This window comes from Thermobia domestica, unplaced genomic scaffold (assembly GCF_964235325.1).
Source record: "Thermobia domestica unplaced genomic scaffold, izTheDome1.hap1.1 HAP1_SCAFFOLD_245, whole genome shotgun sequence".
Classification (NCBI taxonomy): domain Eukaryota; kingdom Metazoa; phylum Arthropoda; class Insecta; order Zygentoma; family Lepismatidae; genus Thermobia; species Thermobia domestica.
Window position 1 is genome coordinate 128,670 of NW_027655964.1, and position 60,948 is coordinate 189,617.

The 60,948-nt window shown below is 36.1% G+C and overlaps 2 protein-coding genes across 2 annotated transcripts; one reads left to right on the forward strand and one right to left on the reverse strand.

The window, feature by feature from the left end:
* Positions 1-39,578: 39,578 nt before the first annotated feature.
* LOC145676619 (uncharacterized) lies at positions 39,579-46,712 on the forward strand. The gene is made up of 2 exons (XM_081747452.1): positions 39,579-40,043; positions 46,632-46,712. Exons 1-2 carry the CDS (start codon positions 39,579-39,581, stop codon positions 46,710-46,712), a joined length of 546 nt encoding a protein of 181 aa, XP_081603578.1.
* Positions 46,713-47,900: 1,188 nt separating this feature from the next.
* LOC145676617 (uncharacterized) lies at positions 47,901-57,282 on the reverse strand. Its single transcript, XM_081747450.1, has 2 exons — positions 54,579-57,282; positions 47,901-48,329 (listed from the first exon to the last, which is right to left on the reverse strand). Exons 1-2 carry the CDS (start codon positions 54,809-54,811, stop codon positions 48,014-48,016), a joined length of 549 nt encoding a protein of 182 aa, XP_081603576.1. The 5' UTR covers positions 54,812-57,282; the 3' UTR covers positions 47,901-48,013.
* Between the last annotated feature and the right edge of the window lie 3,666 nt (positions 57,283-60,948).

A 60,948-nucleotide genomic window follows, 5' to 3' on the forward strand; every position in this document is an offset into this window, starting at 1 on the left:
CAGACCTGTGATTCACTAAGTCAAAGTCTCTATCAGCTGAGCATAGAAACGCCTACAACGGAGCATTTTACACGTCTAACGTAAGGCAAACCGATGTTGAAATAGAAAAAGAGAAGAAAAAGAAGAGAGAAAGAAAATATGTACTCCCTGTCGAAGTTTTGACTGTACCAGCCCCAAAGTACATAGCTCTAAGAGCCTTGACAGAAGAGAAGTGCAATGATCTTAAAGTGCTAATGAAATTCTGTGAGGAGGAAGGTTCAAAGGAATTTTATGAGAGTCTCCTTGCTGCCAATGAAACTGCTGCGGTCTTTCCAGATGTTGATGTCCCAGATGCAGAACCCGATTTTTAAAACGTTGGATAATAATCATTTTACCTAGTGATTAGTTCTTGCACTGCTCTTACTTTAAAATAAAATTATACCCGAGTTGTGGCCGAATAGTTTTGCATTAATTTTCAATGAATATTAACAACAAACCATAATAAAATCATAACCTGTCGCAATTCACAAAAGTAATGAAACGTAACAATTATACTGACAACAATCAAAGTTCATATAACAACAATAGTTTTAGCAAAAACAGCTATTATAAAATTGGTTCATTTACAGAGGATAACTACTGTATATTGTGTGTGTGTGTGTGTGTGTGTGTGTTTTGCAGCATGCTACAAACAAAGCGCTAAATTCAAGAACTGTTCTAAATTCAAGAATTTTTGTAACTATGGGAGCAGCTTTATTTTTTGTTTCATCAAGTAGAAACTTTTACTTGTAATGCTGTATCTTATTCTTTTTTGTATGTTCAATCCTTAAAAAGGCTTTAAAAACATAATCTCATTTACAATTTATAAATATACAGGGGAAAAAACAACTCAGTCCCTGATCACTAATATAAAAGCAATCATACCTATGTTGTTAATATATTTTACGCAGTAATTATTTAAAAACATAATAACAATGAACAACATGCAAGAATGAACCGTAATCATTTTCGTAAAAATTCTGTGTTTTATGTGAAAACGTTTCAAACGTTGTTTTTGCTCTCCTGTAAAATTTCAGTTTTGTGACTCAGATGGTTTTCCCCTGTGCCCTTTATATATTTCATTTCTTCTTTCTCTCACTTTAGATATATCACTTAGAAAAGCAACTACAGCATTGTTAATTGATTTGCACTTCCTAAACCCGAATTAGCTCTTCGTGAAGATATTGTTCTTTTTCAAAAAGGACACCAGTCTGATATATATTTTTCTAAAATTTTGGAGAAAACAGATAGAATAGAGATAGGACGATAATTTCGTGGGTCAGTAGTTGATCCTTTTTTGTGTATAGGTCTTATTTTTGCAAGTTTAAGATCTTCTGGAAATGTTCCCGTTTCAAGGGAGGAATTGCATATATCTGTCAACTGTATAAGAAAATATTCGGCACACATTTTAAACAATTAATAAGGAATATCGTTGGGCCCAGAAGACCTTTTCGTCTTCATTTTTTTTTATTAATCGATCTTATTTCTAACTCTGTGGTAGGTATTAAGTATATAGATACAGAATTACTACATAATTTTATGTTGTTAGTCTTTTCAGACTCAGAATTTGAGAATGTTTTTGCAACGTTGGCAAAATAATTCATTAAGTAGGTTTGCAATATGGTGTTTATTGGTTATTTCTTGGCCATGTTGTATTATTTTTTTAGTTTCTATTTTTTGCTGTTTTGATGCGGTTGATTTTTCGTTTACTACTTGCCATAGTGTTTTGTTCTTGTTATCAGATTTGGATATCCTATTTGATGTGTGCATTTTCCTTGCTTCTTTTATTACTCCTGTAAGAATACTTCTATATTTATTAAAATATTCTTTTAATTTCCTACTATTCGTCCTTTTCACAATTGTATGTAGTTGTTTCTTTCTCATGCAGAAATTAATTATGCCTCGTGTTATCCAGTTGCATCTAGATTTGTGAGAATATTCCTTTATCTTCATAAGTGGAAAGGCTATTTCGAAATAGTGCCTAACGGTATTAATGAATTGTCTGTATTTATTGTTTACGTCGTTTTCTAGTAATGTGTCCGTCCAGTCTTTCTTGCTAAGAAGATATTGAAAGTACTTAACGTTCGTTTCATGAAAGTTTCTTGCCCATTTACATTCTTTTCTATCAATTTTCCGATCTTAAGGTTGAAGTGTTATGTTTATTTGAACTGCATTATGGTCGAAGAGTGATGTGTTAAGATTATTTGCTTTAAAGGAACTAGTTTCATTATCTATTACAATTTGATCTATACAAGATCCTGAGTTTTCTGTAATGCGGGTTGGGGTGTTTGAAATGAAATGAAATCTTTGAGTTTTACGTTCCACGGTTATGCCGGTTAGGCTAAAGGAGACGGTGATGATGAGTAATGAATGAGATGGTGGAATGAAGAATGTGGGAGGAAACGGGAGCACCCTGAGAAAACCCACGCACACGGTGTTTGTCCACCACAAAGTTCACTTGGCGGGGACTGGGATCGAACCCAAGCACCAGAGGTGAACGCTCTACCACTGAGCCACCGCGGCCCCAGGGTTGGGGTGTTTATAGTGTGTTGTAGGCCGAAGGATTGCAAAGTGTTTGATAATAATGTTAGGTGATTTGATGGTGTCAGGAAATCAATGTTTAGGTCGCCACATAAAACGATTGGTTTACTATGTTTCTTAACTAGAGTTAACAGTTGTTCCAGTTTTTCAATGAACCGGGGAATGAAGCTGTAAGGTGTTCTATACAAGACCATTATAATAAACCTGTGTCCTGATTTTTCGATTTGTATTACTGCATCCTCAAATGTCTGTTCCCCATTTAGATACATGCTGTTGTTTTTTTTATTTGATACTTTAATATTTTTCTCATAAACATTAAAGCACCACCGCACCTATTGAAGGTCCGGAAAAATCCACCAACACATACATAATTTGGTAGGACTGTATACTCTATTCCACTTTCCCTCAACCAGTGTTCGGTAATACAAATTACATCTGAGTTCATCAGCTCACTGTCGTTTCTAATTAGTATGTCTAGTTCATCTATTTTATTTCTAATGAATTGTATATTCTGATGTAGTACCTTTAGTTCAACTGTATTACATTGGTTTGATTGATAACATACTGACCTTGAAGAGGTATCTGTGTCGATGAGTGGATCATTTGTTATCTCTTTGATAATTAGATTTTCATCTAACTTAGATACATGTCCCCCATTAACTACTTTAGATGCGATATTATAGTCTCGTCGCATAAAATATCATTATTAATTAGTTTTTCGGATAATCTCCTTTGTCGATTGATCACACGCATACTACTACTCGGGGCGCCTACCGTTGAATGTGTATGTTTCTTTTGTGGTGTCATGCATTGAGAAATTGGGAGGATAACTTCTGCGTTTGTTTTGTTGTGTTCGGAAACGTTATCATTGCCTTCTGCGTTACCATTAAAGAAAGCAGCCATGGATTGCGAACTCACAGTAGATCTATCTGTACTCCTTTTTTTAAAGTTACATGTTTGGTTGGGTACTGTCTTTCCACTATTAAGATTTACTAGTGTTACTGATGTACGCCCCAAGTTGTGTAGAATCCTTTTTGCTACTAATAACATTTGGCTATCCTCACTGTGCATTTCAAGCAATCCTTTCCCCATAGCTAAACTAAAACGTACGTTGGAGAATAGAAATGTGTTCAAAGCTCTAGAGGCATCTGTGCATTTGGACGTTACATTTGTATTATTAGTAACCTGTTTGCAGGCTAAAGATTTTGTTTGCCCATTTCCGTGTCTACAATGAAAAGCTTACCTCTGCGGCTTAAATGTAGACCGTGCTGAGTATGGTGCGTTCGGTCGAGAGACCCAAGATAGACAATATGTACATTAGTATACTTGTTACATAATTTCCTGATTGGTTTTCGTCACTTCTAAATTGACTCAAGATTTATCAATTAAGTCGTACCGGTGAGGGACTGTACAAACCAGAACATTGGTATTACCTAATTTATCTAACACACTTTCATAAGCTGCTATTACACTATTTGCTTCATTTTTAGATACATCATTAGTTCCAGTGATTATTAACACATAATCCTGTTTTGTGAGTTTTTCTGTTTCTTGTACGCAGTCTTTCAACACTTGCTCAGATCGAGCTCCTGACTTAACAAAGTTAACTGTTCTTATTTTATTTAGTTTGTTGTTCATAAGTGTACTTAACCCACGACCTTGGCTATCTGATAATATAACTACTTTTCTCAGGTCACTTTCCTGTCTATTACTTCATTCAGCATTCCTATTTCTTCTGTTGTTCTGTCGAGTCACGTCTAATTTTGTTCTCAGCTTGTGATGGGTTTCACCATCTTGAAAAAATTTCGGAATACTTTCCCTGTCCTGCGACGTACTGCTTTTAAAATGTTTTTTGACCATTTCATCTTCAAGCACTACAAATCTATTCTGAGTTCTAATGCCTTCTGGTGAACCTACCTGTTGATATTGTGTGCTATTTACATTACGCACTACATTTGTGAGTTCAGATTATATCGCGGTTTACTTTTATTTGTTTCGACCTTTTCTTTGTCCTCCAATAACTGCGTTTCGTATTTACTGTAGGATTTTACATTTACATTGTTTTTCTTCTGCCGAACATTTCCAACAAATTTTTCTGAGTTTTTAGTTATTGGTTGGGTGACACTATTATGCATTGAATTAGGGATATTGTTTCTTTTCACCTGTTGAAGTGTATTGCTTTCTTGCGAATTAGGGTGTACATTAATATTGCGTTCTACAATTTCACTCCAGGATGCACTTGTATTTTCGTTTTGAGAGATTTTTCCATTATTTTTCAGAATGTCTTTAGATAATATGTCTATTATTAACTTTTTCGATAGAATTTCTTCTAGTTTTGCATTCAGTTCACTTTGCAGTTTTTCACAATTAATACAAAATGAACCCTCCATTGTATAACATAAACAAAATTCTAACACAAAGAAACTATAATTTTCAATATCAATACGATTTTTTTAAAATATAATTTGAGCGTAAACCATAAAGTTAAAATAGGGTGAGCTGGCAACGCTGACTTTCATAGAGTTTGCAGCTATGAAATTACAAATGGCCGGCAATTTATTGTAATACATTCTTCAAAATTCTGAGAATCCACTACGAACTAATAAAATGAAATCTACACAGCTTTTCACTTTTATCCATTGGAGACTGGATTCAACATTTCTTTTCCTCCAGAGGGCTACCTCGCATTTAAAATACTAAAATAATACTCCTAGTGGAAGCACAAATACAAGTTTTGTTTAGTTTCACAAATTATTCATATCTCAGTTTCTATCACTACGAAAGCACATTTTCGATGTTCTTTTAACCACTGCACAACTCTCAGATAAAATAGTGTAGAGCAAGTTCTTCTTAGAATAATATTGCCTCTAAAATTCTTGCAATAAAACGGGAGAATTTCATCTCGCGTGCAGCGTCGAATGGTGACGTTCCTTTGTTAACGCCCTATAGATAGTATGTTAAGGGGGAGCTATTTTACAGTAAGAAAATGCTGCGTCTTTGGATGTACCAGCAATTTTCTAGAAACTAGGGTCTTTCAGTTCCGAAGAAGTTGCAAGGTAAGCAGTTGTAGTTTAATACTTGTAATTAAATACATGGATTTATATTTGTTGTTGTGAGGTTATAGTCAGTAACCAGTATTCACAAAATTAGTCCTATTAAGTTTTATGAAAATTTTGTTGATTTCAGTTCTGTGTGCTTTAAGCGGTTTGGGTACACTATAATACACGCTCCAGCTGCGCATCGATAAGTAGTCACGTTTTAAAAGGATATAATAGAAGGGTAGGGTAGAGTAAGTTAGGAAATAAGTACAGTGGGAGTAGAAATGGGTTAGCTTAAGATTAGGCACGTTTTGACCTATTTTTATAAAATTAATAGAGTGTAATTTCTCGTTTCTAAGAGAGTGTACCAGCTGGAGCGAGCTTTGTAAAGATAACGCTATGTTTGTGAAAGGCAGAATGGAATAAAGATTAGTGTAAATGTAAGCTTAAAGGTGCAGAAATATAAAACAGGTCCTTTCATCTTCAAAATGCAAGTTAAGAATAGGTGTACCAATAGAGAATCTTAATTTGGTTCACTTTAGGAGCACAAAATCATTATAGCTATAAACAGTATTTTTGAGCAACATTACTCAAATTCCCTAAAAGACTAACTATATGAGATTTGCTCCGTGATACAAGCCATTCGCTAATACCCGCTTACGGTGATGAGAAATTACACTCAATTAATTTTTTAAAAAATGAGTCCTAACTTTCGTAACGCTAAGCTAATATTTACCCTACTGTATTCTACTCTAAATTTTTAAAGCAGCTCTACTTATCGATCTGCAGTTGAAGCGTGTATTTTAAGGTGCATCCAATTAGGCCGCCGACGGATCTGTGGCAGCGGTTATAAATTCATATACTTTATATGTATGACAAATAAAATGTCTTGCTTATAATTTAGATTTGATAAACTGATGTATTTGAGTCAGAACTGAATGGAAATTACTCACATCCCAGTACCTTTAGAGTTATAAATCTCCGTTATATTTTCCAACCATCATTTCTTCAGGTTGCTATGATCCCGTGCTGCGTCAAGGAATAATTCTCCTAGTTCCAATCTTCTAATCACTATGAACCTAACTTTGCCGAGAAAATGCAGTATTTGAAAATATTATATTAGTTTAATACCTCACGAATATTCTCTTAAAGGGACAGATGATTAATGAAAGTGAATAGAGGAGATACATTTTATGATACAGGTAGGAATCAAACACGGGAACTCGGTAGCCACTACACAAGCATTGATGACTAAATTGTAGCGTTTATCAGGGTTTAATAAACCTCGATAAGAAAAATAACTCACCTGAACCTATGTCGATTTTTTCGAATTCACTTTAAATCTCTGCGAGCTTGAAAAGTTAAAATATCTGAGTTTACCATTCGTATTTAGTGATGCACCCTTTTACATATTATAAATTAGAATTTAGAGAAAGGCATTCTCATTCTGCAATGTCTAGTATTAACAAAGTATAACAAACAAATAAGAACTATGCGAACAGGAAATTACCTAATTTACCCTCCCCTTTGATCTAGTGGTTACGTGGTCCCTGATTCGATTCTCTGTGAGAGAACATTACAAAATTTGAAGACCTCACTGTGGTTGTGGATCCCACCTGTAAGTCCACGTCTCACAGTGCCTTGCTGCTGATTGGGCGCTAAACTTCAACAAGCTAAATCTTAAGTTACGTTTGCGTTTGTTGTGTATCTTATTGCTATATATTAAGCAAAATTAGAAATGATTGATATTTGAAGCTGAAAAGTGGTTTTGTGTTCCCATATCGTACGTAACCTGCTAAGACTATCTGCTGCAAGTACATATTAAATATATGGAGCTTTGGTGGCAATGGTAGAGCGCTCATTACTGGCATGTGGGGTTCCTGGCTCAAATCTACCTCCCGCCAAGTGATGTTTGTAGTGGACAAGCGCTGTGTGCATGGATTTTCTTGAGGTGATCCAGTTTGTTCCCACTTTCACATTCTTCGCTTCAATATTTCTGTGACTATCATCACTGTCTCTTAGCTTCAGAGTATATTCGTAGGACATTAAATTGTATGCTATCTTCACTACGATTGATTTCTGAAGAAGACGAGTTACAAGATGGTTAAATTGGGATTTTGTGCTCCTTTTGTAAGGGAATTCTCCACTTCTTATTGCCACCATGACGCTTCTGATTGACTTCTATCTTGTTGACCTCAATTGTTACGCGACTTCGATTACATTGTGAGTAAAATGTTTCACGTGCAAATTCGTTTTCGACTTTTTTTGCGGGATTAATAAGAATTTTCGTACTAAATATTTGAAGCCAGTAGTGGTCATTGTAATTAATTTCTTTTTCATAATATAAGTATAAACAAATCATACCCATAATTTTTTGTCATTATAGTACTGGTAATGCTAATCGTTACTTTGAAATTAAATATTATGTAGTTGTCTAATATTATATGTGCCAACATTCGTTTACTATCGGGCTTCTATATTCCGGGAGCCCTGTTTTTGTTCACTAGTCCGTGATACTTTTGACAACCTTGTTATAACTTTAGATCTATTAACTTTTCCGAAGAAAAGTGATGATATATGCGGAGGCCTCTGTACCAGTTATTCCTAGTAGTGGAAAAAATGTTTTGTCGAGTATGATTCTCTTGAATGGGGCAGAAAATGTGAAACTTACTTGAAAGTAAGTTAGGTCTAAATTTTGGCTGGTGTATTTGGTGAGCTTGTCATCTGTCCGTATCTTGATAACATGAAGAGAGAATAGCTGAAATTTGAAACTTCCACCAACAAGCGCACGTCCCTTTGACATAGTTACATGTTTGTAACTGACGTGTTTGGATTATCTGAATATTTATGAGACGGATCTCGTATATATCAATTTGAATGGAGATTGATGTATTTAATTATTTGCTTTGGGTACTCAGATCAACAAAGGGAGTCAAAAGTAGATTAATAATCTTATAATTTGGAACAGTTACGCAGGGTACATTTTGTGTGATAAGTTAAAGTAATAATAACAAGTTTTGGCTTGTTTCATATTCCGATATTCTAATGATATTACAAGTAACAAAAGTATCTGTAATAAGCCAGTTAACGTGACGCTTTAACCACTTACCATATTTTTGTTGCTTCTTTATTTTGACAGGTGTCAAAAATGGATAAAAGCTAAGAAGAATCCTCGATGGATAGGAAAGGTTGTAAAAAACGCATACATGTGTGCAAATCACTTCGATGACACAAAGTTTAAATCTCCAAGTAGAAACTGTCTCATTAGTGGTGCTCTACCGATGGTAGATACTGTATGCCGAAGTGATAATGTTGCAGAACCAACCAGCTCTGCATGCTCCAATGAGTACAGCCTTCCATCAAGTGAGAAGTAGAAAAGCAGTCTAGTTGTTCTTCAGAAGCAGACTTTTCTGTTGTTTTTCTTGATCACAACTACTGTGTTCATTCCTTACTCCAGTCTAGTCCTCATGTTACCTCGAAGTCCAAGAGTTCTTTGTTTCACCAACGACCTACATGCTCCATTGAACTTCATCCTTCTGATCCTTCCACTTCTTCAGATGTCAATTTTCAACCTTTGTCTTCGATTTCGGATCACCGTTATAAGGAATGTCAAGTGTTAACTCCTTCGCATGAAGGAGATAATGCTTTATCCATGCCTGCTAGTAAAAGAAAATCAATTTTGGCTACTAGTGGTGGGACAAGGAAGTCTCAGTTAACTCTCAAACAAAACAAACTCTACGAAAATATTAGGAAAAATAAGAAATCTTTATATCATATGAAAAGGAAGTACAGGAAAAGCACATCAATTTTGAAAGAGTTGCAGGATGCAGATAATGAATCAATGGAGGTGGTACAAACTCTTGCAAAGTGGATGTCCCTGGCTTCTGCAACTTTTCAAGCAGGACACATTCGTTGTTCTAAGTTGCGCGCAAAGAGTCGAAGACAGACTTTTGACGAAAAGTTGTTAACCCTTTCCTTGTATAAAATATCACCCAAAAGGTATACCATTCTAGGTTCCATATTTGCCCTCCGAAGAAGAAAAATTTTTACTAAACTACTGAACTCCTTCTCCTTTCATCCCGGTATTAACAAGTCTGTTTTCAATACACTTTTTCATCCTCTTAAAGAAAAGTGCGAATTGGTTCGTATGTGTGTTCTAATGGTTGACGAAATGTCTATTACACAACATATTCAATATGATTCATCTTCAAATAGAATCATTGGATATGAGGACTTGGGTACTTAGGCCGTACAAACCATATAGCCAATCATGCTCTTCTATTCATGATTAAGAGGCTGAGAATTGGATGGAGACAGCCTATTGCCTTCCACTTCACACAGGGTGTAGTAGAGTCCGAAGTTCTGTCTCAGATCACAAAGGATGTACTGACTTCATGAATGAGTGCTGACTAGGGTGGCGGCACTTGACACCCGGTAGCTGAAAAATCGCTTTTTTTCCAGGGTCTCCTGAGATCAAGGACTCAATTTTCCACTGTCTCACGATACGCTATGACCCACGCCTCGTCCACCCATGATCTTTTACGACCTCCATGTTAGGGGTGAATTTGTTAACTTTTATGAGCACTTTTTAGAGGGTGTACTCATTCTCTTTTATGAGCACTTTTTAGGGGGTGTATTCATTCTCTTTTATGATCACTTTTCCAACCCCTACGAACACATAGAAGAGCAGATAACACATAAGAGTACGTAACACACAGCAGATCAGATAACAGATAAAAATACGTAACATAATAAGGGTGTACTCGTTCCCTTTTATGAGCATATTTTTCAACACCTATTTTAACATAGGAGATAACACATAAGATTACGAACACATAGAAGAGCAGATAACACATAACACTACGTAACACACAGCAGAACAGATAACACATAAGAGTACGTAACATAACAAGGGTGTACTCGTTCTCTTTTATGAGCATATTTTTCAACCCTTATTTTAACATAGCAGAAATGACATAAGACTACGAACACATAGAAGAGCTAATACAAGAGTATGGCTTATTTTCCAACCCCTAGTTTAACATAGCAGAAATTACACTGAGACTATGAACACACAGCAGAGCATAAGACTACGTAACACACAACAATCTCCATTTTAGGGGGGACTCGTTCTCTTTTATGAACATATTTTCCAACCCCTACGAACACATAGCAGGGTGTATTCGTTTTCAAGTTACGAACACAGAGCAGAGCAGATAATAAACACAACAACCTCCATTTTAGGGGTGTATTCATTCCCTTTTATGAGCATATTTTCCAACCCCCTATTATAACATAGCACAGATTACATAGCAGATCTAATACGGCTTATTTTCCAACCCTCATTTTACCATAACAGAGACTACGAAACATAGCGGACATAGCACAGAGGGTGTATTCATTTTCTCCACCCCTAATTGAACAAAGCAGAAATTACACTGAGACTACGAACACACAGCAGACCAATGAGTACATTTTAAGGGGTGTATTCGTTCTCTTTTATGATTACTTTTTCAACCCCTATTTTACCATAGCAGAAATTACATAAGATTTTTTTCAACCCCTACTTTAAGACAATGAATACCTATGTAACATAGCGATTCGATACGCTCTTTGAACCGATTTGGATGAAACTCGGCATATGGGGGTTTTCGACCATGCTGAGTACGAATATTATACTTATTTTTACCTGAGTCCTATAGTTTATGTGGCATACGCCCTTTCTATGACAATTTTGACCGATTTGGATGAAACTCGGTATATGAGGGTTTTCGGCCATGCTGAGTACGAATATCATACTTATTTTTACCTGAGTCCTATACTTTATGTGGCATACGCCCTTCCTATGACAATTTTAACCGATTTGGATGAAACTCGGTATATGGGGGTTTTCGGACATGCTGATTACAAATATCATACTTATTTTTACCTGGGTCTTATAGTTTATGTGGGATACGCCCTTTCTATGACAATTTTAATCGATTTGGATGAAACTCGGCATATGGGGGTTTTCGGACATGCTGATTACGAATATCATATTTATTTTTACTTGAGTCTTATAGTTTATGTGGGATACGCCCTTTGTATGACACTTAAAACCCAATTACTCGTAAACGAAACAACATATCGAGGTTCTGTTTCCACATTTAGCAAGACGTCATCAACTACTACAAGTTCCAAAATAGTGGCCATCGAGGTCAAAGGTCAAAGTACTTAAAACCTGATAACTCGAAAACGGAGCCACATATTAAGGTGCTGTTTCCACATTTAGTAATTGATCATCAACTACTACAAGTTCCAAAAATAATGATCATCGAGGTCAAAGGTCAAAATACTTAAAACCTAATAACTCGAAAACGGATCCACATATTGAGGTGGTGTTTCCACATTTGGTAATTATTCATCAGGTACTACAAGTTCCAAAATAACGACCATCGAGGTCAAAGGTCAACATACTTAAAACCTAATAACTCGAAAATGGATCTACATATTGAGATGGTGTTTCCAAATCTAGTAATTGGTCATCAGGTACTACAAGTTCCAAAATAATGGCCAACGAAGGTCAAAGGCCAACTTACTTAAAACCTAAGAACTCGAAAACTGAGCAAAATATTGAGGTGCTGTTTCCACATTTAGTAATCGGCCATCAACTACTGCAAGTTCCATAATAATGACCATCGAGGTCAAAGGTCAACATACTTAAAACCTAAAAACTCGAAAACGGATCTACATATTGAGATGGTGTTTCCAAATCTAGTAATTGGTCATCACGTACCACAAGTTCCAAAATAATGACCATCGAAGGTCAAAGGCCAACTTACTTAAAACCTAAGAACTCGAAAATGGATCCACATATTGAGGTGCTGTTTCCACATTTAGTAATTGGTCATCAAATACTACAAGTTCCAAAATAATGATCATCAAGGTCAAAGGTCATCATACTTAAGAGCTAATAACTCGAAAACGGAGCCACATATTGAGGTGGAGTTTTCACATTTAGTAATTAGTCATCAGGTACCACATGTCCCAAAATAATGACCACCGAGTTCAAAGGTCAACATACTTAAAACCTAATAACTCGAAAATGGATCTACATACTCAGGTGCTGTTTGCACATTTAGTAATTGGTCATCAGGTACCACAAGTTCCAAAATAATGACCATCGAAGACAAAGGTCAAAATACTTAAAAGCTAATAACTCGAAAACGAAGCCACATATTGAGGTGCTGTTTCAGCATTTAGTAATTGGTCATCAACTACTACAAGTTCCAAAATAATGACCATCGTGGTCAAAGGTCAAAATACTTAAAACCTAATGACTCGAAAATGGATTCACATATTGAGATGGTGTTTCCAAATCTAGTAATAGGTCATCAACTAGTACATGTTAAAAACGTACTGACTTTCGAGTTCAAAGGTCAAATATTTAAGCCTTAATAACTCGTAAACCGAGCCAGCAAGAGATTTCTGTGACCTATTCAATTTTTTGTTCCAAGCAGAAAAAGTGAAGAATGAATAAATCTTAGTGACTTATTTGCTATTGTACTAACGAGAAAAAAATCAAAACAACGCCATTTTTAACTAGCTCATAATTTCTGTACATTTTTGGGTTATTCAAAATAAACGAAAAAAATAATTTGGATGGACTAACGAAAAAGAAAGCAAAGATATGCCATTTTAGCTAGCTGAGAATTTAAAGAAACAAAGGGAACCTACTCAATTTTCTATCAACGAGAAATGCCATTTCATCTACCTCAGAATTTATGTGCCTTTTTGTTCTAAGGTCTGTTTAAACTCTTCTTGACTAATTAAATAAACGAAGGAATATTGTACCAATGAGAAATGCCTATATCATGTTCTAATATTTAAAGAAACGAAGGGGTGAATTTGAGTGACCTATTCAATTTTGCACCAATGAGAAATTACGTCGTATTTTAAATCACTTTTTACTATTTAAATAAACAAACAATCGGATAAATTTAACCGGCTCAGAAGTGTACTATTTAAACAAACGAAGGTCTCTTGAGTGAGATTTCCAATTTTGTAGCAAGAAGAACTATTTTCTAACTAACTCAGAATTTTATTTCATTTTGCAATACTCAAATTTGGATTGAGTGGTTAGTTTTGTTCGAACCAGAAAAATTTGATTGGATTATTTCCTTATGTACCAACTGGAAAAATTGAAGGGCCATTAATCAAATAAATGAAGAAATAAATTTGGGGTAGAATATTTAGTTTTGTACCTAGCAAAATAAGAAAAAGAAGTGAAGAAGGAATAAAATTTGGATGGACTATTTTCTTATGTACCAACAAAAAAAATGGAGCACCAGCGACAAAAAAGAAACCGAAGGAGGAATAAATTTGGGTGACCTATTCAGTTTGTACTAAGCAGAAAAAAATGATGAAGGATCAGCATTCTATACTTTTTTCTGCCATTTATTGGGGGTGTCCTATTTCTTTTTGTGCCAACGAGACCATTTTTAACCGACTTAGAATTTGTACCAAACAGAAAAGAGCTACACAAATAAACAAAGCAATCAATTTTTAACTAGCTTAGAATTTCTAGACCATGTTGTACTATTTAAACAAACGAAGAGATAAATGTGTGTGACCTATTCACTTTTGTACCAAGCAAAATAAGGAAAAGAATTGAAGAACGAATAAAATTTGAATGGATTATTTTTTCATGTACCAACAAAAAAATGGAGCACCAACGACAAAAAAGAAACCGTGACCTAATCAGTTTTGTACTAAGCAGAAAAAAGCGAAGAAGGTTAAATTTGAATAGCTCAGTATTTATGTACATTTTTGTACTACTAAAATAAACGAAGGAATAAATTTGGGTGTTCTACAGAAGAAAACGGGGAAGGGCCATTTTATATAATTTTGTAGTACTCAAAATATACAAAGATATAAATTTGTGTGACCCATTCAGTTTTGTACTAAGCAGAAAATTTGTTGGTTTTTTAGAAAGACCATTTTATCTTTTTGTGCTCTACAAATAAACAGAGGAAAAGCAAAGAGAGACAATTTTTAACTAGCTTAGAATTTATGTGCCTTTTGTAACTAAGAAACAAATTTGAAGGAGGTTCATTTTAACTAATCCTGCTGCGAGTAGATCAATTAGTACATAGTAAAAAAAATAAAACAATATGGTATTATTGCGACTTCCATTTTCGAATACATACGGATTAAGCCACTATGGCAAAAAATATACTACTCTCTCCTTATGATTATTTGGAGCAGACTTAAGAGGACCAAACATTAGAAACCCGCTAGTAGGGCGTCGATTCAGTAAACTCGTTATGCTTTAGAAAACAAAATCCATATTGGAGTATACCTTTTATACAACAAACAAGCTTCTTAGCCCCACTCCAGCAATTAGAAAACAAATTCTTTCTTCTACGGTCTTCGGCATGCATTTTAGACCAAGGGCAGCAAGATTAATATTAAATAACACTTCTGCTGGATAGAAATTCGATTCTTTCGTTCTTCTGCTTTATCCGGCAAATTTACTTGGAAATTATCCACATCTTAGAATTTATGAGGTTACATCAAGTAAAAGAAAACGAATAGATAATTTTGAGACAGTTCCATATGGGTAAATACAGTATTAGTAGAAACGATAGTTTTTAATTAAGTAGAGATAAGGAGAGAGTGATAAAAATGGAAAATTAAATTTTAAATCATTATTATTATTATTTTAGAGGTCAAAAGGAAGAATAAATGAATTTGAGTGGCATATGTACGGAATTTAGTTTTGTACCGGGCAAAAAAAATTGAATGGAATATTTTATTTTGTACCAGCTGGGAATTTAGTGTTGTACCATTGTATCAATTTAAGTATTTTTGTACTATTTAGTACTACCGAGAAGGTGTAGAATATTTGGTTTTGTACCAAGCAGAAATTTGTTGGCTTCTTTATTTTGTATTAACGACTAAAACCATAACACATACTTGGTTGTGTGCATTACAATGGCCGAAGTTTTTCATTTCCCTGTGGTACAACGTAATGGTTGCTCTGCTTATTCTAGGTCTACAGTTAGATATTTTCGATTGGATAATGGTATAAAGCCATGTTTTGTTGAGCACAATGCCCACTATAACGATGTGGTAGACAATTATTTGATGGATAGATATTTGTTTAATAGTCGCTATAACAAATGGTATATGATAGAATTTGTTAAGCATTTATCGCAGGTAGATATTAAGATAGACTTTTTGTCGTTGGTTACTCGTTTAACCGCACACAGTTCTCTTTTCCAATCAGCTACCTTTTTTGCCATGAAAACTAAGGGTAATAGTTATACTGTGACAGCTTTCTTTCGCTATGGGGGAACGCAGGACACTTTGGATGAGTTATTAAAGTTTTGGAATCATGTGTGCGAGTTCAGGCCAAGTATCCAGATTGCAGATTTACTTGGTTGCTTTACATGATGTGGTAAAACTGGCCTTTTTGCGGTATCTCCTGATACCTATCTGTTGGACCTTGCGGTATTTGGAAACTTGGTGAAAATGAATAACAAATGTTTTTTCTCACAATAAAGCTATACATACAGAATAATCCATTATGGCAAAAATACTACTTTCTCCTTATGCTTAGTTGGAGTAGACTTCAATAACAAGAACGATACATTGTGTAAGAATTTCCAATTAATAGCGGTATTGCACTGTACTTATAATAGTCTGTAATAGTGCAGTTTATTTTTCGAAAGAGAGTAGGTTTTAAAGGTGTATTGTAATCTACCAGCAATAATGATCTCTAAGAGAGTTAGTGGCGAACACATTTATACGATCCAATTTCTCAGATTTAAGGCTAAATTAAATGGGCAAGAGATGTACAGTATTTGGGATATATAACTAAGAAGTACTAGGATGTGTCAATAGAAAAATTTCAGAACTTCTATTTTAATTTTGGGGTGGGAAAACATGCCTATTAACACTATTTGTAATAACGATGATTCCGTGGGTGTAGATTGTCTTAGATAGAATACAGGTAATTCTTCCATTAAAATTTACAACTATCTAATTGATTTTCTTCATTGTCCACACAAGCGTTTACAGGGTATTACGAGATGGGAAGCAATTATCTTTAACTACTATATGATGAGTGGATCCAATACAAGACTGTTTAGAACTAATTTTACACATTAAAGAATATTTACAGATGTTTATTGGAGTTGCCGGATAAAGCAGAAGAACGAGAGAATCGAATTTCTATCCAGCAGAAGTGTTATTTAATATTAATCTTGCTGCCCTTGGTCTAAAATGCATGCCGAAGACCGTAGAAGAAAGAATTTGTTTTCTAATTTCTGTAGTGGGGCTAAGAAGTTTGTTTGTTGTATAAAAGGTATACTCCAATATGGATTTTGTTTTCTAAAGCATAACGAGTTTACTGAATCGACGCCCTACTAGCGGGTTTCTAATGTTTGGTCCTCTTAAGTCTGCTCCAAATAATCATAAGGAGAGAGTAGTATATTTTTTTGCCATAGTGGCTTAATCCGTATGTATTCGAAAATGAAAGTCGCAATAATGCCATATTGTTTTATTTTTTTTTACTATGTACTAATTGATCTACTCGCAGCAGGATTAGTTAAAATGAACCTCCTTCAAATTTGTTTCTTAGTTACAAAAGGCACATAAATTCTAAGCTAGTTAAAAATTGTCTCTCTTTGCTTTTCCTCTGTTTATTTGTAGAGCACAAAAATATAAAATGGTCTTTCTAAAAAGCCAACAAATTTTCCGCTTAGTACAAAACTGAATGGGTCACACAAATTTATATCTTTGTATATTTTGAGTACTACAAAATTATATAAAATGGCCCTTCCCCGTTTTCTTCTGTAGAACACCCAAATTTATTCCTTCGTTTATTTTAGTAGTACAAAAATGTACATAAATACTGAGCTATTCAAATTTTACCTTCTTCGCTTTTTTCTGCTTAGTACAAAACTGATTAGGTCACCCAAATTTATTCCTCCTTCGGTTTCTTTTTTGTCGTTGGTGCTCCATTTTTTTGTTGGTACATGAAAAAATAGTCCATCCAAATTTTATTCGTTCTTCACTTCTTTTTCTTATTTTGCTTGGTACAAAAGTGAATAGGTCACACACATTTATCTCTTCGTTTGTTTAAATAGTACAACATGGTCTAGAAATTCTAAGCTAGTTAAAAATTGATTGCTTTGTTTATTTGTGTAGCTCTTTTCTGTTTGGTACAAATTCTAAGTCGGTTAAAAATGGTCTCGTTGGCACAAAAAGAAATAGGACACCCCCAATAAATGGCAGAAAAAAGTATAGAATGCTGATCCTTCTTCGCTTTTTTCTGCTTAGTACAAAACTGATTAGGTCACCCAAATTTATTCCTCCTTCGGTTTCTTTTTTGTCGTTGGTGCTCCATTTTTTTGTTGGTACATGAAAAAATAGTCCATCCAAATTTTATTCGTTCTTCACTTCTTTTTCTTATTTTGCTTGGTACAAAAGTGAATAGGTCACACACATTTATCTCTTCGTTTGTTTAAATAGTACAACATGGTCTAGAAATTCTAAGCTAGTTAAAAATTGATTGCTTTGTTTATTTGCGTAGCTCTTTTCTGTTTGGTAGAAATTCTAAGTCGGTTAAAAATGGTCTCGTTGGCACAAAAAGAAATAGGACACCCCCAATAAGTGGCAGAAAAAAAGTATAGAATGCTGATTCTGCTTAGTACAAACTGAATAGGTCACCCAAATTTATTCCTCCTTCGGTTTCTTTTTTGTCGTTGGTGCTCCATTTTTTGTTGGTACATGAAAAAATAGTCCATCCAAATTTTATTCGTTCTTCACTTGTTTAAATAGTACAACATGGTCTAGAAATTCTGAGCTAGTTAAAAATTGATTGCTTTGTTTATTTGTGTAGCTCTTTTCTGTTTGGTACAAATTCTAAGTCGGTTAAAAATGGTCTCGTTGGCACAAAAAGAAATAGAACACCCCCAATAAATGGCAGAAAAAAGTATAGAATGCTGATCCTTCTTCATTTTTTCTACTTAGTACAAACTGAATAGGTCACCCAAATTTATTCCTCCTTCGGTTTCTTTTTTGTCGCTGGTGCTTCATTTTTTTGTTGGTACATAAGAAAAAAGTCCATCCAAATTTTATTTGTTCTTCACTTCTTTTTCTTATTTTGCTAGGTACAAAACTAAATATTCTACCCCAAATTTATTCCTTCATTTATTTGATTAATGGCCCTTCAATTTTTCCAGTTGGTACATAAGGAAATAATCCAATCAATTTTTTCTGGTTCGAACAAAACTAAACACTCCATCCAAATTTGAGTATTACAAAATGAAATGAAATTCTGAGTTAGTTAGAAAATAGTCCTTCTTGCTACAAAATTGGAAATCTCACTCAAGAGGACTTCCTTTGTTTAAATAATACACTTCTGAGCCGGTTAAATTTATCCGATTGTTTGTTTAAATAGTACAAAGTGATTTAAAATACGCCGTTATTTTTCATTGGTGCAAAATTGAATAGGTCACTCAAATTCACCTGTTCGTTTGTTTAAATATTATAACATGGTCTAGAAAAAATGGCATTTCTCATTGGTACAATATTCCTTCGTTTATTTAATTAGTCAAGAAGAGTTAAAACAGACCTTAGCACAAAAAGGCACATAAATTCTGAAGTAGTTGAAATGGCATTTCTCGTTGATAGAAAATTGAGTAGGTTCCCTTTGTTTCTTTAAATTCTCAGCTAGCTAAAATGGCATATCTTTGCTTTCTTTTTCGTTAGTCCATCCAAATTATTTTTTCGTTTATTTTGAATAACCCAAAAATGTACAGAAATTATGAGCTAGTTAAAAATGGCGTTGTTTTGATTTTTTTCTCGTTAGTACAATAGCAAATAAGTCACTAAAATTTATTCATTCTTCACTTTTTCTGCTTAGAACAAAAAATTGAATAGGTCACAGAAATATCTTGCTGGCTCCGTTTACGAGTTATTAAGGCTTAAATATTTGACCTTTGAACTCGAAAGTCAGTACGTTTTTAACATGTACTAGTTGATGACCTATTACTAGATTTGGAAACACCATCTCAATATGTGAATCCATTTTCGAGTCATTAGGTTTTAAGTATTTTGACCTTTGACCACGATGGTCATTATTTTGGAACTTGTAGTAGTTGATGACGAATTACTAAATGTGGAAACACCACCTCAATATGTGGATCCGTTTCCGAGTTAATAGGTTTTAAGTATTTTGACCTTTGACCTCGATGGTCATTATTTTTGGAACTTGTAGTAGTTAATGACCAATTGCTAAATGTGGAAACACTACCTCAATATGTGGCTCCGTTTTCGAATTATTAGCTTTTAAGTATGTTGACCTTTGACCTCGATGATCATTATTTTGGAACTTGTAGTAGCTGGTGGCCGATTACTAAATGTGGAAACAGCATCTCAATATGTGGCTCCGTTTTTGAGTTATTAGGCTTTGAGTATTTTGACCTTTGACCTCGATGGTCATTATTTTGGAACTTGTGGTACCTGATGACCAATTAATAAATGTGCAAACAGCACCTCAATATGTTGCTCCGTTTACGAGTGTTTGGGTTTTAAGTATCATACAAAGGGCGTATCCCACAAACTATAAGACCCAGGTAAAAATAAATATGTTATTCGTAATCAGCATGTTCGAAAACCCCCATATGTCGAGTTTCATCCAAAACGGTTAAAATTATCATAGAAAGGGCGTATCCCACACGAACCATAAGACCCAGGTAAAGATAAGTATGATATTCGTAATCAACATGTTCGAAAACCCTCATATACCGAGTTTCATCCAAATCGATTAAAATTGTCATAGAAATTGCGTATGCCACATAAACTATAGGACCCAGGTAAAAATAAGTATGATATTCGTACTCAGCATGGTCGAAAACCCCCATATTTCGAGTTTCATCCAAATCGGTTCAAAAAGCGTATCGAATCGCTATGTTACATAGGTATTCATTGTCTTAAAATAGGGGTTGAAAAAAATCTTATGTAATTTCTGCTATGGTAAAATAGGGGTTGGAAAAGTAACCATAAAAGAGAACGAGTACACCCCTTAAAAAGTGCTCATAAAAGGGAACGAATCTTATGTATTCTCTGGTCTGCTGTGTGTCCGTCGTCTCACTGTAATTTCTGCTATGTTCAATTAGGGGTGAAGAAAATGAATACACCCCCTGTGCTTGGTCTGCTATGTTTCGTAGTCTCTGTTATTGTAAAATAAAGGTTGGAAAATAAACCATACTCTTGTATTAGATCTGCTATGTTATAATAGGGGTTGGAAAATATGCTCATAAAAGGGAATGAATACACCCCTAAAATAAAGGTTTTTGTGTTTATTATCTGCTCTGCTATGTGTTCGTAACTGCTATGTTACATAGTCTTATGCTAAGGGGTTGAAAACGAATACACCCTGCTATGTGTTCGTAGTCTTATGCTATTTTATAATAGGGGTTGAAAAATATGCTCATAAAAGGGAACGAGTACACCCCTAAAATGCTGTGTGTTCATAGTCTCAGTGTAATTTCTGCTATGTTAAAATAGGGGTTGGAAAATAAGCCATGCTCTTTTATTAGCTGTGCTATGTATTATCTGTTCTGCTGTGTGTTCATAGTCTCAGTGTAATTTCTGCTATGTTAAAATAAGGGTTGAAAAATATGCTCAGAAAAGGGAATGAATACACCCTTGTTATATTAGATAGTCTTATGTTCTGCTATGTTAAAATAGTGCTATGTGTTATCTGCTCTGCTATGTGTTCGTAATCTTATGTGTTATCTTCTATGTTAAAATAGGGGTTGAAAAATATGCTCATAAAAGAAAACGAGTACACCCTATTTATGTTACGTATTCTTATCTGTTATCTGATCTGCTTTGTGTTACGTGCTCTATGTGTTATCTGCTCTTCTATGTGTTCGTAGGGGGTGGAAAATATGCTCATAACAGGGAACGGGTACACCCTTAAAATGTGGTCATAAAAGGGAACGAGTACACCCCTAAAAAGTGCTCATAAAAAGGAATGAATACACCCCTAACATGGAGGTCGTAAAAGATCGTGAGCTGACGGGGCGTGGGTCATAGCGTATCGTGAGACAGTGGAAAATTGAGTCCTTGATCTCAGGAGACCCTGGAAAAAAAGGCGATTTTTCAGCTACCGGGTGTCAAGTGCCGCCCACCTACTGTGCTGGTATTCACGTTGCAGGCACTGTGTGCGATATGGCGGCTAATAATATGAAGGCGTTGAAACTTCTAGGCTCAAAAGAAGAAGACCCGTGGTTTTTGTTTTCTTCCGGTGATCATGAACAGCAGCAGAAGATATTCACCTTGTATGACCCAACTCGTCTCCTCAAATGCACCAGAAACATGATGTATCGTCATGATATTTATGTGCCTGGAAAATTGGGGAAAATCTGGTAGTGAAAACTGGGAGTTGGGCACACATACGCAAGAGCCATGAGATTGATTCGACCCAGTTGATGTTTAGATTCAGTTGGGTTTAAGGCTATGAAAGTCAGCATAGCAGCCCAAGTTTTAAGCCATGCGGTTGCATCAACCCTAAATCATCAGGTAACTTACGGTAAGTTTCATTCTTTAAAATTCTTTTTCTTATGCTCATATATTTGCTTGTGTAATTTATCAAATATTTGGTAAGGTTTGTTAACAATAGTGTAAATGTTGAATTATGAAAGTAACCTTATATCTTTCCACAACGCAAGTTAAAATTAAGAATTGACTACCTGAAGTGTTCGTTTTCAGCACGGGAGGAGGGGAGTAGGTTTAAAGGAAATATATATAGACCTCAATCTTCAAATTAAACATACTATCTTGTCTAAATAAATTAAATTCTTGAAATGTTTTCATCGGCTATCTTCATTCCGCTGGATTTTGCCTGCACAAATTCTCCGTTATTATTGTCTTAATAATCTTGTAGTTGTGTATTTAAAGGTTAACAAAAACTCCTCCGTTACAATGATAGAAATAAGGTTTAGTTTTATTTCATTTCGACTTATTGCAAAGCATTATGTTTAAAAAGAATACTGGTTGCTGTAGATTTTAATTGAACAAAGTTAACTCCTTTTCATCAACTTTTACCCCATATGTGAGTATTGGATTGTCATTGCTACTTAGGTTTTTTCTCTTCAGGAAAAATGAATGTGATGATAACTCAAGCAGGGTTACCACAAACCTGAAAAATCTGAAAAAGGCAGTGAATTCAGCTTACTCGCAAAATGTCTTTATTATTACATGCTCGCTATATACGTGCACTTGCATAATAGATGGGGCTTCTTGGTCGGGAAAAACGTGGTTATTTTTTTTTACATTATATACAGACTTGGAAATTTGTAAATAGTGACTCGGTAAATTCGGAAAATCAACAAATTTTTGCTCGCCAAATAAGTGGGAACTCTGGATCGTTGGAGTGGTCTAAGGTTTGAGCCGTGATAGTTGTCCTGCCTTACTTCCGAAAATCATGATGAGTTGTTTGAGGTTGGAATAGCTTTCAAAGAGTACTCCGACAATTCTTACGGCCTTAATTACCCTTCTGTGGAGCTAGTTAAGACTGTGGGACTTGGAACCGATACAGTAGAAACTGTCCTTCCAGAAATAAGCAGAGGCGAAGAAACATTACTAACATTATGTAGTAATTCTGTATCTATATACTTAATACCTACCACAGAGTTAGAAATAAGATCGATTAATAAAAAAATGACGACGAAAAGGTCTTCTGGGCCCAACGATATTCCTTATTAATTGTTTAAAATGTGTGCCGAATATTTTCTTATACAGTTGACAGATATATGCAATTCCTCTCTTGAAACGGGAACATTTCCAGAAGATCTTAAACTTGCAAAAATAAGACCTATACAGAAAAAAAGGATCAACTACTGACCCAGGAAATTATCGTCCTATCTCTATTCTATCTGTTTTCTCCAAAGTTTAGAAAAATGTATAACAGACTGGTGTCCTTTTTGGAAAAGAACGATATCTTCACGAAGAGCCAATTCGGGTTTAGAAAGTGCAAATCAATTAACAATGCTGTAGTTGCTTTTCTGAGTGATATATATAAAGCGGGAGTGAGAAGAAATAAAATATATGGAATTTTTCTGGATATCACAAAAGATTTTGACCTTGTTAATCACAAAATTTCATTGAATAAATTGCGTAGTTTTGGCATTAGAGGTCATGCTAATTTATGGTTCCAATCCTATTTGACTAACCGCATGCAATATGTAGAAATAGGTCCAACCAAGTCAGAGGTAAGACACATTAGGCACGGAGTTCCACAAGGATCAATATTAGGTCCTATACTTTTTCTTATATACATTAACGATCTTCCCGATTATATAGTTCCAAACAAAACCGCACTTTTTGCGGATGATACAAACATTTTTGTTGACATTCCAAATAACATTTGCTGCGAGGAATTCATATTTAAGAACACGACAGATAAAATTGCAGAATGGCTAAAAGCAAACCAACTTAACTTAAATACAGCGAAAACAACTATAATGAGTTTCAATGAAGGAAAACTGAACTCTCTAAATATACATCAAATACGTATAGACGAAGAACTCATGCAGATATCTGACACTTTTAAATTTTTAGGGTTAATATTAGACTCTAAGTTAACATCGGATGATCACGTGAATGATTTGTTGAGGAAACTAAGCGCGAAAATATATCTTATGCGTGAAGTTAGTAAGATTCTAACTACAGAAACATTGAAAAGTATTTATTTCGAATTGATCCAGTCAATTCTATCGTAAGGAATCATTTCCTGGGGTAATACCTGATATGCGAGGAAAATATTTACAATGGAAAAGACAATGTTACAAATATTGTTATCAGTTCCGTTTCATACACCAAGTAGACCACTGTTTCAGAAACTTAAAATATTACCATTGCCGTGTATATACATTCTCGAAACAACACCATTCATACATATGAATAAAAGAAACTTTCAACTCAATTCGGGCCTACACCAATACAACACAAGAACAACGAATCATATTCATATACAAAATTTCCGTCTAACAAAAACTCAAAATTCGTTACACCACATAGGAATAAAACTTTATAACAAAATTACCAGATCGTATCAAACGAATGCCAAATTTGCAGTTTAAAAGACACCTCAAGTTGCTGTAACATAAACATCTTTTCTATGGTTTAGATCAATATCTTCAGTGTGATATTTCTTTGTAATATAAATATTACGATTTCCTTGAATTTTGGAATATATAAAATAAAGTACAATTTATATTTTCTCTAAAAATGCACTTTTAGTTTTATTGTTACGTATATATTTTGTATTATTATTATATATATTGTATTATTATATAATATTTTTTTAAATAACTGTATTATTAATTGTAGCGTTTCTCTTGTAATTATTATTATTATTAATTGTAACCGTAACTGTATCTCTTGACGAAGCCATGAACGCTAAGTTCTTACGGCGGAAAATGAAATAAATAAATAAATAAATAAATAAGTCCAGAAGAAAATAGAAACTTCTTCTATTTCCTCCAAGTGAGGATCCAAATAAAAACAGCAGAAAATTTCAACATGACCTAAGGGCAAGTTACCTCTCACACGATCGTTAAGTAAGGTCGTGAGTTTTTGATCGTGAAATGCAGATTTACTTCAGTCCCGTCTGAGACAGGCATTAGGTTTTCTTTTCTCGACGTCATTACAGTCATAATCAATGCACTTTATATTTAGTGTTGGCTCATCGTTGTACTTTTTAAACTTTTGATGCGCTAAGCATTGTAATTGAGTGCATTACGTATGTAACATAGTTCACTATATGTAACTAGTATGTAACACTGTTGTTCGTCTAAGTCTTTGATTTAGACACTGCGTGGTTACATGCTATTATCACGCCAGAAACAATCGTCAGACTGACTTGTTTTTTCCCCTCCTCTCCGTGCTTCTACCCAACGGAGAGGCTCAGAATGAAACTTGATGGTTAAAGCGACGTTCACCTGAACGATTCGTTTATAAGTGGCGTGTCCTTAACGGTGACGGAACTGTTGAAAACAAATGTCGGTCTAACAGCAAAATGTCTTTCTTTTTGATCCCAAACACTTAATTTACTTTTGCCGATATTAGCGCCATATTATGCATTGACGGAAAAGTGTTGATGAAACCTTACATAACTTGGGCCGCAGAATCCAAATCTGCAATCAAAAATTGGGGTTTCTATTTGAATTTCAAAGTTGACCCCACCCCAGCTCCCAGGGGATGGGTCTAGAGGGGCGAGTTTGGTTTCTTCAGATTTTTTCTAAATATTACTAAACGAGTGTTTTTTTTTGTTTTGCGATTCGAGGTTAAGTTCTCGAGTTATTCCAACGTTTCTAGACTTTTGATTCACTCTGTATATATATATATACACTAACAGCGTTTTAAGTTGAAGTACTCTGAAAATAACAAATAAAACACAGTTCTGACTAAAGCAGAATGAAATTATTAAAAACTATACTTACAATGTGTTACAGTTTCAAGGACCTAACGTCCTCTTCATCAGGCATCTTCTTCTGTATCTGATGAAGAGGACGTTAGGTCCTTGAAACTGTAGCACATTGTAAGTATAGTTTTTAATATATTTCAGTCTGCTTTGGTCAGAACTGTGTTTTATTTGTTACTCTACTTATCCAGAGCCATGCAGTTTTTTATTACTCTGAAAATATTGAATTATTTTAGGCACTACCCCAATTGTCTCGTTCCTGTAGACTCTAGAGAGGAATGGGACAGACTGAAATGATATTCAGAAATAAAGCAAAGTGGCGAGAAATACAGTATATTATATTGTTATACTGAAAGTGATTAAACAACATTGTGCACTACGCTATCATCCTTCTAAATATTTCAGTTTGAGAATAAGAATAATAGTTCTGCCAATAGAGGTAAGCAGGCATCTTACCACTTTCCTGTGTGACAATAATTTTGCTTTTTTTTATTAAATCCAAAAATAGGGTTAAAGCCGATAATTAGAATTAAAAAGAAAAGAAAATACGCCAACAAAGCAGTGCACACGTTATTGTAGTCGAGTTCGACTTTTCTGGGACAGTATACAGCGAATATGAAAATAAATTGAATTACAACAAGACACGAATCTCTATTCTAGAGATTACTGTTTAATGGATGTTATATGCAGAGAGGTTAAGCCAAAACGAATACGAAGACTGCACACGTACTGTTACCTTACCCATGACAGGATAGGTTAATTTCAGAACTATATTTTGAAGCTCAACCGAACTAGTATCTTGCTGTTTACGAGAAACAAATTTAGAACATCCGACTTTCTTACGCATTTTTTTCACTTCGCATCCACTGCTCTAAACATTTTAGACAATTCCTACATAATACACTACACACTTTTTGATGTAAAATTCAAGAAATATAATATTACAGTTTTCAACATTCACATTAATGTTTTCCCATCCTATTTCGTTCATTGATAGATCTACATCACTAACAAAATTACTAAAGGATATATCAACACAGTGTTCTCGAGAGAAAATACTGTCTTCGATTGAGGACTCTGAATTTGTATCAACCTTCCTATTACTTGTTGTAAATGAATTCTAATACCGACATCTCTTTCGCTTTAGCTTTGCAAAGCCTTCTTGTTTGGTTTCATCTTTTCTGCAGTTGCAGTTAGTATTCTTGTTCGACCACTACTATTTATCCCACGGTTGGTTTTATTAAGGGGGGTAGGCAGCCTTCGGATAAGGACGGATATTCTGAGTGGTTACTAACGTAGTGGAAGATATTGCTCCAAAATATAACAAATGTAGTTTCTTGGATAGCTAATGTAAGCGAGCTTTGAGGCAGAAGCTCTGATGAACCATGGTCCATATCCTTAGATGTGCCAGCAACATTCCGTGCGGTAAGGTTGTCTATAACTTTCGTTTGTGAGACGGTGCGTTTCTGTGCAACGACGGATTTGAACGGTCATTTACTGAAGATATCAGGTATTAGTCTTGTGTAAAAGGAACACTATTGAAAGGGTATTTTGCAGCCTTTTTAAATTCAGATACGATATTCTATTGTGTCGTAGCACAGGGGTATACCCGTCCTATAAACTCATCAATAGAACGGGGAGAAATAGTTTTTTCCTGGATTATTAATCAGCCAGTCATTGCACACCCAATTGTAATGGGTCTTCAGAGGTCCACAAACCGAAACTGCCAACAGTTGCAGTTTGTGACTGCAATTCGGAGAAAATGTTCATAACACGCCATTTTGTTAAGCATTCTCTTCTTCAACGATCTTCACGTGGTTTTGTGATGTTCGAGGAGCAGTATGATTGGATTTTCTTTCGAATATTTTGAAATTTGGTTAAAGTGTTCTAAACAAACACCAAATATCTCAGCAACCATCCATCCAGTAATCCTTGCTATGAGGTGGTATTTTCTTCAGGAAGAAATCCTTGTACCCTACTCTCGAATATAGAAAAACTGGAGGAATGCTATTCCTAACGGCATTGAAGGTACATAGGGCTGTCACTTGTACAGCACGTTTCGCTCAAGCTATCACACGTGGCGTTATGTGTACGGTACTAAATCCAGTTTGATCACAGTTAAAAGTACACTTCAGAGTGAAGTTACATTTCTTATATGCTAACTTCAAATTGTTCAAAAAGTCGTCCACGTTCTGCTTATTGAAACTGGTACTTTTTGATAAACTTTTGATTCCAGAGATCGCAGTGATAACTGAGGGGGGTGCTCCATAAAACCATTAAACCAGCCATATTCGCACTTTTGTGCACAGTTTAAGATTCCGGCATATTCTTCTTCAAGGCATTTTCGTATGCGTAAGTGAAAGTTCGTCCGCCCCTCGTTATAAGCACATAGTTCATCTTACTTGCACTAAGGAGAGTTTCCCACAAAATAGATTTTCTTGAAATATTACAGAATCTCTATTTGTGTCTTCCTTGTACTTTTTAATATGTCTAGCAAAGGCTGATTTCGATATGTTGTGTTCTCTTGCTACCACTTGTATACTTTTCTTTTTCTCTATTACTATCTTTACATCTTGCAGAATATCACTGTTTGGTGATTGTATTTAGTCTAGGTTTATCTTCTTCCACTTGCGTGGCGTTTTTCTGAAACAGATGTGAAAAATACTAAATAAATATAACGTTAGCCAAGCGGAAACACAGGAATTAAATTAAAGCTACCTAATGTTTTCACACTTGTGAGTAGAAAGGAGTGGAACAGTATCCCAATCCTCCTCAATTCATCATGCCATAATCCTCCCTGTATACCCACTTTTACTACCGTCACTATAAAGCCACGAACTCGGCTATTAGAATGATACAAAAATGTTCTAAATATACTTTCAATACCTACCTCTCTACTCTTATATTAAATTCTCTACTACCTCTTCATATTGTCAAATATTTTTATAATATACATCTCACATAATAGTTATCAGCGGTGAATGAAAATTTGTCTTTGCTTCTAAAACCTTGTGCACGTTCAGAACCTGGTAGCAATGCTCTTTAAATTTTGCCACCAGATCTGCTAGCAACCACTATGACTTAACACAAATCACCAGAGAGATATATCACTGTCCCACATCTCCAACTTTCCCAAACCTCACACTTTTCCATTATATTTTTGTTGGCTCCCTGATACGGAATTTCATAGAAATTTGATTATTTGAAAGTGCCAACAGGGTACATATTTGAGCAAAATTTTACTTCCGGCGTTGATTGAATCGGAAAGGAGTGGATGATGAGGACTGAGCATTCCAGACGTATTTGAGGCGAAGTTTTTCTACATGGAACCAAATGTATGGAAAAGTCACGCGAGCATAGAGCTCTGGAGCAGAGCTCGGGAGTTTGATGTGGTATAGAATTCTGAGTGTGTGATGTTCGAGAACCTTAAGTTTTTGATAAAAGCGGGTAGCTGCCGAAACCTAACGGTATGGCCGTAACTAAGCACAGGTCGAAGAATGACTATATAAGTGCTTAAGAGTAGCTTTGCAGAAATACTCAAGGTTCTGCGAGTAAGTCGTTTTAATAGATCTAGTCGATTATATGCCTTTTTGTTGATGTCCTGGACATAGTCTTCCATCTGAGGTATCTATCTATGGTGAGTCCAACGAAATGTATTAACTGTTTTGGAGATTCTAAGACGGTTGTCGTTAAAAGTGATGGAAGTAAGTGTGAATTATTGTGAAATCTGGAGAGTTTCTTAGGAGGCAGAAATACTGTAGTTTTGGTTTTAGCAGCATTGGATTTCAGTCGCCGTTCATTACACCACAGAACAAAAGTGTGTATTATTGGTTGTAAAGCGTTGTTTATTTAGTGAATAATACGGCAAATTGCAAGAAAAGTTGTATCATCAGCGTATGGAAATTACTGAATATTTTGTGGAGGAAGAGGCATATCAACAACATAAAGTAGATATAAAAAGGGTGAAAGTAAAGAGCCTTAGATATGCCTGAGTGCATAAATATGATTTGATATGACTGTTGATTAATGTATTCGTAAGTACGGTGGCCAAATAAGATATTGTAAATATAACGGATATATGCGATAAGAAGGCGAAAATGTAGCAGTTTTGAAAGCAAACCCTAAGGCTAGTTTTAGACGGAAGCATTTATCGTAGCATTTCTCGTAGCAAAAATCCTATCATCGACATCCTACCGTGTAAAGTAGCAATTGCTATAGCATTTCCCATGCCATGGCATATCCTATGGCATTTCCTGTCGATAGAACGTGCTCTATTTTGTAGCATTTTCGCCAGCATTTCTGCTCCGATTGCAGCGCCGTGGTGTGTTAAAAGGAAGCGATATATTTTTGATTTTATGTCAAATATCCATGCTTTTTGTTTTGTGTGGGAAATTGAATTGTACCGGTTGTAACGAAAAATGAGTTGGAGTAGGGATACTATTATTATGTTGATTAAAAAATATGAGGAACATCCTATTTTGTTCAAAGTTAAAAGCGTGCAGTTGCACTTTACGGATCCACACAGAAATTCATTAAAAAAACTTTATCGTTTCATTTATTGTACCTTCAGCAATCATTTCTGAGGTGTGCTCTTGCATTCTCCGGTGCAGGTTCACTTTAACAGGTGGCAACGTGTAGTTTTACTATACGGATCCATAGTATAAGTAGTAGTAGTGGTAGTAGTAGTAGGAGGAGGAGGAGTAAGTAGTAGTAGGTGTATTAGTAGTTGCTGGAGTAAGTAATAGTAGTAGTAGTAGTAGTGGTGGTGGGACGGGTTAGAAGCCCCGAAGGGGTTTGTTGGGTTCTGTTCTCGATACAAAATGGGGAAATTACAGACTTTCCAAAATTTTATATCAGCTTATTGAAGATTACGTGCATTTCAGGTTCGAATTTAATTTCTATATTTCCATATAAATACGCATCTCAGATGTAAATGCACACCATATTTCCATTACTTATACACTACTCTATTAAAATATTAGAAATTTCTTCTGTAAAGTTTAAAATCTATGGATCTGTATAGTATAACTGCACCGTTAAAAGTCCTTTGTATCACAATAAGCATATGCGAAAAAGGGCTTTAGAAGACATAGTGACTGAAATATCTGTTTTTAGTTTTGGAGCCATAATTGCGCTGTTCTCCAGTGATTTGTTTGCTACGTCACAACAAAATGCTTTTCAAAATGCTACCGTGTAAAACCACAATATACTTTTGATGCCATAGAACATTATACGAGATTTTTGGCAGCACATCTGCTACGAGAAATGCTACGATAAATGCTTTCGTCTAAAACTGGCCTAACGCTACACGTCAATAAATGCCTTCTCTAAATTAAAGATTACCAGACAAAATGGTTTGGTGGTATTATACTGCCTATGGATGCACTTGAGGAGACGCAGAAGCTGATCGTTGATGCTAATTTGTGGGCGGGAGCCTGCTTGATGGTGTGGTAAAGATGGTAATGAGAAAGATAAATATGAAGTCATTTGAGGATATTTTTTTCCTAGGATTTTGGTTAAGATTCAGTTGAGCTGTATCGGACGGTATTCTTGATTTTAAAAAACAAGAGAAATTTGGATGATTTCTAAGATTGAGCAGTATTGGTATACTTTGTCTTACGTATCGATAGATGTTATTGATTTCAGGGTCATTATAACATTTATGATAGATGACATTAGTGATTTGCGTGGTAGAAATGAAGGTAGTGAGTGCTTTGTGAGTAGATATGTTGGGTTGAAGATGAATATGTGGTGAATTGAAGTTGAAATGGTCTACAGCATGATAATAAAAATGCTAAGTGAATGATAGAGGTGTGAAAATCTCCTATAATTAGGAAGCAAAGGTTTTAGCTTCTTCTTGGTCTCTGTGCAATTCCTGATCGTGATGTAAGAGAGGACAAGAGGTTTGGGTAAATTTACCAGCTAATGCGTTGAAACGCATCTAATATTGCGAAGGGTGTGATATGGCAGAAATTGTGTATCAAATTTTAATCCATTGTCGTAATTTATATACTTTAAGATAATTAAACACTGTTCGGTGGAGGGCTGTATGATGCTAAAGAGCTTCGCGGTTGCCAGTGCAAACATATTCTGTATAGATTTGACGTGAGTGTTTAACTAGACGAAAGTAGCGTGGAGGAATTTTAGGATGGTGAGGTGATATATATGCGGTTTGAGAGATGAACTGCTCAATTGCGAGTTGAATGATTGGTGGTAAAGATAAGAGTGGATTAACCCTTAGAATACCAAGCTTACAATGTTAGGTAAAGTGAGTTATTTTGACCCATTCCTGCTTCTTGTAAATAATATCAAGTTTCATTCAGGGAGTTAAAATTTCTACCGTACAATGAAAAGGGCAATGTACCTGATCGTTCTTTATATTACAGTACACTTTATACACTGTATACACTGTCAGTGGCGGCTGGTGATTCTTTCAAAGAATACTTGAATTATAGTACGGTAACATTAGAAATTTATACGTAGAAATACGCTGTCTTTGTTAGGAATAAATTCTGTCACACATTGTATTTTGATTACACCTGACAGTCCTTGCCAGTGTTGGGCAAATTTCAATTGAATTAACAATTAACAATTAATCTGTAAATTAATTGTTAATTGCAATTGACAATTGAAGTAAGTAGGTCTAATGGTTAGTTGTTAATTGCAGTTGGCCATTAATAATAGAGAATCAATTGCAATTAATCAATTGATTGAAAGTAATTGCAGTGAAAAGTAATTGCAATTGAATTCAGTCATTCAATTGCAATTGAAATCAATTGGCAATTAATTCAATTGCAATTGATTTCCACAGCAATTACTTTCAATTGATTGATCAATTGCAATTGATTTTCACTGATTAATTTTCAACACAGTAGTTCAGAGAGGGCGTGGGACAATGAAAACTTTGGCCACGACCAATTGACTCACCATCCATCGTGACCCATGACCCATCGTGACCCACTCTGACCCACCACCCACCATGAACCACTCTCACTCACTGTGACCCACAGACCCACCAAAACCTATTGTCATCAACTCTGACCAATGATTCACGCCCTCTTCTCTACTGACTAAAGAGTTTAAACTTGTAATAAAACAAGCCTATGAAATTATCACTCATCAGAGTTTGAATTTCAACAATCAATCGCTCAAGTACCGCTCTATTACAATAACGGCGGATCTGACCTTTCTAATATAAATAAAATAATGAGTTTGTTTGCGTCTATCTTTGTGTGGCCTGTGGACCAGATGAGTGGACCGAATCTTTTCAAAATTTGGTCACGGGTAGCTTGGTCTAGGCCCCAGATCAAGACGGAGAGTTTTTTTTTTAATTTCGAACTAAGGGGGTCTCAGGGGACGTTTTCCGGGAACGGCCTAGGGACCAGACAAGTTGACCGAGAGTAACCAAATTTTGGTCACGGGTACTTTGGCCCAGGTCCCACACCAAGGAAAAGCGTTTTTGACAAAATTCGAACCAGGGGGTATCAGGGGGGCGTTTAGAGAGACATGTAAAAGTAGTAGAAAATGACCGATATTAGTGTCGATTTTATAGTTTTCGCAGTCGCTGAAATCAATGGTGAAACTCCGATCGCATTAACTTCCAAATTCACCCTATTCGGCTGCGGGCCGGGGGTCAACGGGGAGGGGGGAGGGATACCGAAACGTAAAAGTAATCCGAAATGACCGATATTAGTGTCAAATCCATAGTTTTCACGGTCGCTGAGATCAATGGTGACACTACTATTAGCGATGACTTTCAAATTCTTCCACCGTTGTATGCGGGCCTTGGGTTACCAGAGGGGGGAATTCCGAGACATGTAAAAATAATCGAAAATGACCGATATTAATGTCAAATTCATAGTTTTCGGGGTCGCTGAGCTCAATGGTGAAACTCAAGACCACGTTTACTTTCACATTTAGCTCCCATTAGCTAAGAAACGGAAGTATTATAAAGGGGATCAAGAGACATGTAAAAATAACCCTTAATGACTGATGTGATATTAGTGTCAAATCCGTAGTTTTCGTGGTCGTTGAGATCAATGGTGATACTTTCATTTGCGATGATTTTCAAATTTAGCCACCATTGTATGCTGGCCGGGAGTCACCGGGGGTGGAGAATTGCGAGACATGTAAAAACAATTGGAAAATGACCGATATTAGTGTCAAATCCATAGTTTTCACTGTCGCTGAGATGAATGGTGATACTTCCACAGGCATTGACTTCTAAATGCAGCCCCATCGGCTGCGGGCCAAAGGCGTTGTTTTTTGAAAATTGGAACCAGAGGATCATAGGGGCTTTTACCGGGATATGTAAAAAGTAGTAGAAAATGACAGATGTTAGTATCACATTCATAGTTTTCGCGGTATCGGCTGGGGGCCAAAGGAGATTTTTTTCACAATTTGAACCAAGGGGTCTGAGGGGGCGCTCACCAGGACATGTAAAAGTTGTAGAAAATGACCAATATTTGTGTCGAATACATATTTATCGGGGTTGCTCAGATGTATAGTGATACCCTCGATAGTGTTTACGTTCAAATTCAGCCTCCATCGGCCTTCCCAATGAAAACACATGTACGTTGGTGGATATATATTCACACAAAATATATCCAATTTTAGAAAAGTTTCTTAATTGTTCTCCCGTTGTTCAGTTTGTTTGCATTGATATTTTATCTGATCCGTGCGAAGAACGGGCATAACAGCTAGTGCGAAATGGTAAAGTGTTTGTCATGGACCAAATTACAATGAATTCAATTATATAGCTAATTATTATAATTATCATTGATAATTATTTCCTTGCTACCGTTGTCTAAGCCTATTTCCACGTTTTGTGAATCAATGGTAGTGGGTCAAAATGGGCATTCAATGTGGGAAGAAAAATGACCCACTATTCCACCAGTATCCCACAGTCGTTTTTTTCGCATTGTTTAGTGCATGTTTTGTACCGTTTCTGCGCATATTTTCACGTTTTGTAGGCCACCGAAAGTGGGTCAAAGAGGACCTGCAAATATGGCAGAAAAAAATACATATTCATCCCACATTCAAGGACCATTTTGATCCAGTTCCATTGATGCACAATGCAACACAAATCATGCATAAAAAATGTGAAGGAAACGACATCGACATTCGATGGTGACGGAACAGCATTAAGTTATTCCGCTATACTTGTAGGCCATTTTGACCCATTTTTCTTGTCGCACTAAAGTGGAAATAGGAGCACAAAACGGCACAAAACAGGCACTGTACGATGCGAAAGAAACGACCTTTAAATTCGATAGTGACGGAACAATGGCTCTTTTTCCTCACACTTTGATGGACCATTTTGACGCATTTCTGGTGATGCTCAAAACATGGAAGTAGGCGAACAGAGCGGTACAAAATACACACTAAACGATGTGAAGGAATCCTCCTCCAAATTCGTTGGTGGCAGAACAGCATTAACCTGTTTCGTTATATTCATAGATCCATTTTGACCCACTTCCGGTGACACACAAAACGTACAAAACAGGCACTAAACGATGCGAAAGAAACGACCCCGAAATTCGATAGTGGCGGAACAGTGAGCCATTTAACTCCCACTTTAAAGGCCCGTTTAACTCACCTCAGGTGATGCAGAAGACGAGAAACAGATGCAGATTTTTTTAAAAAAAAAAAAAGATACTAAGCGATGCGAAAGAAACGATCTAGAAATTCGATAGTGTCGGAACAGTAGGTCATTTTCGTCACACCTTCGAGGCTAATCTTGACACACATCTGGTGACGCACAAAACGTGTAAATCGGGCACAAAATGGCACAAAACAGGCTTTAGTCAATGCGAAAGAAGGACCTCAAAATTCGGTAGTGGTGGAGCAGTGAGTCATTTAACTCCCACTTTGAAGGCCCGTTTAACTCACTTCCAGTGACTCACAAGACGAGGAAGTAGACACAGAAAACTTTTTAAAAAATAGTCACTAAACGATGCGAAAGAAACGACCTAGAAATTCGGTAGTGGCGGAAAAGTGGGTTATTTTCGTCCCACCTTCGAGGCCCATTTTGACCCTCTTCCAGTGAAGCACAAAACTTCGAAATAGGCGCACAAAAGAGTAAGCGATGTTGAAATTAACGACCTCGAAATTCGATAGTGGCGGAACTCTTAGTCATTTTCATCCCATCTTGGAAGCCCATTTTGACCCTCTTCCGGTGACGCACAAAACGTGGAAATAGGGGCACGAAACGGCACGAAAATTCACTAGTCGATGAGAAAGGAAGGACTTCGAAATTCGGTAGTGGCGATGCAGTGGTCATTTTCATCCCACCTTCGAGGTCCATTTCGACCCTCTTCAAGTGACGCACAAAACGTCGAAATAGGCGCACAAAAGGGTACGCGATGTGAAATTAACTACCTCGAAATTCAATAGTAACGGAACTCTCGGTCATTTTCGTCCCACCTTGGGGACCCATTATAACCCACTTCCCATTACGCATAAAACGTTGAAGTAGACACACAAAACGGCACAAAACGATGTGAAGGCAACGACCTGGAAATTCATTGGTGGCGGAACAGCAATAACTTGTTCCGCCATATTGATAGGCCAATTTTGACCCACTTCCGGTGACGCACAAAATGTAGGAATAGGCTCACAAAGCGACACAAACACGCACAAAAGATGTAAAACAAAATACCTCGAAATTCGTTGGTGGCGGAACAAGTTAATTACGCCGTGAGCACCAATATAAGTATACCATCAAGGCTGAGAACTGCACGGTCTAATTTTTTTTAGCCAAAGTAGAAGCCCAACCGGGATAGTGATGTCCGGCTCGACTCGGTTCAACTAAGCGAACAGCTTGAGCTGGCTTGGTTGAGATGACCCATCGACTGGGCTCTATTGAGCCAATGGCTTGAGCCGGCTCGGTAGGGACGAGTCATCGACTCTGCTCGATTGGAGCCAATGGCTCGAACCAGCTCCGTTGAAACGAGTCCATAGACTGGGTTCGAATCAGCTCAACTGAGCCGATGGCCCGAACCGGCTCGGTTGGGGTAAGCAATCAGGTCGGTTCGGTTCAGCTCGTGTGAGCAACCGGCTCGAGCTGGCTCGGTTGGATGAGCTGTTGGTTCGGCTCACTTCTCTGTTTGGCTCAATAAGTTAATGAGCTGTGAGAGAGCCGCTTGAGTCGTTAACAGCCGTAAACCCGGGTCGAGCAGTTTTGAACATGCTTGCCTGGAGTCCTATAACTTTTAACAATTTTTGGCTCGAGCCCGAGTACTTGCTCCTCCTGAACTCAAACCTAGAACCTCGTGACCGATGTAATTGCCTCCTGAAGATTTCTTGACGACCGAGATCGACAGTCAACTAATTATTATATTCAGTTACAAACCGTCTATATTCCATGTTCATACACGGTGTTATAATAATAATTAGTTATAGTAGTAGTAGTAGTATCATGAATAATTATATTGTCTATGTAGGATACTTGAAGAGAGTAGTACTTGGAACTACACAAAGGATTTAGCTCGAATTGGCTCGTTTTGGCTCGACTCGACTGGAAACTCGATCCGAATTGAGTCGAGTTGGGGGAAATTTTTCGAGCCGAGTTCTCGAGTCGAGCTCAAAGATGTCTGCTTCGAGTCGAGTCGAGTTTTAAACAAAACTCGCTCGAACTCGCTTGTGCTCATCCCTATTGTATACATGACGGACATATAGAGTTCTTTCGAGGGTGATAGAATCATAAACATAATATATTTAAAAAATGCTTAGTTTTACGGCTTTCTTCCCAGGAGGGACGAAGGGATGGTAGTTATCCAGAATTTCTTATAAGTACCTTTTTTTAAATATATGTAAAACAATAACAAGTGGACAACACAATATACACATATCTTCTTATATTCAGTTTTAATTGCTGATTTCAATTGCAATTAACAATTACAATTAACAATTACAAGTTTCAATTGTCAATTGCAATTAACAATTAAATGTTTCAATTGCACTCTTTCCGATTGACAATTAACAATTAAAAGTTTCAATTGCCTGGTGACCAATTAACAATTAACAATTGACAAAAAATTAATTGCAAATTTTATCATTGAATTCAATTGAAATTGAAATTAATTGTCAATTACAAATTGAAATCAATTGCAATTGAAATCAATTGCAATTGATTTTCAGAGCAATTACTTTCAATTGATAGATCAATTGCAATTGATTTCAATTGATTTTGCCCAACACTGGTCCTTGCAGAGCTGTTTGCTGGTGCAGTGCGCTTTGAAAGCTAGCATGTAACAGATTACATGCCTTTGAGGAGTAAAGAATCACGTGGCTTGCGGAATGGTTAATGGAGGAATACCTAAAACATTAGCCCACTACCTCTCTTTGATATTGTAGCATTTCTTTATAAAACATCATCTGTTTCAAATTGATCCAGTCTTGGTATTCGAAGGGTTAAATTCATTTTCAGTAAAAGGAGGATAGGTCGCTGACATTGTATGAGTTTAGTAAGTTTAGTAGCGATCTATATTCCAGAGGATCTAGAATGTAGATGAAAATACTGTGCACGAGAGATCATGTGATCACTATGTCAGGAGTAGTGTTAGATCAGGAACGGATTGGTTTTGGTAATGGGTGAATGAAGCCTGTAGTGGAGGCAGTGATACAATTGTTAAAAGCAATTTCTGTCTGAGCGGCTATGGATGTTAATATTGGAAGAGATCAGGTAATGTCGGAAATTATTAGAAATATATTGGAATGGGAGGGGAATAGGACGACCTGGTAGGACATACATGAATGTCATTGTGACACATAAAGATTTGTAATAAATAGTTATGATTAGATGTTCTGGAATATTAGATCGAGAGTCAATACTATACCATGTGTATACCAGTTAAAAAGTGACATTAGTGATAGTTTGTTGATATTTACTAGGGATATAGTTATGAAGAGACTCGAAGTGTGGGAAGAGAAATTTAATATGAAAGTGAAGAAAAGATTAATTGAAAAGGGAAGGCGGTTAGGGTGGAAGTCAAATCAGGAGGAGGACATTGACAAAAGTGGTAGTAATAGGTGATGTGACGTTGTCGGATGATGAGAAGAAAGTGTTAAGTTTAGGCTATAAGTTTAAAGTGAAAGAACAAAGATTGGACGCAGAAGAGGTTATATACTCGGTAGAGCAAGCCATTGTTCAAGTTCAGGACAAGGAGATAAGGGATAAGATAAGGAGAAACGCTAAGGTGATTGTGGAAAGGAACATAAAGAAGCCAAAGGGGCACCTTTCAAAACACGAGTACAGTGTGTTGAAGGATATAAAGAAACGAAAAGACATATGTGTGCAACAAGCGGACAAAGGTGGTGCCAATGTGGTGATGGAAAAACAATGATACAAAGAAACATTGAATGATATCTGTGATGATACTTACGAGGTGATAGGTGAAAGATCTGTGTGTGAGGAAATTAAAGAAAAAGTTTTAGTATCACTAACAAAAGCAGGTTTTGAAAGAGGTCTTAATAAAGAAAGTAGGATACCGGTAATGAAAGGTTTTCCAAAAGTTCATAAGGAGGATGTAAAACTGAGACCAGTATTAGATTGCCGAGGAAATATATTTGAACCATTGGAGGAGGAGTTAAAGAAGGTTGTGGAAATGTTAAGGAGCCAACAAGACAATAGCAGTGTGAAAAACTCGGTTGAGTTAAGAAGAAGGTTGCAGGAAGTAGGACAGAGCAAAGCTGAAAATATCATTTTCAGTGTCGATGTGAAGGCTATGTTTTCAAGTCTAAGAAGAAACAACATTGTTAAAGTCATCACTGAATTGATGAAGGATAGGAAGATCAATGGTTGGAGTGGAGAAGGACTGAAGGAGGCCCTGAAGACTATATGGAATAACAGTTATTGTGTTATAGGTGATAATTTATTGAAAATCAAGGAAGGACTAAGCATAGGTTCCAGGTTGAGTCCAGTGCTAGCAGAAATTACTATGAACGACTGGGAGAAGAAAGTAAGGATGAAAGGAAGTGACAGATTAGTGTTTTTTTCCTAGATATGTTGACGATTGCTTGGGGATTTGGAAAGGAACTGTAAGGCAATTGGAAAAGTTTGTAAAGAAATTGAGGATATAGAGAAAGGCATACAACTGGAGCTAGAAGTAGATAAGGAAGAGGCTATAGTTTTCCTGGATATGAGAATAAGGTGGAAACAAGGAGTGATATACACAGAATGGTATCAAAAAAAGTTGCGCGTCGGGAAACTATTGCCACGCCCGAAGTGATGTAGATTACTCGACCAAGAGGAATTTCATCATTAACATGGAGAATAGAATTAAGCAAATAACCAGTGAAGGAGACAAGGCGGAACAGAGTATACAGTCATTCCATAAGCAGGTGGAGAATTATGGATACGATAGAAAGAGGCTAAAATACAGAAGGAGATGGGAGAAGATAAACGAAGAAAGAGAAATAAGCCGAGAAGGAGAGCAAAGTGAAGGAGGAATGGAAGAAAGAAGAAAAATGTGGTGGGGGATAGAAAGTTTGGGAGAAGAAACAGAAATCATTAAAAGAATGCTTAAGAAGTTGGGGACATCTCAACTTACAGAAAAGGGAGTAAGAGGCTTCTGGATGTAATAAGGGAAAAAAGAAGGAAGAAGACAGAAGAAGAACAAGGGGTAATGATGGAGAAAAAAAGGACTGATTTTTAAAATTCAGTGCGGCGAGTGTGATATGTGTTATATTGGGGAAACTGGAAAGAGACTAAGAGAGCGAATAAGACAACATAAGGATGACGTTAGGCTAGAAAGGAACAAAAATGCGGTCTACAAACACGTAAGGGCACGGGACATTCAGTTAATTGGAATGAAGTAAAATTTTAGGCCAAGAAGAAAGAAGCATAGTTAGGAAATGGAAGGAGGCACGGTTTATAGAAATGGAGGGTAATAAAGCTACGAACTGGAACTCAGGACTGATCATCGACCAACAGTGTAATAGGTTGTTGAAAAAACTTAAAGTATAAGATATGAATACATATATCTATTATAATGTGGTATATATATTGATTGTCTCACACGTGTTTATGTATTTATTAGTCCATATTAGTTATCTCTATATACGTGTGTGTATATATATATGTATGTTATAGTATATATATTTATATATAGATACATATGTGGTTATATAGTATACGAGTATATACTAGGGAAAGGCAAAACCGATTTTTATAAAAACCGGAAACCGGCTTCTAAAAAAAACAGAAATTCGAAAAACCGACATTTCGGTTTTTCACCGGAACCGGTTTCGGTTTTTTTCCAAAACCGACATTTCGGTTTTTCACCGAAACCGGTTCCGGTTTTTCTCCAAAACCGGTTCGTTTTTTCGCCGAAACAAGTTTCGGTTTTCTTTAAAAACTCGGTTAGGTTTTCACCGGAACCGGTTCGTTTTTTGCCAAAACCGGTTCGGTGTTTTGCCGAAACCGGTTTCGTTTTTTTCGGGAATCTTTTTCGTTTTTTCCCAAAAACCGGTTCGGTCTGTTTCTCCAAGCCCGGTTTCTGTTTTCTCCAAAAGCGGTTCGGATTTCTAAAGAAAAACGGTTCGGATTTAAGCGAAACTGGTCTCAAGTTTCTTCAAACCCAGTTTCGTTTCTCACCAGAGTGGAGTTTCGTTGTTCACCGTGAACCGGATCCGTTTACAACAAAAGCAGTTTTTTTTAAAGATATTGGTTTTAAAGCTTTTTCTGTGTTCTTCAAGTTATGTTAAAAGGCCATGCTTTAAAAAGGCATGAAGTTTGAAATCAGTGTTACTACGAATATAATCCAACCCGCGGATAGAGATAGACGTTATGTATGCTAGCTTTAGCCTTCAGTTCACTGATCAGGAATATTAATTGCACTACCTAAAATAAATATACACTTAATATTCTATATATATATATATATATATATATATATATATATATATATATATATATATATATATATATATATATATATATTTATTTATTAGACAGTATATACATGAATATGTTACTTCAAGTTATCGGGTAAAGAGAAAGATAAAATGCAGTATATGTTGGTTTGAGTTGGCTTCCGCCAAGTAATTCATTTAAAAAAAAAAAATATATAAGAATGTTTTCAACTAAGAGTTGAAATGACGGAGGCAAGTACAGTTTGAAGGAAGTTTGACAGAGATATTTCCTTTCACCAACTTCTACAGGGTTTTCAAACCGACACCGACAACGTTTGGGAGATGAGACGAATAGTAGACCAACCTGGGTGCACAAATGCTTCCTTTCGGAGTTATAGGCTGCCGAAAACATGAAAAAATGAACTTTAGAGGTCCATAGCTCCTAAGCTATGGGACGTCCTGTAGTGGGGTCAAGACTTCACTTAGGAACTAATATGTAGCCTATCAAAATATCCATGTTTCAGAATCCTGGGGCATTTCCGCAACAATTTTTATAGAGGTAAATGGTGAGTACTTGAACTTATATGCTTGTAGCCAAACTCCCTCTATAAAAAATATTGGTTGAGTACCTTAGGATTCTGAAACGTGCATTTCTGCATAGGGCACATATTAGTGCCTAAGTAAAGTCTTGACCCGACAACGGTAAGTCCCATAGTTTAGGACCTATGGACCTTTAAAGTTCATTTTTTCATGTTTTCGGTAGCCTATAACTCCGAAAGGAAGCATTTGTGCACCCAGGTTGATCTATACTTTTCGTCTCATCTTTGTGTCAGGAATCACCTCCCAAACGTTATCGATGTTGTTTTGAAACACCCTATATATTTAGAAGAAACACCAAAAAAGTATTTCACCAAAGATGACATTTTAGTAGTAGCTAGTAGGCAGGAAAATTAATTATATTCGCTTTGCAGATGCCATGGCAAATAAAGTAGTGATGGTACCGAGACCAAGACTTTTATATACCGAGACGAGACAGAGACCGAGATAGGCCTCTATAAATCGAGACGAGACTTAGGTCAGTCTCGGAAAATCGGTCTCGTCTCGAATATTGATAGCTATTAAAATTGCTTTTACTTAAAATTTGTTTCGTTGCTGCTAGATAATATGGGAACAGTTGACTCATGTACAGTAGCGTATTTAGGAGTGGTTACCGGACTCAACCCCCTCCCGAAAAAAATTTGTGATAATTTCTTCGCATTACACTTACAACACAAATATTTTTACCCGTTCCTCAAGCCTCTCTCGAAACAAAATCCACTGCTGATGTAAATAGAATATTTTTTCTCTCTCTCTCTCTCTCTCTCTCTCTCTCTCTCTCTCTCTCTCTCTCTCTATATATATATATATATATATATATATATATATATATATATATATATTCTTTCCTAATGCAAGCGTTGCTTGCATTGTTTGTCAACAACATTTTGGCAAGTACATCGCTTTTTCTTGGAAATTTTTTGCCCAAGACTGACGCATGGTTGAGTGCTGGGAGAGGGATGAATTCTTGCCTTTCGCTGTTGTTCTATCAACACTAAAAAGGAGATTTCACTCACAGAGCTTATGAATAAATGGAGGGAGAGGAGGGAAGATCACCTATGAGATGATCAGTAATACTAGAGTTTTTGGACTGTGTTTGTTGTTCGTCTGGCAAGTCGGCAGCTGTACATTCAGAAAAGTTCGCTTTCTCCTAAGGAGACACCTATTTCTTGAATTCTGCCCCAGGCGACACATTTGCGCTTGTTCGTTGCACAGCACCATCTGGAAGGCAGAATTGAGGGGGGAAGGGGTTGTTTCGTTATTTCCCAGTTCTTTCAAAGTGATCTTTTATCATTAACATATAGATATTTGAAATTAAGTTAGCAAGTTTTCCATCCTTATGTTCTTCTTTCATGTAGTGGCGGATCGCGGACATAACCTCACCGAACATAAGTTCACCTATATTAATGCAAAAGCGGACAAAAGTTAACCGGACATAAGCTCACTGTAAATATTCCGGTACATCATCTCTATATTGATTTTAGAAAGGCTTACGACCCGGTTAGAAGAGAAGCATTGTACGACATTCTTACATAATTTGAAATACCGAAGAAGCTAATTAGATTAATTAAGATATGTTTAAATGAATAACAAAGTAAAGTCCGGGTAGGAAAATTTATATCCATGAGCTTTCACGTCGAGAATGGCCTGAAACAAGGAGATGCGTTGTCGCCATTATTATTCAACTTTGCAATATAGCAACCAGAGCATAGAGTTAAATGGAATTCACTAGGTTATGCCGTGTGATGATGTAAATTTAATAGGGGATGATAGGAAAACAGTAGAAGGAAATGCAGAGGTCCTATTAAACGCTTACAGGGTCATAAGTTTAGAAGTAAATGCAGAGAAAACTAAATACATGGAAGTTGGTCAGGATCGTAATACTGCAACATATGGATGCGTAAAAATATGGAGTAATACTTTTGATAAAGTGAATACTTTCAAATATCTGGGATCAATATTAACAGACGAAAACCATATTCACGAATAAATTAAATGTCGATTAAAAGCAGGGAATTCGTGTTATTATTCAAATCAATATATCTTGTCGTCGCGAATTCTGTATATATTACTTTGGGTAATGGGCAAATAGAGGCGCGAAAATTGAATTTGGAATAAACCTTATCGTTTACGGGAAAAGTACGCAAATATGCAAAAATTTACTTAAAAAAAACACTATGTGTGAGTTTTTATTATATTTTTCAATAGTATTTAGTAAGACCTTTAGAAGAAGCCTATACTCGCCTTGTGGAAATATACTATAAGCGAACTACGGGTAATCAAATTTGGACCAAGTTGATATTTTAAATATAAAAGCCTAATAAGAGGCTGCTTATCACATAAGACAGATGATCGAGTGGTAAACGCAGTTGTACTGCATGCCAAAGGTCTTGGGATCGAACTCTATTCCCCCCTTACGAATTGCTTGTAAAGATAAAAAAAAACCAATCGTTTAGAGGTTCTAGTAAAAGTGAAAACTTGACTAGACAATCACGACAGCTCGTCAAACTGAACGAAACGCAGTCTTGAGAATCTGTACTGTTAAGTCCAAACGATGTGAAGCGCTTAGATGGGAATTACAAGCTACTACTAGCAAAGTCCTACTACGTTGAACATCGGTTCAATGGAAAATACGAATTCTTCATTGCTCAAGAAACCAACGATGCAAATTATGGTGATTATAACCAGAAAATAAAACAGATGTGGGTTTATTTGCAAACAAAAACTTAAAATATTGTATTGTGCAAGTTCCGTCAACGATTCAGGTAAACCTCACCAAAAAATAAATAAATAAATAAATAAATACGGTGAATTTCGCTAAATGTGAGGTAAACTTTTAAGGTTACACACATGTAATTTGAACCTCTCATTTAAAATAAACGAATACGTATTTCAGCGTTCTTTAATTTTAGCTACGTAGAAGGGATCAAAAAAAATTCAGAATGGTTCGCTAAGATATCCTCCATACGTGGTGTCGTGGAGCCATTTGCTAGTACCTTAATCCTTCTTTATGCGTTTAAATTTGCTGCTCATATTATCTCTTAACCTACATGCTCTTAAACAAGTAGAAAGAAAGTACGAAATAAATTACAAAACTATTTAGAAGCTTCAAAACCGGTTTTATTTGTCTGCAAATTGTAGAGTTTTGTGTTGAAAAATACAAGAGTTGCATTATTTTGTTTTTAAATGTTTATATATACTGTTGGCACACTTTAGAAGTTTATTAGGAAGATACATACATAATAGATATATACTTCAATTCAAACTTTCTAGATCTAGAATCAAAGCAAGATAAAAGAACCTCTCAAACGTTGACATTTACAAAATTTGTGAATTCGAAATACATAAAGTTTCTAGAACTCGAAATAAATCAAGTTTCTTCATTACAAAGAAATGAAGTTGGTATTTCATTTTATGAAAAAGTTTCTTTCTAAATATTAATGCTGTACTATGTAATTACTTATTTTATTTTCAAAAATACTTGATAATTATACACTAGTAGTGTCCAGCAACCAGCTTTCTTAATAAATTTTACAATCACTCACGAAGATACAATATGAAGCTCTGAAAGTCATTTTTAGACAACTGAGCTTTTGTCCTAAAAATGCACTAATAATGAAAACAAGAACTGCTTCTTTACATATACAAATGTTTTTGTTTGCATGCAAATTTATGATCACAAGCCTGGGAATGTCATTATTTGAAATAATGTATAAATTACATAAACTTGCCAAAATACACCAAAAGAGAAAACTGAAATACATCTCACAGATTCATGGATATATCATACCTCTATTCTTCTTAACGACATTATATCAAAAATAGCAAAAGCGCCTCTCCTCTGTTACAAGTTTCAGTAAGAATGCAACAATAATAATATTACTCTTATCTTACTTCATAATCCACTAACGTACCGTATATGCGGAGAAATAATAAAGCTCTATGCAAATATTTCAATGCATCACATACATCAATAGAACCAATTACTACACTTGTGTTTACTTACGCAACGAAAAAAAAAGATGCTGCTGTTCTCCCCCTGAGCTTAAACCAAAGTTTGAGATATAAGCTCCCTAAACTTATATTAATATCTGCAGGTGAAGCAGTTGCCATCCACCAATACTAGTCAAACAAAAAAAGATTCGACTGAAGTTCCTGGAATCACCATGAATTTTTAAGCAAGTCATGGTAATTTTTGAAGCCGATGTTCGTTAAGTTTCCACCATTCAAGGCTGTTGCCACTTTGCGAAAGACACTGATCTGATTTAGAAAGACTAAGCTCATCTCTTACATTAGGACTTTTTGAAATATTCCAAGCAAATAGTCTAATGCTGATGACCCACCGGACGATTGCTGTGATAAATCATCTTCTGATCCTTCAGATTCTACGAGCATATCATGAACCAATCTATGGATCTTTGTTTGCATTTTAAAATTCAGAAATGGTAATGATTTGTACTTGGGGTCCAAGAATGTTGCTAAGAGGTAACATTTCAGAACACTATTTGACAAAAAATCTGATGATTCAGAATCGGGTAATGCATCGAGCTGAAGACGCTTTCCTAAGTCAACTGATATTGAAGATTTCAAGTTCTTAACAATTTCAGAATCTGAAGGACATTCCTTCAGGTGGTTAGAAATAAGACCATAGCCTAATGGTAAAGCAAAAGAAATGGAACACTTTTGATCACACATAACTGTTGTAGTCATTTGTAGTGGCTTCAGTACTCGAACGATATCTTCCATGATTTGCCATGTCTTCAGTTATTTGTAAATTCCTTGCATCCATAGTTTTAGTGACATTTCTATCAGAGAACACTGCAATTATTGCTTCTCTTTGTTCCAGCAACCGTTCGATCATCGAATATACACTGTTCCAGCGAGTCTTTGTATATTGAAGGCGATGCTTTGGTAACTTCAGAATTTCTTGTTTTTTTTTTTTTTTTTTTTTTTTTTTTTTTAAGCGCGACTGAAGCAGTGGTGCTATGTTTGAAGTGCCCTACCACTTTGCTACAGATTGAAATTATATTTGTTACCTTGCTTTTCTCTAAACTGGTCAGTATGGATCGCTGGAATGTATGTGCCAAACATGATACATTGTAAACCGGCAACAAACGTCCAGCATTAATCATATTCGATGCATTGTCGTAAACTAATGCAACTACTTTGTCTTTGATGCACCATTCCTCCATACACAGTTTAATAGCATTAGCTACATTTTCAGCTGTATGTCGTTCTTCTAGTTCAATTGTCTTGAGAACAAAATCTTCTGTACAGAAGTTCTTATACAGAGCATGACATGTCACTGTAATGTAAGAATCTGTTGCTCGAGACGTCCATATATCTTTCGTTAAAGCAATTACTTCTGCTTTTTGTAGCCTCTGTTGTACTTGCTCTTTCAGTTCAGAATAAAAAAGCTGCAAGCGTCTCCATAGTGTCCGCCTAGACGGTACGCTATAATTTGGTTCAAGAAAGGACATTAACTCCCGAAACCCTTTCCTGGGAGTAGATCTGTTACTATCATGTTTGCAATCCTTTTCGCAATCTGTTCTTCATGTTCTGGTGTGCACGGCCGGCTATTTTTAAGATACTTTACTATTGATCTTTGTTCATACGTTCGCTTTTTATTGTGTGTTTGAGGAACTCTAATTACATCATCACGCGTTTCGTCATTGGTGACAGTTTCACAGGAAACTTTCACAGTAGTATCTTCTGACATATTTGTGGCCTCAACACAGTCTGATGGTCCAGGAGAATCTTCAGAACTATCCGAATAGGAAGCTTCCACAAAGGTACTGTTAAAAAAGAAAATGACACAATATTATGTTTAAGAAAAATCACAATGTAATTTTATGAACAAATTAAATATAAACTTATTTTAAAGACAAAAGCAAAGAAATTATGAACTTGTTTCAGTGTATTACTATTTGACTCATTAAGCCAATAAGTGGGTATGCATGCAACAGTTGTTCTGACAAATATGCCTCAGGAGACTTGTTCGTACTTCCGCTGTCTTGAAATTATGGTGGTGGGAAACTGGATGGCGTTCTGGTAACCAGCATCCTTGTAGTAAGTTATCAGAGAAGGAAAAATATCTTCCATAGAAAAAGAGATTCCATTCCATCTCGCCTAACGATTTATCAGTCACTGATATCTTCAAGAGAAGAATGTCAGCTATTTTAGGTGAGATGGGAATTCACATCTTGCCTAATCCCTTCTCGCCTAAAATGGCGGTAAGATACAAGGAGGGAATTTCTGCACTAAAGAGAGAATTCCTCTACTAGCATTTTAACCAGATATTTTAATCAATATTTTCAATTTCTGTCAACTACAGTATAAATATTTAATAAGTACTATACAACAAAAAAGCATGGGGGGGGGGGGACGATGAAGTGGGTGTAGTTCACTTTTGGTTGGTTTTGGGAAAACTAGAAGGTGCTTAGCAGACAGGAACTAATCAGAAACAGGATAGAAATATACAGGATAGAAATATACAGAAATATACAGTGTTTCAAAACAACACTGACAACGTTTGGGTGCAGATTCCTGACACCAAGATAAGACAAAAAGTATAGACCAACCTGGCTTTACAAATACTTCCTTTCGGTACTATGACCAGCCAAAAATCTGTCGGAAGATGAAAAAAAAGCCATAAATCGAGAACAAAATGTCGGATCGAAGTTGGGAGAAAGGGAATGTTTATTATTTTTAGCCGTAGTTTCCATTAATACACAACCCGATATGGTACAGGGCGGGGACAAGGGTCACCCCAAAGAAATTGAAGAAATCCTGGGATATTTTATTTAACGTTGAGTATAATGACATACGATGAAACTAACTGAAACTTAAGACGATGTTTCAACTAACAAAAGTCTTAGAACGTGGTCCAAGTTACAAGAACCTCGTTAGAATTCGAAAAAGGAAAGATAAGTATACTTGATTGATCTACTTTGTCTCAGTACAGAATTAGCTATCGAGGAAGAACTGAAATTATATGAAATCCAAAACTTTTAAATATCATGTCTTCTAGACTAATGAAGACAGAGAAATCACTCACGGCTATGTGGGTAGCATACGGGACTTTAGCATAGGAGACCCAGCTCCGATTCCCGGCAGGAACGCACGGTTTGAATCTCACGTTAATTCGTAGCTCCATAGCTCATATAACTTTGCTACCGAAGGAATTCTAAACTCAAATCCGATCCAATAATACAGACAAGTAATAGATGGAAGCTAATTATTGGAAAATAATTCGTGAAATGAGAATGTAAGTGAAAACAGATAATCCCGAGAAAACTCACTGGTATGATGGTATCCACCACGAACTTTTATAACCTGGGATCGAATGAGATCCATCTCGCACCAGAAGTAAGCGCTCTATCACTAAGCCATCGTGACCCTACTTTGGAGAAAGCACTATGATTCTGACCGAAGTGTCGGTCTAGAAAATATTGTGCGTGATAAACCAATATAACTTACTAGAAATACAAACAGTCAGAATGGGGAACTTCTTTCGTTCGGGTCGAATGATTTTCGATAAGTACCTCGCATATGATAAATAATACAAAATAGCAGCAACGTGAGAACAGCAGCCAACAGTTCTGTTCACGAAAACCGAAATTGTTCCAATATTGGACGGAAACAGTGATGAGGATTAATTTCTTTCTATTCATTCTTTATTTGATCATATTAAACACACATATACAGTAATACCATCGAAACAAACTAAACACATGAATAGCTATTAACAACAGGCATATTATTAACCAACTGTTACCCCCCCCCAAAAAAAACAAGAACAATTACTAAAGAAAGATCTATATGTATCACAGAATTGCAGATAAAGCTATTGTCCAAATGTTAATAATTTCTTTACACGTGCTCTTACTAATACTATATTAATATTTTCTTCAATACTTCATTCTTGTTTAGTGCTATTCTGATTATACTTATGGAGATTTGTTTATATGGAGAGATATGGAGAAAAAAGATTTCATTTTCTCAAGAGATTAAAAAAACGAAATGTATATTGAGTGTAGGTGAAGTAGGAAGTGTCGAAGTAGGTGAAGTAATATGTCGATTGGTTATCGTGACAATAATATAGTGATTTTCTACTATATACTCTTTCAACTTGAATAAATAGGTTTAAAGTTAATCAAAACGTAAAAACTTTGACGTAAAAAATATTCTAAAATGTTTTATAGGATACGATTATCCTTATAAATCAATAATTAGGAATCGCGGTTAATATATACAGTGGCGTATTTACAATTTTGTTTCGGGGGGCTTTGCCTGAAAATGTGAAAATTCTGCAAGATATTACATATACTTTATTACAGCAAGTAAGATTTCGGGGCGGCGGCTTAAGCCTGGAAGTCCCCCTAAATACGCCACTGTATATATATATATATATATATATCACTTTTCAAAATATTTGTATTTGTAAATAAACATGTTTACAATATGCTATAGCAACTACTAATAGTGCAACACAGACACTGTAAAACAAAATCCCACAACTTTTGGATCTAAATATCCAATATATTTCAATCAAAAATTTTCTTGTATGCCTTACATATAACTAACTAACTAACTCTATGGCGTATGGAACCCGGAGGTTCAATGCCGAGTACACAAAAGCTCTCCATTGACTTTTATCCTTAGCCAATTGAATCCAATTGAACCCAAACTATCTCTAAACTCAGTATGATGTGCTCATTCCGTAAAAAATACGAAAACTCAATTTAGAGGCCGTTCAAAAATTTTGTGATCCCTGATCTGAAAACTAATTATTAGCCAAGATCTCAAACTTTTGATCATTTTTTGGGATAATCCCTAAAAGTCATGTACGCGTAAACTGCAACGACTTTTAATTACTTAGTTTCATATATATATGCGTGCAACAGGAGTGCAATTGTGACAAAATGTGTGGGAAATGTGCAGAAACTTCCAAGGGTGCAAGTTGTGCACATTTCTCACACGTTTTGTACACGCTTCTCACTCCTTCTGTTGCAAAAATATATAAATGTAAAAGAAGTGATCAAAAGTTGCAGTTTACGCATACAATTTTTTTGCAGTGCAGTACAGCATTTCAATAATAGCGCATTGTTTATTGTTGCTATTAGCGTAGATATGTTTGATGGTTGCCATAATTAACGCTGATGAACAAGCCTAAACTGTCCGCATGAAGGGATATAGCAGCGCTACTATTATCAACCTACAGTCCTAAACATTTATTACGATCGGGAAAAATCAGAATGTGTAATAATAATAATAATAATAATAATAATAATAATAATAATAATAATAATAATAATAGTAGTAGTAGTAGTAGTAGTAGTATTAGTAGTTGTAGTAGGAAAAATTTAATGAAAAGAATGTTTTTTGTATATGATTATATTCAAAGTTCCGGACATAAATGTAACGCGTTACTTGTCTTGCTTTCGAAGTAGGGTAACAGTTACTTTTCTAGGGGAAGTAGCGTTCGCTTACTGTTAACGATATGCAGTAAGGGAAAGTAAAGTAACTTATAGCGCGTTACATTTTTACAAGTAATTTACCCAACACTACCTCAAAGCCTCAACAAGTCTTCGATGGGTACCTGAAACAAGCTTTCGGAAAACTGATTCCATGCTATTTTCCAAAAGTAGATGGGACAAATGCATTCACATGAGAGTGTTTCATGCATAGTGTAAATAAAATTTTGTGAGAATAGCATTCTATAATAAAATGAGCCTTGTAACTATTTGAATGACCCTCGTCTTTGTTCCCCTCACAACTGATTATATATATGCCCAAACACACACTCACACATACACATTGACGATTTCAGAAGAGTCTCCCCGGAGAAACTGAATAAGCAACGAGTGTAAGTAGTACAGTACTACTAAAATACTGGTTTTCCAGAGGTTAAGTCCAATCAGAGAAATGCCGACGGAAATTTCGTCGTTCTGGTGCAGTATCCTCAGGCCACACCATGAAATCACTGCTCACACAATATTAAACACCAGTAGTTTAAGCAGTAACGCCCGCTTGGTTTTTCCAGGGAGGGAGGCTGACATACAAGCAAAATTGCAAATACAAGCCCCTTGAAACACACAATAAGTTCTACTGCATGTAAAACAATTACTTACGCTCATGGCGTAAGTTTACTACAGTAATGTGTGTGAATAAGGAAATTTGTTTTGATATGTATTTTGAGGAATCGAACCAATTTTTATAATCCAGGGGGCAATGTCCTCCTTGACTCCCGTTGCAGGTGGGCATGAAAGTAAGGATATAATTTTTTGGTAAGGTATACGCGCAACTGTTTTCAAACATATAATGTTACCCATCATCCCCATATATGCTTCTTCTTTCGTAAAATTAAAATGGGTGAGTATTATGGTTACCAACTCTGAAAAAAAAATACCGGCACCCGCTCAAAATTTCCTGTGATATAGGCCTAATTGAAAAGTCTCTCTCTTCGAACCCATCCATGGGAAGGAAATGTACTGTCCTGGACAAAATGCATAAGGATTTAGATTTCTGGGCTATCGGCATTTAAGGCCATTTAGCTCTTCACGTTTTGAGGGATGACGTCCCTCGGCGAGCACACAATCCGGGAAAAGGGAAGGAAGAAAGGATTGGGAAAGGAAGGAAGTGGCCTGGGACTTAAAGTTAGGTACCACCCTGGCATTTGCCTGGTGTGAATGAGGAAAACCCAGGAAAACCTCATTCAGGATGGCTGGCATGAAAAAGCGTTTTACACTTTTTCGACCGAGTGTCCCCACCAGGAATCGAACCCGGGACTGCTCACACCGAAGGCGAAAGCGTTGACTTCACTACGCGGGGCCACCAAAATGCATTAGGACCCGTATTCTGCATATCCTTAATACATGCACTTATAAGCGTAATATATACCGGTACATTGTGTTCTGAAGTCGTATCGATCATTTTCTTCTATTTACCAGTAACTGCTACTTCTTTAAAATTATCGAGAGATGAAAAAAGTAGTATCTTAATCTGTACTTGTCAATTTTGGACAAATCCTCACGCTATATTTATGCCGCACAATTATGACAAATTAAACACTTCTGTATCCAGGGGCGGATTCAGGGAAGGGGCGATCGTTCCCCCAGAAGATAAAACTTCCTTATTTTATATATATAAATAAAACCCATCCCAAAGTTTGGAGCCTTTAAAAGTAGCAGTATGACAACCCACCGCCCCCCAGAAGTCGGTTCTGGATCCGCCACTGTCTGTATCTATTTTCGAAAACAATGTTTCACAATAAAATTTAATTATCAAATTTCTTGTTAAATAACTGAAAAGAACACTCATAAGCATCGCTGCTAAAACGGACGTTAAACTCAAAATGAAAATCATGAAAAGAACTGCCCTAGATTTAAAAAAAATCACCGAATGTATAATACAATGGAAATTTGTATTTGCAAATAAGACACTGTTCAAGAATTAGGATGTTTAATGTTTTATTCTAGATTATAAATTTCAAAATAGTGGTCATAAAGAGGCTGGTAAGAAGTTTATAGTGTGTACTGGTCACCAACCTTAATAAAAATAACCGCAATATATAATAACGGGCTGTTGGCAACCCTAGTTAATATGCACAGGGCTATAAGAAGCCTCAAACTTTTATGTACAGTAAGGAACACTTCTGAATAGTACACCCATATGGAAATTTACGGCAAAAGTGTACCATCCAGAAGTGTCCCTTACCCCTTAAAGCCTCTTTTGAGATAAAATAAAATAACGAAAGTTTTGGTTAGTTTCAGTTTACCGCCCCACGGTCATGCCATGATGACTAAAGGAGACTTGGACTTACTGATTATAACGGAATATGGACCACTTTTTCCGTTCAACTATATCCCACCGGGAACCGAATCCACGCGTGCCGTAGGCAAGCTTGTTAGCCACTAGACCAAACGGATGTCCAAAATAACGAAAGTTAAATATTAAATGAAATATTACATGATAAAACACACGACGGTATATATCCCTTGAATCAAATTACATAAGAAAGAAAAGTGTTTAAATCTTCTTACCTTAACGTGATCTGTTTTGTAGAACCAGATATTCCAGGATCGTCATCATCTTCTGATTGAGTGTTCCGTGCAATCACTTTATTAATACAAGACATGTGTTTAGTTCTCAAGTGCGATAATAAAGCACTTGTCGATCCTCCTTTGCATCTAAGTACTTTTTTACACAAGAAACATCTAGCTTCTTCTCTAGTCTTGGCACGTTCTAAGTATTTCCACACTTCACTCCGTGACATATTGTGCTTTGCTTCACCTTAATTGCTTAACACTTAATTGCTACTTTCACCCTTATCTTGCAGGTCACTTAAATGAATATTAAATGCTTGCGCAGTGCGTTTGCGCAATTGACCTTGACAATCGTTGCACTATATGCACCTGCAAATTTTTACTATCAAAGCTCAACACATTATAGGCTTAAGACTTTTAGGTTCCAAAACGTTCAAATTAGAACAAAGTACATTTAAGGACGTTATACGTTATCAAAAACGTTGTTTAGGATTTTGTTTTATATATTACAGAAAATGACATTTTCGTACATTTGATTACCAGTATATTTTAACAATGTTAGTTATTGTGCACATCGAAACATCTTTTAATACAAAAATATTTTAGTTTTAAGCTAACAGTTTTAAGCTAACATCTCTTAAACAAAATAAAATATTAATAGAACTTTCCTTACCTGGAGTTGTTATTCAAATCTGGTACAAGTAACATTGCCAAAGGGGGCCAAGGAGGCGGGCGCTACCCGTAGGCTATACCTGCACCCCAGACTGGTAGTATATATTAATATTGCGCAAATAATGTGAAATTAACCTTTTCAGTATAACCCCCTCAAATAAAATGTATCCACCATTCGATTGTGTCCCCAAGAAATTAAATCTGATACTGTAACTGGTGGTATAGCATATCATAGTCAGTTTAGAACTACAATGAACCTAATATTTTTATCTTACTTATTTATTATGTTTAACCCTTTGGGGATCCTATGGTACAATTTGTACCATATGCACTTTTCATGGTACATTGCGTTATTTCTCTTCTATTTGAGCTTTTTCGTCCGGTTTTTTTTTTTTGTTTTCCAAGTCCAGAGGCCTTGTAGAAGACATTACGTATGGTTTCAGACCGTCCTGCTTCCAGACATAGGAGGTGATGACGTCATAAGTCAAAAATTTATTTTCTCATTTTCTAAGCCTATGTTCAATATTTTTTGGCGGGCTTATTTTTCTACGTAGAAGATTGAAATTTTGCACAAACATTCAGTTTGCCGAGTAGTATTTACCAGATTTTTTGTTCTGATGTCAGTGCCAAAACAGGGGGGAACCAGAGGGGAAAAGGGGTAAAAATAGGGATTTTTTTACCCCCAAAATCCCGTTTCTCGTCATTTTCCCGCCTCACATACAAGATAGGACCACGTGAGTCATACCGTCTGAAAGGCCGTTCTATTCTGAAGAGAATGACGGTCGAATTATTATTCTAGAGTAATTAGGGACGTCTCAGGGATTTTTTGAAAAATTTACTTCTATATAGGGAAATATGGGACATTGTCGGTATATATATTTTTTGACGGGCTTCTTTTTGAACGTAGAAGATTGAAATTTTGCACAAACATTCAGTCGACCGAGTACTATTTACCAGATTTTTTGTTCTGATGTCAGTGCTAAAACAGGGGGGGAACCAGAGGGGCAAAGGGGTAAAAAATAGGGATTTTTTACCCCAAAAATCCCGTTTTTCGTCATTTTCCCGCCAAAAAAACATGAAAGGATCACGTGAGTCATACCGTCTGAAAGGCCGTTCCATTCTGAAGAGAACGACGGTCGAATTATTATTCTAGGGTAATTAGGGCCGTCTCAGTGAATTTTTATCCAAATATACTTCTGTATAGGGTAAAAGTGGGGCAAAGTAGGGACATTTTCTCTGGCAGGCCTATTTTTTCACGTAGAAGATTGAAATTTTGCACAAACATTCAGTCCACCGAGTAGTATTTACCAGAAGTTTTTTTCCGATTTCTGCGTAAAAACAGGGGGGTCCAGAAGGAACAAAAGTTGAAAAAAGGGAAATTTTGCCCCCAAAAATCCCTTTTGTCAGAAATTTCCCGCCTTAGATACATGATGGAGACATATGAATGGTACCGCCTGAAAGACAGTTCTATTCTGAAGAGAATGATTGGCGGATTATAGTCCTAGGGTAATTAGGGATGTCTCAGAAATTTTTTTCCCTGAGATCATAGTGTTTTATGGTATTTTGGGGCACTGTGGGAATTTTTGATAAAAATTCTCCCGCCCTTACTATTCAAGATAGAAACTTGAAATTTGGCCCACACATTCAGTATACTAAGTACTATTTCTCAGATTTTTTTTAGATGGCTACGATCAAACAGGGGGGGTCCAGAGGGGGCCAAAGTTCGAGAAAAAATTTTTCCCTCCGAAATTTTCACTTTGACATTTTTTCCCCGCTTCTGGTATATGGTATGAGCACGCAAGTGGTATCATTTGAAAGCCAGCTCTATTCTGAAGAGAATGAGGTATGAACCATGATCCTAGGATAAATAGTGACGATACAGTAGCTGCTTGACTGAAAGTCTAAAAAAATAGCCCAAAAAGCCAGGATCCCCAAAGGGTTAATGTTCCTATTTTTAAAATCAAATGCACTTCACTTTCCTAGAATCACACTAAGGAAGAAAATAACACCTATATGAGGAAGAACACACCGCGTAGAGGGAGCCTTGTTATTCAATTGTTCAAAACAGTTTGACGATGAGAGGCTAAATCAATATTTCGTGCATTGATATAAATATATATATATATATATATATATATATATATATATATATATATATATATATATATATATATATATATACAGTGGCGGATCCAAGGGGAGGGGTATAGGGACTATAGTCCCCCTTGACGCTCAGGTATACACAGGATAAAATGGGCTTCAATTCTCCTTTAAACAGGATAAAATGGAAAAATATGGTTTAGCCCCTCCGTTGAACACATCCTGGATCCGCCACTGTATATATATGTATATATATATATATATATATATATATATATATATATATATATATATATATATATATATTTATATATATATTTATATAAATTTAAACGGCAACTTAGGGTATAGATTCTAAACGCGGGGGACTCCGTCCCCACTTCGAAAAAAACATGTAGGCGTCACCCAGTTCCTAAAAAAAATGCAATGGACAAAGATAGGAAGGGGGAACAAGCGTGACGTCATGCTGCTACCTACCGTCCTCCTACCTTTTCAGATCCACTTTTACCCGTTTTTATGACCCCCCAAATTAGAACATTTTAGATGGTTTAAAATTCTTGTATTTTTGATCATAGCAGTAGTAGTAATTGCGTGACCTGACCTAACTTTTGATTATCCAATTTTGGGGAGACCATGGACCATACTGAATGAATCAGCGATGCTTTGGACCGGGATTGCGTCACCTATTGAAATTTTGCTTATGCTTATTCAGGGGCCATGCACGTTGGTGTAAATGAGTCAGAGATACCTTGGCCCTGCTATGACGTCATTCAATTGGGAATATTGGAGCAGAGGTCATGATGATTCTTTAAAATTACTAAAAATATGGTCTTGATGATTCATTACGTTATGAAATAGTACCGGTTTACGAATGTTTTTTTTTTCATTCCCTTTTATGGCATAAAATTTGGAGATTGTTATATTTTTGATGCGATGGACTAACATGGGTGCAGATGAAATCTTTAGTTTTACGTCCCATGGTTAGGCTAAAGGAGACGATGACGATAAGAAATGAATGAAAGTGTGGGCGAAAATTGGAGTATCCCGAGCATATAGTTGTCCACCACAAAACTATTTTGCGGAGTTTGAACCACGGACCACATACAGCAGAGGTGAACGCTGCACCACTGAGCCACCGCAATTCTACTGGCATGAATGAAATAGAGGTAGTTGGTTCGAGCTAATATGTTCGATTGACGTCACTGAACTGGGATTTTTAGCTTGGAGCTTATGATGGTTTGTTTCGTTCCCTTTTTTGGGTATAAAATTACCAAAACAAGGTTTGATCTCTTTCTTGATGACCTATTATATTATTAACTATTAGTATTAATACGAAACTCGAAAACTTTGGAGTTCCTTTGTGGCTAACCGGTTAGCGTATGCGCCTTTCACGTGGGAGACCGGAGTTCGATTTCCGGAAGGAGCTCATGAGGTTCGGATTTCACGTTAATTAGTAGGTTCTATTTTCGCTGCTGAACTTTGGAAGGAATACTTGATTTTTGGTTGTTATCCTTTTGATGAAATGGACTAACACTGGTGCAAATGAAATCTTTAGTTTTACGTCCCACGGTTAGGCTAAAGGAGACGGTGACGATAAGAAATGAATGAAAGTATGGGAGAAAATTGGAGTATCCCGATCATAATGTTGTCCACCACAAAACTATTTTCGGGGGATTTGAACCAGGGACCCCATACAGCAGAGATGAACGCTCTAACACTGAGCCACCATGTCCCTTATTAGTGCCAATGAAGTAGAGGCATTTGGTTTGAGCTTATGTGTTTGTTTGACGTCGGGGTGACCCTATTTCACTTTCGGGACCCCCACATGAACCATAGCGAATGATTTAGAGATGCTTTGGCCCGGGATTGCATTACCTATTGAAATTTAGCTTATGTTTACTCAGGGATCAGGGATCACTCAGGACACATAAGATCACCTTGATTTACATCAGGAGTTTGGAGGGGGGTATAGGACATCCTTCCCTTTGATGAGTATAAAAATATCAATTTCAGAAGTTTTTTTTTTAAATTATCCTATTATTTTGATGAGACATTTTCGTTATATAATAGAGTACAATGGTTTATTTTTAAATTTGGAAGTCATCGTTCCCTTTGATGAGCATTGATTTTGGATCCTTATTACGTTGGAGGCGTATTTAAAATTATTCCCTTAAATTTGATAAGTATTTTGTGATCCATTTTGTTCCGCTTCAGGGGTAAACATGGATACCTTGCAATCGTCCCGAATTCGATTCTTGATGCTAGTTTAGGAAATGTTGAATTTAACGTCCCCGCGAAAACGATGGTGAGAAATGATAGGACGAAACAGGGGAAACATGAACTTACCTGACTGAGGATTGAAGCAGGGATCTCTCATATTAGAGACAAGCGTTGAGCCACCGTACACGTGTGTTGATTACTACGTTATAGACAATGCAATGGTCCCGAGTTTGATTCTTGATGCTAGTGTTAGGAAATTTAACGTCGCCCTTGAAACGATGGTGAGAAATGATGAAATGAGAAAACATCATAAACTTACTTGGCTGAGGATTGAAGCAGAGACCTCACACATCAGAAATAAGCGCTGAGCTTCCATGCCACCGACCACGTGTTAAGTTTTTGGTCGATTTTATCCCCTTTGATGAAGTGTTATTATCCTATCCATTCCATTCCCTTTCATAAGATATGGGTATATTCCCTTTCATAAGATATGAGTATATTTGTGCACCCGTTTAAAAATTTGGGAGGGGTACCTTGGCCCACCCCTTAAATTTTAGAAATTGCCCAATTTAAACATTTGGTATTATAGTACTGGACTCTAACATGTATTATGATAAATTTAGGTGGTCCACCTCGTTCGTTTTAGGGGTATAAAATTGCCAAAACATAAATATAAGCAATACGTTGTACCTCCTGTTTGTCCTTTGGCCCAATTTATTCTTTTGGATGAGGTCCTATTACATTATACGGTTATATGGTTATGTATAGGGGTCTATTTCCTATCATTATACATAGGTACATTTGTGCACCCCTTTACAAATTTGGGAGGGGTACCTTGGACCACCCCTTAAATTTTACAAATTGCCCAACCACGTGTTTGGTCTTTTGGCCCAATTTATCCTCTTGGATGATGTCCTATTACCTTACATTGTTAAATGGTTATATATAGGGGTCTATTCCCTATCATAAGACATAGGTACATTTGTGCATCCCTTTAAAATTTGGGAGGGATACCTTGGCCCACCCATTAAAGTTTGGAAATCGCCCAATTTGAACATTTGGTATAATATAGAACCCTCATATAGATCACTATAATACCGCTATGCACTCCTCTTAAGCTTTTTTATAAGAGAGAACCACGATACTTTAAAGTTACCTTCTTGGTCTTGGTGTTAGTTCGTGTAATTTATATTTTAAATAACATTGACGGTTTAGTTAAAATCATCTCAAAATATTTTAGCCAAAATTTTGAGTGAGTGCAAAGAGGGAATTGTTTCACGGTTAACCGCCAAACGTTATCCGGTTTTTAACTATTCGATTAAAAATTATCAGTTTTTAACGATTCGAGTAACTATTAAAGGGTTTTCAACTATTC

Coding starts and splice junctions, on each gene's coding strand:
- LOC145676619 (XM_081747452.1), top strand. CDS start 39,579: ATGAAAGGTTTTCCAAAAGTTCATAAGGAGGATGTAAAACTGAGACCA. Junction 40,044..46,631: donor TGAACGACTGGGAGAAGAAA/GTAAGGATGAAA, acceptor TAATATCTGCAG/GTGAAGCAGTTGCCATCCAC.
- LOC145676617 (XM_081747450.1), bottom strand. CDS start 54,811: ATGTCACGGAGTGAAGTGTGGAAATACTTAGAACGTGCCAAGACTAGA. Junction 48,330..54,578: donor ACAAAACAGATCACGTTAAG/GTAAGAAGATTT, acceptor CTTTTTTAACAG/TACCTTTGTGGAAGCTTCCT.